The 55,984-nt window shown below is 45.2% G+C and overlaps 1 protein-coding gene across 2 annotated transcripts; it reads right to left on the bottom strand.

Moving 5' to 3' along the window:
* Window positions 1-3,548: 3,548 nt before the first annotated feature.
* Window positions 3,549-33,139, bottom strand: LOC149352374 (ornithine decarboxylase-like). 2 transcript variants are annotated; one of them, XM_089577149.1, is made up of 9 exons: window positions 32,966-33,139; window positions 28,177-28,273; window positions 26,878-26,954; window positions 18,359-18,525; window positions 16,748-16,882; window positions 16,416-16,581; window positions 8,965-9,118; window positions 8,670-8,773; window positions 3,549-4,193 (listed from the first exon to the last, which is right to left on the bottom strand). In XM_089577149.1, the coding sequence occupies exons 1-9, from the start codon at window positions 33,047-33,049 to the stop codon at window positions 3,867-3,869; spliced, it is 1,311 nt and encodes a 436-aa protein (XP_089433275.1). In that variant the 5' UTR covers window positions 33,050-33,139; the 3' UTR covers window positions 3,549-3,866. The 2 variants fall into 2 exon arrangements, with proteins under 2 accessions (XP_089433275.1, XP_089433276.1); XM_089577150.1 differs by lacking the exon at window positions 32,966-33,139 and adding an exon at window positions 31,538-31,596.
* Window positions 33,140-55,984: the final 22,845 nt, after the last annotated feature.

The following is a 55,984-nucleotide window of genomic DNA, read 5'->3' as shown; positions in this document are numbered from 1 at the left end:
CTGTTGTTCACAGGAATGGTCTGGAGGATAACACGGTACGGGCCGTAGTGCAGTGAAAGGAGTTTCGTGAAGAGGCCGGGGCTGTTGAAAGGAACCCAAAGCCAACCGAGTGAGACTGGAGTGTGGCACGGAGCAAGGCTGGTAAGGGCGCAAAAGGTGTGCGATAACAGGTGAAGTCTAAGCATTCAGATACATGAGGCAGTGGCTGCAGGCGACACGGTTCCTGCGTGGTAAAAGATCGGGCAAGCTAGCGGCAATCTTCAGCACACGTGGCTGACTGAAAGTCGTGGACTCAGAGATATCAGGCTGAAAGGAGAGCACAGTATACAGGGTGTAGGGGGGCTCACGAACGCAAAGCAAAAAGAATGAGGAGAAGCCAGACATGCTGTGTGTGGCGGTGTTATAGGCGTATGTTTCAAACGGGAGATGCCGGTCCTAATTGGAGGGGTAAGGCGGGACATACATGGCCAGCTTATCACTGAATGTGTGGCTGAAATGATCGGTCATAATATTTGTTTGAGGGTCACGAACGGTGAGGGCGGAAGCAGTGCGAGAGCCCTCTTATGCTACCTACGGAATCAATACTGCCGGAGCCTCTTATGCTTGTGCGAGGTGGACGTAAAACGTCCGGCGGTGTGGACAAGGGTGGCGCTGGTGAACACTCTCAAGGTTCGGTTACACGCAAACATAAATACCCCCGAAAGCAGAAGATTGGACATCAGTCGCCGTAGCTGAGTTGGTAGAGTACCGGACGCGAAATTCGGAGGCCGTGGGTTCGGATTCTATCGGTGGCATGGTTACTTTTCTTCTGCTTTGTATATAATTGCCTTTAAGCAACAGATTAATCACCGTATTATTCTCCGATTGATCAACACACGCAAAAGAAAACTAGAAACATTCCCCCTTGCACGATGGTTTCGTTGGCTTCCTTCATATGTAGCTCATCGCAGTTATTCATTCTGCTATGTGAAGCGCTTTTGCTTTCGAGCGTTCTTCAGACGCAAAGCGATTACTAAGCGACGAGGGATGACTAATGCACTCGCTGAGGGTATCACAGCTACCTAAAACAAGGGAAGAGGCTGTTTTTGGAAAGTGTACTCGACAGTGAGTGGTGTACCCCCCCCCCCCCCCCCCCTCTTTCAAACTGGTTTTAGAGAAATACGCAAGGTATAACCAGCTCCACTGTATATAGAGTTAATCGATTTCGAAAAAAAAAGCATTTTATTCAGTCAAAACGTGAGCAGGCATGCAGGCATTGCTCACCTAGGGCGTGGAAGAGGCCTATATGTTAAGGAGCTAGAAAATATCCATAGGAACTGCATATAGGCCATTGACTTTAATAGAATACTAATCAGCAGGGGCATCAGGCAAGGCTGCACGATCTTGGAGGATTGCTCAGAGGGTTAGATTGGGCAGAGCTGTAGCTAGATTTAATAGAGAGCCCTGGACATTCCTCTGATAAGCAACTCGGGGGAAGAATCGCAACTCATGATTGAGGACATAAAAGTGTAGACGAAAAGAGTGGGGCTAAAATTTAATGTGAGGAAGACTAAAGTATTGTGCAACGGTCTAGGAAAGGAACAACAATTTCTAATAGTCAGCGAGGTGTTGGAAGAGGTGGGAATACGTCAATATGGGCACATTTGTGAACGAAGACTGGAATTAGGAGAGTGAAATAGCTAGGAGAATTAAAATGGGCGGAATGCAATTGGCTGGTACTCATATCATGAACAGCAGCTTAGTAGTATACCTTAAGGGGAAAGTATACAATAGTTGTGTGTTTCCGGTACTGTCTAATGGCTGGAAACTTAGAGGTCTACGAGAAGGCTGGAAATTAAATCGAGGACAATGAACCACGCTGAGGAAAACAAAATGATAGGGGTAACATTAAGAGACAGGTAGGTAGCAAAGTGGGTTAGGGAACAAACGCGACTTCGGTATAGCCTAGCTGAAACCAAGAAGCAAGGAACATAGGCAAGGCATGTAGTGCACAGAACAGATAACCGATGGTCATTTAGGGCAATGGAGTGAATTCTGGGAAGCGGTGAACGTATCAAGAGGGGGGACAGTGAGTGAGGTGGGCTGATGAGATAAGGAAATTTGTTGGAATAAGGTGGCAGCAGCTGGAGCAGGAAGGGTTAATTGGACAGATATTGGAGAGGCCTGTGGCCTGCAATGGGCAAAGTCGGGCTGGTGGTGATGATAGTGTTGAAGAAACCAAACTAAAAAGTTTCTGCTTAAGTCTGGTGGCTGGCATTGGAAGGTGAACTCGCGCATTTAAAACATGGACCCTCAAGACTTATGTCGTTCAAGAAGTCTTTGCTCAACGTCAAAAATGGGCGAGGCAGGTTGAACTGAATGAAAATTTGGGGCGACATTTGCATAACGTGTCTTTTTTGCCGCTTCATGGCCCACTTCTTGGCGACCATAACTGCGGGGCATATAAATTCTTGCTGGCGACATCTTCTCAGCAGGTGGCCGTAAAAAAAAAACAGTGCTGTGTGTTTTCGCAATTGTACGGTATTTTATCTTTATTATGCTTTCTATCTATTTAAAATAATTACTGAGCTACCGCCACATGGGCCATTATGATAGTCAGGAATGCGTGCGCTAATCAAGAACGCAGCGCTGTTACATAAGGTTAATGAGTATCACCTGTGTTCTCAGTCAGACAAAAACAGCTGCGCACTTTAGACGTACTTTACGTCTAGTAGCCTTCATACGTATAGTTGGGTGGCAGTGGGCGTTACATGGTCGGAACAGTGGCTGATCGCTCGTCTTACGTTGCGTCGCACGATGCGCTTTGCTGGCGTAACTACTTTAAAGCTACGTAAAAGCCTGCAGACCACAGGGGTTTATTCCTGAGCCTTGCAGTAGGAAACTTAAGGCACGCTAAAGCTTGAATGGTAGGAAGGAATGAGGAGTCGTTCTGCTGGTTCTCCAAAGATTTGACGCTTTAGATGAGCTAGAACACGGCTAAATTGGAAGCCTTGTGGTCTGGGGACTTTCTACTAAGGCTTTACATGACGTCAGGGTTGGCGCTATGAAAGAATGGCTTAAGGAAACCGCTCGATACTTCATCGACACTTCCTGACGAGAGTATTCTCGGCTGTAAGTTGATGGGATTTAGCATTTATCCGAGGCACGAGGGGCTTTGTATCTAACTACACTGAGCATCAGTTTATGCTGAAGCAATATTTTTTTATTATTGTTGCCTTAGCTTCATTTGCTACGAGTGATGACCATAAAAATGTTGGAAATGTTGGTTTGTAAAGGTATAAAGCCGCAGCGTCATATAGGACTATGCGTGTTATGGGAGGCTAATAGCGGATGAAGTTTCTCAGTGGTGGTGCAAAGAAATAATTTTTTAAAATAAATTTAGGCAGTTCTTTTGCCGCAAATATAAAAAAAAATCTGTTAGTGGTTTCCCATGCTCCTGGCGGCAGCCCTGGTTGTAGTACGACGAAAGAGTGGTTACGCGGTCTATGCGCTGGGAGGAATAAGTTTTTTATTGGCAAACTAGCGTTACAGAAAAGACGTTCGAATATATACAAAGTCGCGCATATATTGTTTAGCTCTTGTCGCAGGTTAAGATGAAAAAAAAGGACGGCGTTGTATGCATCATATAGATGAGTTTACACAGGCATAGGTAGATAGTGTCGGTTTGTGATTATTGGTACATTATGCGAAGGATGACAAAAACAGACGACATAGAATATGCAAAGCATTAATACATAACAAACTTTTTGATAGATGTTGTGCAGTATTGGTTCACATCTCCCCACACATACATTCAACCATACATGCTTTGCAATGTTGGTACATCTCTCGAGGGCATGACTCGTACGAAGCCTTGTTGTCGCTTCCTAAGCCTTGTGCGAGAGACCATTTCTCATGCGATGCCACTTGACGGCCTGCTGCAAGTGGCCGTAGCCAGACCGAACGACCATGGCGTCGATGGTTCGTCGGACGTGCGGAGCGATCCTTGCCGTCGCAATGTAATGCACTTCCGGCATGGGAAAGCCGTTGAACCCGCAGCACAGCACCAGCGTGTAGGCGCCCATGTTGTCCATGAGCAGCCACTCGTCTACGCAAACCTCGAAGAAGGGCACCTTGCTCAGCACGCAGTCCATGGGGTTACACGTGGCCCCCCATAGAGTTGTCAGCACATTTTGTGGCCTGTCGTAAGGAGCCTGCAATATGACAGACGACAAAGATATGACAGACGACACAGTATTTGCCATGACACGAAAAAGGAAAGAACACAAGCAACTCAGCTGGTAAGGAATCACTCTCCAGCTCTGCGTCAAAAGCTTACAAGTTTATACGAAATACTACGCGGTTAATGTATTGTTCCCGTGCGTCTCTCCGGCAACTGACGCTCAGATGCAGGCCTGCATACTCCATAATATGAAAGTTACGAATGTTAAATCCCAAAGCTGCGCCCGCGCAGAAGGCTTTTACTTGAGTCATGGTAATTCAGCAGACGCGGGGAAATGTTAACCGCTCATTTGGAACCCTTCCCTCCTCTTACAACCACGGTCTACGGCAAGCTACCCGACGGCTGACAAAACGAAGGCTTCAAAAGGCATGCTGCAACTCGATCGCAGTCATACCTGATAAAGGAACCGAGGTGATTCTGAAACGTCGTGCGTTATTTCAGTGCTTGGTTGGTGTTCTTTTTTAACTTAAGTTAAGTCCTTTTGTCAACCAAACAGACCTCTGTCGAATGTTTCCTTTTGAAACTATGAAAAGTTCATTAGATCATTAGTCGTGTTTTTTCTTCTTCTTCTCAACTCTTCTAACCCCGAAAAAGGCTTCCAAACAGAGACTTTAGAAGCAAGAGTCTAGACTATCGGCAATGTTGCTGCTCCCTTCGCTTCTCCTTTCTTAGCAAGTCTTGGAGGAATGTTTACTCCAGCCATTATGGAATGCCTGCACTTTGCTAATTGTTAGATTGATTTCAAAGCGAGCTAGAGTGTGCTTTCTATGACCATGAGTGATACTGTATGCAGGTTTTGTTTGCACTGCTGATCACTTTCGTATTCAGCTTCATTGATTTTCGTAGGTGATCTGAATAAGTCGCCCTAGCAGGGCTGCATTCCATACAACACTCTTTTTGTCATCCACATTCACTCAAGATTAATGAATTGCGCTGCAAGCTTTTCACCCTTCCACAATAGTTTCACTGCAGCCAGTAGTACAATAAGGGGACACCTCTATGAATGGCTGGCTCACAACTGGGATTTTTATACTTGAGATACACGTTTTCTCAAGCAGAAAGCAGACCTCATAAAGTGATATACAAGGGGGATTATTTTTAACGTTTACTGATTTTGATTTGAAGAACTAACAGAGTAATTAGAGGAATTGATTGAAGTCATCTAATGAATTACAGGCATTTGTATTTTAGTGGGCAAGCTTACATTGCGCCACTGATGGCCATCAAGACTGAAGATGAGCCCGGTTTTTAAATCTTTTCTGATCGGATATGGAGTTTGAAATATCGGACGTCAGAAATACACGTTATAAAGCTCGTTGAGTGGCTTTCCCGAATTGTATATTTAGGAATTTGCGTAGTTCACATTTTTATGCATCAAATACAGAAGCCGTTAGTGTATTTGGTGATATAGAATACGTGAACTCAATTTCGGCGACGGTACCATGCATAGCGACGCCAGTTTATAATCTTGCATTGTGGCAAACCGAACTGAAGGAGCTTTCAAACGCGTATTTTTTACTCTAATATATGGAACCATATTGGCGATTAAAGGAATTTAAAACTTAGTTCACTTTCAATGTGGATGGCCTTCAATTTCGCCATACATTCTTGCTCCCTCAGATAAAAAAAAAAGATGATTAGTAAATTTCGGTTAATTATCGTCTGGTTATTGAGCTCTATCGAACATATAAGGTCCGTCTTGCTCTACAATCCACGTGCACAAACCACACCGATGTTTGTGTTGCGATTTTTAAAATATAAATCTGTAAAGGCTAAAAACAATATCACCCGTTACGTGATCACGGCAACATTTAACGACCCTCCCGAAATCAGGGCCCTTAGCTGCGTATCGTAAAAAATTTCCAGGCATGCGAATACTTTAGCATAATGCCGCCTGATATTATTTGTGGAGCATTTCATTTTTTTTGCAGGGATGACGTAGTAGCCATTCACATAAACTGCATGCACGAGAAGGCCAGTGATCCCAAATGGTGAAATTACTCTGAAACCTTTCCAGAGGTCGTCAGACCTGGGCCCGCTATTTGCAGAGAGAGCGAAAGAGAAAACAAATGTATCCGAAGAAAAAGCGGAGACGTCGGCATAAGATCGCAGCTTCGTGGGTTGTCCAGATGGGTCAGAGTATCGTCAAAGGCCTGTATGCATGTGGTGTGCGTTTTTCGAACAAACACATAGTATGCGGAGTGCTGGTACGTCGAGCTGGCCGAAATCGAAGCCTGCTCGTCGGGCGAGGTGCGCGTGGCACTGAGTAAATACAATGCCGAATCGTATCTTATGTAGGAAAGGTGTGGCAGCATAACGTCGGTAAAGGAAACATGTTCGAACTGTTTGCTTTTCCAACTGGCCTGATGTCGCGCAGCGCACAGCATTTGAAAGCGTGAGGTTGGTATGCGGTGTGAAGATTGGGCGTTTAAAATAATTTTGAATCAATTTAGATATCGTGTCGGTAGGAGAATTTCGACGCAGACAACACGGCCTAGAATTCGCTGCTTTGTAACTGGGTGGCCGGTGTCTTTTGCAAAGGAATGCAGTTCAGCACCATCGAGAGCTAGAAGATAACAGCTCTCTCAGCCAAGTGTCTGCAGCTACAGTTTCGAGTCGAACAATGTAATTTCTGAAAAAGGAGGTCCTTGAGAGATAGAGTGAAGTGCCTCTTATCATCTCAAGTTCCTCAGCCATTGACGTTATCTCATGGCATACAGCTCACTGCCGCCCACGCACTTAACATGAGCGCTTGACCGCATGACTTGCACTGACATTAGAACCTCTAAACGCTGGCCACTGCATAGTGAAGCGTTGACAACGTTTCACGATGTGTTTACGGCGTCTGGCGATAGCAGGTGCCCTGCTGCCACCCTAGCATTGTTTCAGACCCAGCGGCAGAGGCCTAGTGGTACTAACGTCAGCGGAAGCCACGCTCTAGAGCTTGCCTGTTAAGCGTGAGGGCGGTGGTACGTAGTACCAACGTTAAGGGACGTGGTGTGTCGTTAAAACGAAAGTCACAGTTCACGAAAAGGGTGTCGATAAGTCTTGTATGGAATTGGCACGCTGAATTGACATAAACTCTGAAAGTGAGTTGTCTCAAGCCTGCGGTTGCTATCGTTGTGTTCTAGTGAATTCCCAACATAAACAGCCACACTGCAGGTTTTTGGTGTCGCGCACGGTGATAGGATTGAAAGGCTGGCAGGAGTCAGACCTGGTGCTATAAAGGACTCGTTGTACGTAAGGGCTACGAGATACTTCTGCTGGAAGGTGTATACGGAAGCAATGACAGAATTTGGTTGGGAAGTACAGTAAGCAGCAGCCGTAGAAAGCTGGTATTTCGTGTGCGTATATATAGAGATCAGACAAGCACTTACATCGTGGTTTCTGGCTTGGATAATGTTCAGCCCAACCCTAACAGCCTCCCCATATCTGCAGGGACCGACCAAGGCCAGTCTCCGGCCGGAACGTCAAGAAATGTACAGTGCTTTTCTTCGAGTGCATGTATGTATGTATGTATATATATATACACGCAAAAAATATATGAAGACGTTTGTAGCTTAGAACAATTTAATGACGTTTGGGCCGTGGGAGCGGTTTTCGTCGGTCTTCGTCGTTTTTTTTCCGTCGAAGGCTGGTCCCGCGGCCGAAACGTCAATAAATTGTTCTGAGCTACAAACGTCTTCATATATTTTTTTGCGTGTATATATATATATATATATATATATATATATATATATATATATATATATATATAGAGAGAGAGAGAGAGAGAGAGAGAGAGCTCAATAGCAAGAGCAACAAAGGTAATATTAAAGTGTTACACCTAAATGTTGGCTCAGGTTTATCAGGAGATCACTTTGAAAGTGCGGCCTTAGTTCTGTGCCACAAACTCATAAAAGCTGGCGACATGAGTCAAAGACACATCATAACATTCGCACGTTCATGCAAGGCCATTTCAAGAAATAAAAATACTCGTAGCCTTTTTTTGATGTATAAGGCCCGTTCTGTATTATCAACAGCACATGGTAATTTACCATTGCATTAAAAAAAAGACTTGCTTATTTTAACATACTTCTAGTATAGTTATCACATTCCGATTCTGCGGTAATTTGTCTAGAGCCTAGCTTCCTAAACTATCCTGCACTTGCACAGAGTTCTTTCTGTTGTTCAATGTCGACATTAATTAATCTGACCGAACCAGCCTTAAATTGTCTTTATGAATTACACATTCAACAGGTGCGTTTAGGCTCCAGCTAGGCAAAGAGTGGACATTTTGCTTAGAGAGGTGGTCCATGCCGTACTGACAGTTGCTATTGAATCTAATGTCTGTTTTTTACCTCTACAGGTTTACTAGTAGTATAGCTCAGAAGTGAATTTAGAACACCGTACAGATACCGAACGTACATGCAGTTAGAGCAAATATTTGCGAAGCAAGAAAACTTACCTCGAGCGGGCGGTAGCTGATGTCCATGAATGGGTACAAGTCACGGGGTATGCAGTTGTATTTGCTTTCATTGATGTATATGTTTTCATGGCTGTGCACCATTCCTGAACAAGAAAGCCCACACAGGAACAAAAATCAGAAACAAATTGCGTCACACTTATATTTGAAATGCCTTAGAAACATGAAAGATTTTGTCACTCGGTTAAATTATTGCGGTTAATCAAAATAAACTTGTCCGCAGAAGGTAGCGCGTGTAGATAGTTTTTTTTCAAGTTCTATAAACAAATAAACTGACCATCAATAAGGATCTCCTTCGTTTTCTTGCCGACCACTTTTGTCACCAAGGTATAGGCAGATGTGACGAAGAACTGGCCCGGCTCACCGATGATCTCAACTCCAGATGAAGCAGGAAAGTGTTCGTTGAGAGAAGATCGGACAGCTTCGCACACCTTTAATAACCCGGCGATATAAAGGAAATGTTAGTGATGATATGCGGTGATGGCTGTGCTCGCTGTGGTGATGGCAGTAAGAAAGATGATAGCAACGGCACTGATCATTTATTGCGCGTGCACAGATTTCGACAAAAGTTTAAAGCTCAGGGGGTTAGCTGCTAAGTCGGGTAGTGGGGCTCTTGTAGCATACGTCGAAGTCGCACCCACTGGAACGGAAAGGACCAAACATCTTCTTACCTTCTGTAGATTGGGAACGCTGGGGATGCATTACTAGCCACGCGCTGTTGCTTAGAAGCGAACCCCCTGTGCTATGAACTCTAAACATAGGATATACGTGGGCAGGCTGTCTTGTAAAGCCCAGAAGACATGCTGCACATCGCTGCATCTTTCTCTTAAACTAATAAAGGTTTTAGCGCATCGCGCACTACCATACACAAAGATAGCAGAAGTACTTTCGGTTGGAAGAGGAAGCACACGAAAGACGTTGATGTGTTCAGTGAAACGAAGGATAGAGACCAAAATTCAGTAGAGCGTGATTTAAAAATGGAGGAGGTCATGTGACTAGATTTGGTTTACGTGGGTAAATACATTGTGATTTTAAAGATAACGGCAGCAATAGTTCACAACTTTCCCTGGAAAATGCGTGACAACTTTGCACTGACGCAGCGAAAAGTATGGCAGCAATTGTGGCCGAAGAAAAAGAAGAGACATCACGGGCATTTTGCCATCGAAAGTGGGAAACTGATTTTAACAAGTAGACGCAATAAGTTGAATCCAACAATTAAGAGCAAGGGGAAGAACACGTGCGTTCGAGAGAGAAGGCACCTGTGAGAGAACCGGAAGAAATCAGCGAAATATGTAAGTTCCATAACAGCTTGAACGGGGCACCTCTAAAACATAAATGTCCGAAACACAAATTAAAGACGATTATAAATCTGTGAGGCATACGAGTAGCGCCAGAAGCAAAATAAACGTTTCTACGACGAAGCTTATCCGTTGCGTGTCCTTGAGCGGGCGTTTACGTTTCAGCGCCCCGGTAAAGTCGAGATACTGTATACACCTTTGTATTTTGATTACACCTCTCACCAAGGCAGTTCGTATAACGTGTGCAAGGTGGCCGGCGGAAAGTTAGGTGAACAGAAGGAAACGGGTCTGAGTGGTCAGTGTGACAGGTGCTTCTGCACGAACAAAGAATGGAAGCTTTAACGAGGTTTCTGAATATTTTTTGATTATCGACAGAAAATTTTTGGCAAGCATTTGTCATGCAGTACTTCACTCCGGGAAGTTAATCATGCTGCGAAAAATGATGGCTTGTTGTTGCAGCTTATCTGTATGGCAGGCGTTCAAAATAACAACTACGGTGCTTTAAGATGAGACGTGCGACCTGGTACGCGTTGCGAGTTAATCGAGCCTTGTTACATCCCCACAATGTGTGCGCTATGGCGACATAATTGGAGTTTTCATGAAAGATACCACCGATGTGCCAACAACACTTTGAATACTTGAAGCCAGTAAAGTACTCCGGAAGAGAGAAAGGGAAAAGAGGTCATTGAAAAGCGGAAAGTCGCAGTAACTTTAACAGCACATCTTGCTGGGCTAGTTGCTGGAGCACTGTCTAACAAAAGGTAAAAACAGTGCTAAATTTAACACAAACCACACAGAAAAACGGGCAGGACAGCGCCCGTCCTGTCCGTCTTTCTGTGTGGTTTGTGTTAAATTTAGCGTTGTTTTTACCTTTTGTTAGACATCGCGGTAACTTTCTCGCAGGATTGGGGTGGGAGTGGTGGCAGAAAAAAAATTCTCCGCCAACACTGCCTCAGTGTTCGACTTTAGAGCGTTAGCAACGGGAGCTTCAGGTGTTTACATCGGTGTGCTCAGCAAACGTGCAGAGGACCAAATCCAAGCATCCTTGCGGAAACATCCCTTCTGAGACAAAAGTAGCGCCATCTACCTCATGAATTTTGCCTACTATTGCGATTCCCAGCCACCTTCGCTATATCCGGTATATTTCCTCGTTATATCAGTTCATAAATTTTATAAACATGTGCATCACAACGTGACGAATCATTTCACACCATCCGGAACATCCTACGTCAAACGGTTCAGCCGTAATGGGCGTCTGAAGGTCCTCGGAATGCATGGTTTGGGGCAGAAAGGTAGTCGTTGTGAATCCCACACATAATTTTGGCTTTATCTTAATTAGTAATTTTATCCTGAGGAACATGCCAAGTCATTTGACACCACTTCAAACATTCTGCGTCAAGCGGTTGACCCCCAGATTTTATGCAAATGGTGTTCCCGGCGTGGGGGGGGGGGGGGGGGGTAGGGGGGGGGGGGAGGAGGGCGTCCCACGTTGATGGCCGCTATACTGGCACATATATGATAGATCGAAAGTATAAGTATCAATTGAGGCACTACGCGCCCACTGTTGCTATGTGATATAGTGTTGTCGCATGGTTACTGCGGTCATTGCAGACAGACGCGTCCTTGACAAACGTTAGTAAGAGCTAACGCTGTTAAAAGAAAGGCAGTCGGGAGGAGAAAGGTGAGACTCGTGTGGAGGGTATGGCTGACAGTGACATCCCGCTGCGACATGCAGAACCGCAGTGGAAGTCTAGCTGATGTCGCGAGGCTAGGCCTATCCCTGTCAAAGAGTCCAGAAGGCCCCGGAACGCTTGCGTGAGGACGCAAGAGCGGCCGCACGGAAATAGAACGTCCCAGCCGTCTGTACACAGTGAAGAGGAGGTTTCTTTCTTTACCGCACACGGCGCATTCATAGACGAAGTGCTGGAGTGTTCCGACAGCACAGGGAGTATGCAGGGGGCGAAGCACGCCCATGACAGTGCAGTCCCCCTGCCGGAGCCGAGCAGCTGACTATGAGATGCAGAACGCGATTACATTACTCTTCCGGAAGGACTCCTTTGATGAGCTGTGATTTATACAGTAGGAAAAATAAATTCGTTTGATTGCAAGTGTAAACTTTTATATTAGATGCTGTTTCACTTCCCGGAATCACGCATTTTAATCGAAATTTAGCCGTCAAAACTAGAAAGGCGGAAAAAATCACGTAGGACACTCGCATTTCGAGAAGAGATAGAGGGTGCATAAAGATTTTTAGCTCAGGAATAAAAAGTTGGTCTCACTGTTTTTCTAAATGTCTCTATTATTCATATGACGGTTCTGGGTCTATGGCTGGTCTGAATAAGAGGGTAAACACAAGGGATCGGTGATGGGACGAAGAATAAGCAAGACTCTTTTTTGATGCCTTTCACCGGACTTGTACCGACAGCGTAGATGCGGAGAGAAGGACGCATATTTTTTTCTGGCAATCACATGACGCTCGTCGCACTGCGAACCCCGTGTTTTGTCGCGGAAGGAACAAAAGAAAAAGCCAACGTGATGTTACAAGGAGAGTGAAGCTTCTTTCTTTTGTTAAAAGAAAAAGGAACGTACTTGGTGTATTTCGGCTTCAATGAAACACTGAGAAAAACCCAATCTAAAAGTTGGATTTTGACCATCACGCCATCAAGCAGACGGTGGAAGTGGTCACAGGAAAAGTGAAATTATGAAGATGGTTGGCAGTAAGGCACGCGCTGGGTAAGCTGGCTGCTCCATTTAAAAACAAGAAGAGTTAAACGGAACAAGAAGAGAAGTCATGGGCAAGGGTGTTCTGAATGTTTTTTGTTTTGGTGTTGTACCACTTTTGGCCGCTAATAATTTTGGCTGTTGGAATCATTGGAAACTAAAACAGCGCTAAAAAAAAAACGACGTGGATGGCACTTTCTCCAAGCTACAAAGAAATTTCTTCATGGTTTTGTTCCTCATTCCAAGTTATTAACAGTCGGTTCCATGTTTGTACCAATTTCCGTCAACATACATCGACTAGAAGGATTTTTTGTTTTGCGCGGAAAAAGCTGCAAAATGAGGCGAGTGTTGCGCGCACCCCCTTTCTGTCCTGATGACACCTTGCTGCTGAACTCGCAGGCGCTCCACGGTACCATTCCTGGTCGTGCCGGCCTCAGTACATGACAGGTAAGAACTGCAGAAGCGATTACGTAAGGCTGCTTCGGCAATGTAAAAAGAAAAAACGATCGGTCGCTATTAGAAGCTTACATGGACACTGATATTGCTGTAGCCCAATTGAGTGGAGTGCCTCTCATTGCCCCCTTTTTTTTTTGTTGGAATATGAAATTTTACGCCCGAAGACCGAACACAGTGCCCTAAAGCGGGCTGCATTCAGTAACGACTATATACTCGTACAGGCTTTTGAGTGAGACTGAGCGCTCATGTCGGGATAAGAGGCAGACATATCGGTAACAGCCCTGAGAGCCTAGCCTGTGCTGAGGTAGCTTAGAAAGCACTCGAAGCCAGTGGTCCCATTTCTTTGAAGGACACTTCTCGAGTGGCACAGTGAGACTTGCGTTACGTTACCGGCTTTTAGGTGCTTGTTTTGTGCGCCTTTTTGTGCCTACACGATGCATTACGAGAAAAACCTGCATCTCACTTCTCTATTGTCGATGTTTCAAAATCTTATTCCCTGTTATAGATTGTTAAAAGAAAACGGAATGACGTCAAAGGTTCACTCATGGTGCAAGCTTGCACTGAATGGGGAAGCCGATGAAAGGATGCATGAAGCGTTCAGCTCGTTCATAGATTAGGTTTACTGTAACTGACGCAATAGGCATCGCAAGTGTGCCGTCCAAAGAACATGGCAAAAGCAAACAATGCGAGCGGAAGGCAGGTTGCGTGGCAGTACCAGTTAAATCCCTAAGCATTTGAGTTTCCTGGAGAAGTGTGTGAGTGAAGGGTCATCATCGTCAGATATAGAATACTCAAAGTTATGGTCGCATGTTATGCAAGGAGGTATTCCAAGCGGCGATCAGAAGCCTCGTTCCGTATTCGCAAAGAAGCTCGAAATCTGCCGCGATGTTGCGATATCCGAACCGACAACAGAAGCACAAGACGCGCATCGGGCCGCGCATGGCTAGGTGGACTGATGCGGGGCGGAGCGAGTTTCCCCTTACTGACGATTGGAACGCAGGATCTAGATGCAGATCGTAGTTTGAAGTTAAGCATTTCTGATAGTAGGGTAAAAAAAGAAAAGAACCTGCTCCGGATCGCCGATAGCAATTCGCCTTGTTTGCGCAAAGGAGTCAAAACACGCGGCGTTTGGACTGATGTGAACACTTGTTCAGCGCACGCCAAACGTGCGTACGACAACACGACCGTCCACCGTCCAGTGAGCAAATTAAAATGGACAACTTGTGTTGAAGGAAACTGGTACACAGGGTGCTTCCGACGTGTCGAGGCTCATGCGGCAGCGCCGCACGAAGTACACAGGTTAAGAACGGGTAATAGCGTCAGGGAAGAAATTCCACCGCCCATAGTTGCCCTCTTGAGCATTCAGCGATGTCAGTGTTACCATACATACACAAGCAATTAGAGGGATTCGGGACAAGTGCTTCCAGTTCCCTTGGCTTCCACCCTGTGGCGCATAGCTTTGAACATTAAAAATGGCGCGTTGATATCGTCTATGACGTAACAAAGAAAGATAATGACTGTGGCGACCACTGAAGCTCTATAGGCCGGTAGCATTAGCGAAACCGGCTTGGCGCTGTCCTGATTTCCTGGTAATGAACCAACACACTGATGATCCCGATGTCAAAACACGTAATCCCGGCCGCTACACTGCATTCATCCGCATGTAGGGTGTAGGGCTATGAATCAATGTAGTTTTTTGCAAATGTCTATATACCTGTGCAAAAAAAAAAAAAGACGCTCCTTGGGAGTCATTCATATCGCTGGATGGTCTGCGGCGTGTACATCTGGCAAGCATGGTGAAAAATGTAGCGTGAGCTCCCTACACGTTTTTGCAGCAGCTCAAATAGCCCCTGTTTTGACTAATTTGTGTTAAGGCTAATAAGGTCTGTATATTTCAACGGTCTTCGCTCGACTCTTGCTTGCATGGGATAACTACGTTTTTTCTTTTTTTTATTGCACCTGTCAGGTACAAAGAGCAGCTCCCTTAGGTTCCTATTTAATGATTCTACTGCTTACGCTACGGCTAAAGTGCCATTTTTTTAGCTATCTTTAGTTCACCTGTCTTGAACGTGGCCTCCGAGAGGAATGAAAAATGAGGAGAAATTCCCTGGGCGGTGGTATCATTAATCATGCTTCTGTTTCAGGCACAGCTACGAAAGCAGCGGTAGTTCACCTCCGTGGGAGAAATTCCAGGTGACCGCAATATTACTTCCTACGGTTGCAGAGGTCATATAATCCTAGAGATCACTTAAACTTCACGAGCAAGTACATTCGCAATTGAACAAATGGGAGACATTTGAGCCTACTCAGTCAGAACAAAAAATATATGCCGGAATTGCGGCCAGCTAGTGCTGCGCTGAATACTCCGGGCGCTGCTGGAATAACTTCTAAATTATTCCAGTCACGTACAGAAATTTGGAGCGGCGATAACAAGTCAGTGTTAATTACTTCAGAGGCCTTGTTGTGCTTACACATTGGAAGAGGTTGTTAAACAATTTAACGTTACTAACGCGTATCACAAAACTCGTGCACAGCGGAAATGTGCATATATTAATCAGTTACTTAAATAAAAGAAGAAATTGTTTTGAACAGTCGGTAGAAATGATAAATGTAGTGAAGGTGAGGCAGGGCCCTGAAAAAATTTGAATTAGATGAATTTCAGTTGCACGATAAATTTCTTGCAGTCTGAATTGTGCAAACAAATTAATATAAACAGGAGTGTTACTTTATTCAACACAAAACCTTTTATACCCTAATTACGACACTAAAGGGCGTAGTCCTTAGGTCTTTACAAATTTATGAGTAGAAAAATAATAGGAGTGGTGAATATTGAATAGTGACAAGAATTGGAGAATAGCAGTGCTTTTGAAATAGCGTATTGGCTTGCGAGCCAGTATACTATTTTATGAAAGCTTCAGATCAAGATTTCTCTCACACCTTTTATACATTTACCCTTATATCACAAGATCTCGAAGGCTAATTGGCTGTAACTCGTAGCTTATGGGCGCAAGGAAACCCGTTGGCAGTGCGAAGAGTTCCTGGGCATATATAAAAAAACATGCACTCTATATTAAAAACTAGCCACTGAGAAACTCGTCGAATAATGTACTTGTTGCGAGAACAAAATATCAGAATTTTCTGATGACTTTATCTTATATTCTATCTCTTATCTTCCTATCTCTTCTCTTATCTCTCATCTTAACTCTTATCTTCCTCACAGTGTTTGGCTGAGGAAAGGGAGCGGTGGACAGACCTTGTGGAAATGTTCTCTTTTTCGAACCCCTCCAGGAAACCCTCCTCCGATGTCGAGGACCGTCATTTCAAAACCCATGTCGGCGCCAATGTCGAAAACAGCTCTGGCATCCTCGATGGTCAGTGCAAATATTTCTGGGTGCTTGTAAGCGCAACCGACGTGAAATCTGCAATGAGCATTCAAAGCAAATCTTTCAAAAAAGAAGCGCCAGAGAATAGAAGCGACACTTTACTATACCTGCCATCTATAGTTCTACGCCTGCTTTTCTTACTTCTTACCTACAGCACTACTCGGCAGAGCGCAGTCTATCTGAGAGCGCAATACATACTTACGACACACCGACAACGTTCAGGTCCATGTCACGAGCCGCAGCGAGAACTTTAGATGCGTCACGAAACGGGATCCCGTACTTGGCATTCATGGACTGCTGGACGCCATATTCATTCGCAGCAATGCGCAGGAGCAGCCTGGACGTCAAACATAATGCTTTCGAGCAAAAAGCAGCACTGCGTTCACGTTTGCACCCGCAGAGAGAAAACAGCATGCAGAGAAAATCCAGACAGCAGGAGATTTACGATACCGGTCGACCACGTTGGGTTGTGGTTCGGGGCTTGTGGAGGCAATCAGGCAGTGAAGTGAAGATTTAAATATACTACACATAGAAATTTCACAATTTTTTTGTTCATCATGTTATGTGGAGTAAAATAAAATAAAAAAAGAATGAAAATAAGGAAAGCTATCACATGATGTTAACTTACTTCTTGTTGTCTGCTTTTGTGAAATTGAAATCTGTGATATTCAACCTTGCTAACGCCGTATCCTGATGGCGCCTGTACCATGCGTGCTGATTAGAGCTCTTTGGTTTCTTTGAGGTAGAGTCAACAGGGGTTTCAGTTCTACTTCCTATGTCTTAGATGGCGAGAGAAAAGAGGCTACTTTGTTTACGTATACGTTATATTGGTCGTGACACAAATAACATCAAATCGAAGATCAGCTGTTTTTCTTTTTTTAAGTAGCCGTCTGAAAGCAGTGCCCTGTTGAAGGACAGATGCAAAGAAAGAAAGAAAGAAAGAAAGAAAGAAAGAAAGAAGGAAAGGAAGAAAGAAGGAAAGAAAGCAAGGAAGAAAGGATGGAAGAAAGAAAGAACGAAAGAAAGGAAGAAAGATAGAAAGAAAGAAGGAACGGAAGAAAAGGCGGGGTGTGAGGTCTAATGACTGACACGATGTTGCATCAGCCGGGCAGAATTCTCCTCTTGCTGAAGCTGATGAATCCTAGTTTTACAAAACACTATTTCACGCAGTTCGCAGGCTAAGAAAGCATGCTTTTTCCTAAAATATACATGGTACGTGATGTTTTCATAAACTGGCACGAATTAAACGCATCCAGCCTTCAAGATTTAATGAGCATTCTCGAAAGATAGCAAAAAGAGAAAATGGAAGAAAAGGTTACGATAAAGCTTCACAGATCAGCGAGCAGCCAAACTCGTTGATAGCGTGCGTGAAGCGTCGCGTGTGCCCCTACGAAGCTACGCGCAAAGGCGACGTCCACGCTTTGGATTTTCAAGCAATACCAGAAAAGAAGGACGAAAGTAAAGGCTCTTGCAATTCACGATAAATGCGAACGCATACTGCTGGTGTAACCTCGCCCAGAAAAATACGGTCTTTTTCGTATACATTAAAACCGACGTTTCAGCGAGTTTCTAGAACGCACTTTTAACGAGTGCAGTGTGGGGCGTAATGAAAAAATTCCCAGTCGCCGTCGATTTTGTTAGGGCGAGGTAGAACGAAGTTCAATTCAATTAACTTTACTGCACACGCCAGGGAAGAGAGGAAATGAACGCCGCAGTAGAAGCGCGACAGAGAGCAAGGAGCAGTAAACAGAAAACGAGCCAGACTCAGGGAGCTGGGCGTCAGAGATATCTATTTGAGTCACCACCAACAAACCTGGCGTTGGGGTCTTCGATCTTCTCCAGTTCTTCCACGGAGTCGAATGTGATGAGTGTGACTCCCCGCTGTTGAGCGAAACGTAGGTGTGACGTGCATTTGACGGTGTTGGCATACACGATGCGTTCGGGAGTAACGCCGATGTCGAACACGGACATCATCTCGGCCTGCAGAAATTCGAACGCCCGAAGTTGGCTGTTGAGAGTGCATTCCAGAGAATTTTCGCAACAGTGTTGTCACAAGCACTCGAACTGGCCCATTTTGTGTTTGTATCATTGTTATACTTAGGATACAAGCGCTAGGTTTTGGAATTCATTGATTTTACATACTTCATGCGTGCCATTTGCTGATTGGTGCTAGGATGTGCATTTCCTTGTCGCTGTCACGCTACCATCAGTGGTGACAGCACTCACTTCTGGACCCCACTGTCATGTACACAACGTGGAGAGTCCACAGAAATGATAACAGAGCTGCCTGTCAGCGCTGTCTGACGGTGCGTGCCCGTTGTAGAGATATGCAGAGTGCGTGCTCTTAAATGTGCTCGCCTGTTCGCGCACGCATTTCCGTTGGACATGGCTGCTTCTCGACAAGCCGCCAGGGACCGCTTTTCGCTGCCTGGGCGGTAGAGTTGCCGCGCGCGAGCAGTTTAACCAATCCCACTCCGTCGTAAAACGCTATCGCCGCACAGTTTTGCGCGTATAGGTTCTGCGTGCTGTCTAAAGTAACGCAAGGCTTCTACACGACGGTGGTTATTCCCACGGGACAACGTCGCACAGTGGAAGCTATTTTAGCCAGTTTCTCGTGGCGAGTAGTGTCTCCTCTTGTGAAAGTCGCCGCACGTGCCAGTGAACGAAAGGCGGCGGATCGTTGAGCTCACCTTGCAAGATGCTACTCGGCGCGAATTTTTTTTTTATGCACTGGCCGTTGACGAATTTCTGCGCGGAACCACATGCAGAACCTTCACGCAAAGTTGTGCTGCGATAGTGACTTGCGATAGTCTTCCCATTGTTACTCTAATTCTGCGCATGTCTTTACAATCTCTCACACAAATTGTGCAGTATGATAACATATTTTTGTTTATTATTCTTTGCAACTATTCTTTCATCAGTGCGGAAGAAGTGGTTATTTAATTTGTCTGGAAATGCTGCCGTGTGCATATTAATAACGGTCATGCTTAGTTTAAAACTGAAGACTAAAGAAAGCAGTCAGTGATCCGCACGGGCGATCCCTGATGTGTATTCAGCAAATCGAAAACGAGGACAGTGTACGGTACTTCACTGTACAGTAACGCAGGTGAAACCTAGCACGACCTGGGTGCTAAAAAAAAAGAAATGCAAATTATTTTCGGCATGAAACAAAACATTAACGACGCTACCGAAAACTGAAAAACAGTTCTTTTTTTTTGTATAGAGTAGACGAATGCAGTAGAGCCACAGTAGAAACTGGGAACGTGAAGATGAAAATTAACTTTTATTGAGGGTGTGCACTGAACAAAGTATAGCGATTTCACAAGGTTTTTTTTACAGATAGTCTCAGAGCATTTTTTTAAGTGCCCCTTCCAGACTATAGGGATTTACAAATAAAGCAGTAACTGATTTCTTTTAATGCAGCACGATGCTTGCTGGGCTCTCCTATCATTGTTACTTCTGAAAAATATGTCCGGGATAATGGATCTGTACCGACATGGCACACAGCGTTCTAGTCAGTAGGTTCATTTTGTCTCATGTTTTCATGTTGCAACTTTGGTGCTAGATAAGGTTTACGTAAAGAAGCGGTATTGACTGACGTGTGGATGCTCTATTATAAGCTTGTGTAAAAGTTGTGCACATGGTTGTGCATATGCAAAGGTTGTGCAATAAAGTTTTGCAAAGAATCGGTATTGAGTGTCGTAGATTCTCTATTACACCACAGCGGAGTTCGGCCACTCCCCGCAGTGTAAAGAGCATGTGTTCCCCAGTCAGTCAGTATAGAGTTTGGACAGAAAGGAGTGAAACTTCTTCCTCAAGTGTTTCAAGCTTTCCTCGGGGGAGTCTGTTCTTATGTGTATTTGGACGCTACAAATTCTTCGCTGTGGTTTACGTAACTAGTCCAGTTACTATATTTTGCATTTGTTTAAAAAATACAAATGTTCGTTTCATCCTTAGAACCGGATTGAAACGTGGGTAGGCGCACCGCATCTTGTGTCATTCAATTGCTCTCCTTGCCCAAATATGCGACCAGTTGCTCCGGAACAACCATACATTTATTTCCCTTTTAAATGTCACCTGTATTGGCAGCGTTTATGTGACGTGGCCACTTACTTTTTCGCCACAAACGCATTAAGAAAAGCAACACTTCGAAGCCTGTGTTTTCCGCCGGCATGGCACAAACAAGCGTTTAATATTTCAGATAATGTTGGCTGCATGCACGAATGATCACTTGTGGTAGAACAACCTGATTGTTGGAAGTCGGACAGGCGATGCGAGCCGCAAAAGGGAAGTAAAGCTCACAGAGGGGAAAGTGCCTCAGTAAGACTTTCGAACAATTCGGCTGCAGGGTCCATCTTTATTAAGGCGCCTCACATTAAGCTGCTCACATTTAGTCTCGTTCAAGAGCACCATATGAGGACACGTAGAAGTAAAAGCTTTCAACGTTCCTTTAATGAGTATAGACACAAAACTTTCAGCTTCTTTTTTTTTGTTACAACAGTGCGCAGAATATTAGAAACGACAGAGCCAGAGAAGTTCTGGCCTAAGGTAATTTAAAGCATTTGTTACTGCACAGTTTTCTCATCGAGTTTTTGTTTTAGGAACGGAAATTACGCATGTGCGCTCGCCGCAGACGACGCACCAGCGAAAGCGTCGCTGCTTTGAGAGCGAATGTGACTTGTGAATGGAACGTCACAGAATGCGGAAAACCTAACTTGTATGAAAAGAAAATTAGCCGATGCGCACTTTTCCATATCTTCTCATATTGTGTTACGTCTACGGCTCTGCGCACCATTATCAGCAAGAATAACAGAACCAGAACCAGGAAATTTGCTGTGCGTAATCCCTGAACAAATTTCTAAGATCACTAGAAAAGACGTTTTTGTTCCTGTGTTTTCTGTCATATTACGTTTCACACGTCTTTTAGACAACGTCATATGTGACACAGCTGCCCTGAACACACTCTGGAGAAATGCTATACTCTATAACCTTTACGTCACGGCACTATACAGCAAGATTTCTATCCCAGACGGCACTAATTTACTTAGACAATGCTTGTCGGAAGTTCTGTTGAATACTCATGAGGTTTACGTAACTCTCTTTGCATCTACAGACTCACTGATAGAGCAGGCCTTTAGCTCACAGCCCCGGGTGCTGGTAAGGTTTAGTTTTTATGGTATTTAACGTCCCAAAACGACTCATTCTATGAGGGACCTTTACATATAAATACAAGCCCAAACCAGCAAGACACACGACGAAGAACGAGGACACACAAGCGCTGTGTGTCTTGCTGGTTTGCGCTGGTATTTATATGTAATGGATCACCAACTAGCCCGCACTCTTATCCTACTATGAGGGACGCCATAGTGGACGGCTCCGGATAATTTCTACCACCTGGGGCTCTTTGACGTGCACTGACATCGCACAGTACACGGGCCTATGGCATGTCACCTCCGTCGAAATGCGACCGTCGCGGCCGGCATCGAACTCTCGTCTTTCGGATCCACAGCCGAGCACCATGACCACTGAGCCGCCGCGGCGGATTTTGCTGGTAAGGGTGGAGGGGACAGAGAACCCATCAAATACTAGTGCCCCTCACACTGTTCCGTACACCGCACTCTTCTCTCCTCATCAGTCGTAGAACACGCCCTGAAATGAAACCTCATCAGCGCCACTTGTCCCGCCAATGCAAAGCAATTATTGAGGAGCCTTGCCATCGAAGATTTCGCTTGATGTAACAACAACAAAACGGCACCCATACCAGAGATGCAGGAATAGAATTTTTGTTTATGGGAATAAGTCGAAGAAGTACTGCTGATGTTCCCAAGTTTCTCGAATTCAACAATCGAAGTAATGTCAACACTAACACACTGCGAGAAAGATAGGTCCTCCAATAGGAGTGGTGGTAACCATTTTTGAGCCATTTCCCTTCGTTTAGCTTCATAGACACAATGATCGCTGTTTCAGCATGCATCACGGCGCTGCTTCTAAATAGTCATGTGCAGACTTAGTTTTTGTTTGACAGACTACCTAGAGCCGTAATTTTTGAGTTGATAGAATCAGTTTTCTCCTTTCCCAGAAGAATCCGACTTCAACATTCCCGCAGCAGCACACAGCATGGCTTGCGGTACACCGCGGTGCTGAGCAGATGTGACTCTGGTGCTGTGTACGGCAAATGCACCACTTTCTTGGTAAGGCATTGGACATTCGTTAAAAAAATAGGGCGAAGACAGAGAGGCGATAGCAATGACGCTGACAGTGTGAGTGCTGCTATTTATTTTACGGTGGTGTCTTACCAACAAGCCCAAATCACTGCTCTTCCGCTTCAAACAGAGCGCATTAGCACTTAACTCCTTAATGTTGGCAGCAAGCGCCCATCAATATCTATGGCGCGGTTATAGCTGTTCGTGCCTGCGAATAATCAGCAGAGGTTTGAAGGTGGCACCGAGTGGCACTGTCTGCATGGAAACTCCGGACATTCTGCTAGGGGGCGGTGGCCCCATATTTAGCAACGAGCCGCAACTGTCGCAACGAGCCATTGACTTGAGCGGTCTGCTGTCGCACATTGAACGCCAAATCATACATAAACATGATCTTTTATCTCAGCTACAAAAAAAGTGGTCTTTTACCCGTTTTCGTGTCGTTACAGTCTAGCATGGCGAACCCCGGAGAGTTCTTATAAGAAGAGTTCGTTTTCCATGCCGATGCAAAAGGCACCTCGACGTGCCAGATGCTGCGAAACATGAGACGAGATGAATGGAAGCGCGGATAACCACCGACAGTGCTCTCTTAAGGCCCCTTATTTGAGTCAAGATTCAGTTTTGCACTGTAAGGCTGTATTATTTACATAGATAAGTCCGCTCTTACGAAAGGTAATGACGGTTTGAGATTTCAGTGACACCATTACCAAGAGAAGGCTCTCGCACCGGAAAACTGATGAAATCACAGCCGTTGAGAAAATAGTAAGTTCTGGAAATGTGCAGCCGGTTGGTCAGAAACCGGGTGGCACATTTCGTAATCGTTTCTCTGCTGAGAGAGTCAAGCTAAGTGCTGAGAGGTGCCTCTGAGTATTACCAAATCGGTGGGTGACCCGGTGGTACGTGGTTCCTAGTCCACCACGACTTGTATGCAATGGAGGTGGTCCTCTGTTATATAAACAGCGCGAGGTAAATTAAAACATTACGCGACCATATTTGTGTTGTGCAAAAAAAGGGAGGCCAGAACAGCCCTGCGGGACGCACGCACGCACGCACGCACGCACGCACGCACGCACGCACGCACGCACGCACGCACGCACGCACGCACGCACGCACGCTCGCACGCACACTCACACACGCACGCACTCACGCACACACACAAACACGCACTCACGCACACGCACACACAAATATTTGATGAAGGCATTCAAAACATTTTAAGAAGAGGCATTGAGAGCGGCACAGCGTGTTAGGAGTGTCTCTCAAACTCAAAGAGGAGGTGACAATTATTGCAAGATCAAGAGGGGTGGAAATATCTTTCTCTGACCACAACCAATGCAACTTCAGAATAAATTAGGTAATGTGAGAACAACTTTCAGTGGAGGAACAAGCAGTAATGAAGGCAATCGAAGTACTTTCGGCAGCAAAAGTTTAAGAAATGCGTGTTAAGCGAAAAAAAAATTAATATAGCGCTGTCTCGGGACAACCTGCTTGTGTTGTTACCCGCGGATGGAACATGCCAATCCTCTCATACCTTCGTGTCTGGTTTACGGGACTGCTCGGAAATAACCTTGGTTCTGCACCAATGCATCCCGTAAACTTTTGCTGCCACGTTCTGGACGCCGCAGCCATGGATACAATGCTCACGCCGATGCTGCGAGCTATGAACGGGAGCGAGGCTTGGCTTTACTATTAGGTCTCGAACGCCGTACGAAGGAGAACCCAGCGTATCCGAAATCAAAGGCTACGCAGGTCAGCAGCACAACGAAGAGCCGGCACAGGTGCTTCATACAGGCGCGCTCACAAACAGTGACAAGAAGTAGGAAGAAGGTAAGCAGAGAAACGCTGTCCTCGCTATTGTCTCTGTTCGTGAATGCGCTGCAATGAATCGTGAATGCGCGCAAACAACACGCTCCAAATTTCCCACTAGAGTATACTTTTGCACATCGTTTTCTTCGACTTGCACCGAGTTGTCATTTGTGACATGTTCACCGCAAAGGAGGCCGTCGAGTGTATCGTTTAGCTGGAATATTGAGCGACTTCTTTGGCAGGACGTTTGTCACAAAAGACTTTGTCCGTAAGGCAAATATATGCACGCCTAACTTTTGAGGCGTAAATTCTTGGCCGAGCTTTCTCCCCCACTTGTCGCTTTTGAGGATATATGGAAACAGACAGCACTTAGGCTTCAAAACACTGAGGCAACATACAGCGGGTGCACACCAAGAATTATAAATGCAGCTTAACTCGGCACCACAGCTTCTTCGGAGGGGCCTTAAAGCGTATAAGAGTGCTGAAATCAGCGTGCTTCAGTACAAAAGACTGACTTTAGCCCTTTGATGATCGCTACCGTATATGTACGGCGGCGAGCGCGCCCCACACGTACGGCTGCGATCGCGTGTTGGAACGTTTCCGCCATACTGATGGTAGGCGCTTACGGGGATTTGGTGCCATCTTTTGAAAGTTAAAAAGCCATTTTGTTTGTGGTTTTATGCTGGGGAAGAAAAAAGAAGTAATTTTTCCATTGTTCAGCGCTTCGACTGGTTTACGATCTGGCGCTCGCCTAGTTGCGGCTTCTCTGCGCGCGTGGTCAGCTCTTCTGGAAGTGAACAAGACCTGATCTTTATCTTGATTGGCGCTTCTCTTGGTTTATTGCCGGCGTTCATGTGGTGTTATCTCTCTCCGCTTTGTTTGCTCGCTTCACTTGGAGGTGTTCAGTTGCACGTCGTCGTTTCGCTATGGCCGCACACGCCGTTTACTGTTCTGTCAGTGACCGCGACGGCTTTCGACTCGAAGTACTTAGCTAGTGCCGAGTCTGAACCATAAGACGATAGCTCGTGTTCGGGAGAAGAACTACATGGAACCAGTTCCGACTCCGACTCCGAGTCCGATACACCCGCCACATCGCGGAAGCAGGCGTGACCCGACGACGCTCAATACGACTGAAATACCATCCGTCCTAATTTTGTTCTCATTAGTCAAATGTTTAGGGGAATCCCCAAGGTGGAGTAGATTTGTAATAAGGGAGTAATTACTGATTGACATCCACCCGAGCGCAGCCATACGGCTACAAAGGAAAGCTATACAGCTTTCTCAGAAACTTCGTAGTTAAAGAAAAATTCGTCCTGGTCCGGGGTTCGAACCCGGGACCACCGCTTCACCGGAGCAGTCGCTCTACCAATTGAGCTAACCGGGACGGCAAGCTTATGGTAGGGCGAGAGCGAATTGATCAATAACTCGAAGTGGGAACTGTGTTGGTCAAATTTTTAGGGGAATCCCCCAAGGTGGAGTAGATTTGTAATAAGGGAGTAATTACTCTTTGACATCCACCCGAGCGCAGCCATACGGCTACAAAGGAAAGCTATACAGCTTTCTAAGAAACTTCGTAGTTAAAGAAAAATTCGTCCTGGTCCGGGGTTCGAACCCGGGACCACCTCTTCACCGGAGCAGTCGAACCCTTCGAACCCCGGACCAGGACGAATTTTTCTTTAACTACAAAGTTTCTGAGAAAGCTGTATAGCTTTCCTTTGTAGCCGTATGGCTGCGCTCGGGTGGATGTCAATGAGTAATTACTCCCTTATTACAAATCTACTCCACCTTGGGGGATTCCCCTAAACATTTGACCAACACAGTTCCCACTTCGAGTTATTGATCAATTCGCTCTCGCCCTACCATAAGCTTGCCGTCCGGGTTAGCTCAATTGGTAGAGCGACTGCTCCGGTGAAGCGGTGGTCCCGGGTTCGAAACCCCGGACCAGGACGAATTTTTCTTTAACTACGAAGTTTCTGAGAAAGCTGTATAGCTTTTCTTCGTAGCCGTATGGCTGCGTTCGGGTGGATGTCAATGAGTAATTACTCCCTTATTTGTTCTCGTTAGCACCGAACTTAGACATCTTATTCATTATGAAGCACTAATAAAGAAAACTGACCACGGTGGCATGTTTGTTGAGAAAAAATCTGACCTTCAAAGGGTTCAAGCGGACAGAGGCCAAGCTTATCTAAGTGGTTGGGTGCAGACATGTTCAGTCATCGAGCCTGACGAATTTACGCTTTAAACTGAAGGCATCCACACCTTCTAATAGCGGCAACGTTGGCAAAATATGCGACGACACGCGCCAATTTTTTTCCAGAACACTAACCTTGTTGGAGCAATCGAAATTTATCCCGTGAGAATTCAGGATATGAAGTATGACGGGATCCGAGCATGCCTTGACAGCTGAAAAAAACAAACAAAAAAACATAGATATGCAGAAGAGTGCGGTGAGGGGGGGGGGGGGGGGGGGTCTGAGTAGTTGGTACGATATTGTTTTACCCAATTTTTTTTGTTTGAAGCGTTCCACCTAAGATTTTACACAATTTTGAAAAATAGGCTGTTTGAGTTAAAAGAGCGCTTTTTTCGCCATAGCACTGGAAAGCAATGCAGTAGATCAGACTACAGTTAAGCAGGCTGGTTAACTAATATTGAATAGTTAACTTTTAACTATTACTGTTCAAGTCCTTAATTATTGAGAGGCGTGTAGCCGGCCGTAATACCAACACCACAACATCAGTTTTTAGAATTTCGAAAACACGTTTACCTTCGGCGCAGTGGCCCAACAAATTTTGGCTATTTCGATGAGTTTCGTGCACTGGGGAGGTTGCTTTGCCTGCAAGCTTCTCGAAAGCGCATGTTTCTTTGGCGCGATGTAGGCAAAATTTGTTGGACCACAGCGCCGAGAGTGATGGCGTTTTCAAAATACTAGAAACTGATATCGTTATTAATCACGGTCGGCTACATGCCTCTCAATAATTGCGGAGGCTAACAGTAATAGTCAAAAAGTTAACTTATCAATATTAGTTAGCTAGCCTTCTAGTTAGCATGTCTTCGCTGTATTTGATGCACTAAATTGCTGGCAATGCTGTGGCGAAAAAAGCGCTCTTTTAACTAGAAAAGGCTATTTTTGAAAATTGTATAAAGTCTGGTGAAACGCCCTGTGTGCAGCAGTTCTGGTCAGTCTTATAGAATATTAGCAAAAGTAGATGCAGAAACATGAAAGTATCAAACGCATCTTGTATGCGGGAAGCACACGAAAATTTAAGAAGTTGTTGCTTAAGAGATATGCAGCCGCTGCAAAGCTTTTGGCCTAGCTTAATATCTGCAAAAATTGATTGCAAGAAGACGCTTACGCCTTTTGAAGAAAAAAAAAAGTGAGCAGATCTCTAGTGCCTAAGAGAACGTTCAGGATACTGAGACCCCCATGAAAACCACAGATGAATTTCTTGTTTCGTTTTTCGAGTAAAAACGTCTCGTAGCATTCGTATCAAACAGCGGTGCCACTGCTCTCATGGCAGGGCGTCAACGATCCGACAGCAGACGGAAAATCCCGGAACAAACACTCGACACGTGCGAGGACTCAGAATTGTAAATACTTTTCTACAACGATCAGTAGGGTACTTACCGTAGAAGGGCGTCACACGGGGCATTTCCTGGCGCCATAATTTAATTTTCGCTTCCAAGTCACGCAAGTCGCAAACAAAAAACGCATCGTCAGCGATCTGTGAATAGGACAAGAATGTCGTACAGTGTCTGAAACGTTAAAAAATGTGTAGCAGTTCAGGAGAAGCCGTCAATTCATGCCTCTTTTTCCAGGCGTCGGACATTTGTCGTCCAAAATGCAAAAAAAAAAAAATCGTAAAACACTAGGTATGGAGGAGGCTGTGCACACGAAGCTATAACAACAAACTGACTGCGAAACTTGAAAACACGTGGAATGTGCTTCAGCGCTATACACATGCTTTAAAAACGTACCTAGAATCTATATAAAGCAGTGAACTCCCAAGCTCTGCACCTTCAATGAAAAGAAAAATTATGAATTCTTAGCCAATCCTAATGCTACCAGCTCATCCAAGCTAGCAGCGCTAGAATAAGTCACGAATTTGTGAAGCCTTCTAATGCTGATATTTTCTAGTGATTTATCATCAAATGAAGTCGTGTTGCGGCATGACTGAACAATACAAGACGGCGGGTAAAGAACAGGGGCCGAGGATTGGTGGCGACAGCTTTATTAATGCGAGATCATTGCTTGGCTCATTGTACAAAAACCCCGCCTTCACCAAAAACCTGTGGCAGAAACGCGGCACGCAAATGACGTCATCACCCCTCCTGGAGCAATAGGCCGCCGCGTCCCCACCGGCATGTAGTACCTCAAAGTGTGATTGAGGAGCCCACTGACCCAGGGAGCCAGTTATGCGCCCTTCCTTTCCTCAAAATCAACGGAGTCTAAACCTTCGGCTGGTTTTGAGAAAAGGAAAGACGCATAATTGCCCTAGTTTGTAGGTAGACAAGCCGCCAACGCCTACTCACAGCGAGAGTGAGATGTCCACTCACCCAGTGAGCCAGTGGCACTTGATCTCGCATTTACACATGATAAGAATAGCTTAGGTGCCCCTGTAATTTTTCCATCCTTCAAGCAGCACATCGCAAGTCCTGACAACGTCCTTGCATCAAAGTTACAGGTTACGACAAATAACAGGCTTCTAGCCGGCGCCTGTTGGAACTTATCAACATGCCTGTTGATAAGTTCCAAGCCACTGTGGAAATTGAGCAGAGTTCAAGAACAATGCTTCCATGTTCTTCTGAGGAAAGGAGGGGGCTATATCGACTCACTTGTGTTTGTCTGTTCAAGAGCTCACTTGTATATACGGACAGATTTCCGTTTCCAGTATCCAAGCATATTGGCTAGGCAATAAAAATGTATACAGGGTGGTTTTTTAACATTTACAGATTTTTATTTTAAAAACTGTGAGCGCAGTCAGCGCACGCAGATTTTACAGCGAGGCAGGCGTTATGTACGGGGTAGAGGGAAAAAATTTGACGATTAATCAACAAAAGTTAACTAATCAGCCATATTAATTTTCATTTTAGGGGGACTGATTATATCATAAGTTTGAAGGCCGTCAACACCGAAGATGAGCCCAGATTTTGTACGTTCGTAACAGGCAGTGTGGTTTGCAATATCGAAAGCAAAAAATCGCCATGTGAAAGGTTGCTGAGTTCGGTTTCCCGGCTAGCATATTTTTAAAATGGCGTTGTTCTCATTTTTTTTTTGCATCAAATACAGACGCTGTTTGTGTATTCAATGATGCAGCAGAACTTAAAGTAATTTCGGCGATGATTCCACGTGCAGTGACGCCATTTCATAAACATGCAGCGTGGGAAGTCAACTCAACCAGCCCTGAATGCGTATATATGAAGTTTGATATTTTTAAACACATCGCCGATTGAGAAAATTCAAAGACTGGGCTCACGTTCTACCCTGACTATCTGCAATTACGCAAATAATCCAGTCCCTTAAATTATGAAAATGAAACAGTTGGCGAATTGATTTTACTTAAGTAGTCGTCTAATAATTGAGTTCTGTAACGTTGATAAATGTCCGCCTTGCTGTATAATCCACATGCAGAGACCACACCGACGTATCTCTCACAGGTTTTAAAACAAAAGCCTGTGAACGTAAAAAAAGTCGTATTAATAAAATGAATTGGAACCGGATCCTGGCTTCTTTTGCGTACTTGCATTATGCATCCGGTTTATTTCGGGAAAAAAAGCACTGGTCATTCAACCCTAAATCCAGAGCCACTGCTCTTTATTTTGAATGCAGCGGTATAATGTTGACCTACTTCACCTATTTCTGGCATATTTTTTTACGGTGTGCTAGGTGTCACAGTTCCTGCAAAAAGCGAGACATAAAATGGCTGCTGAACGTAACGAAAGAAGCTAAAAATAAAGTCAGTTTTTTTTTCCGTTATTTTTAATGCTGACCTTCTCAGTGTGTGTAAATAATCATCAGCACTGCTTCAACCGCATCTACCAGAAAAAATTAATCATCTATATCGGCGTAGCTTTTTAAACGCTAGTTTTAGACGGGAAACGCAGACAGGGATCTTGTGCCACCTTGTATTTCACGTCTCCAATTCCGCAGAGAATTTACGGTTCTAAAAGAACGATGTCTGGCACAGTTCATCACGTGAGGTTAGAACGAAGACTTTAATGAAATTTGGGCACGGAACATTTATTTGGGGCCTGAAAAATTCTTAAGTGGTCAGAATTTAATATCAAAGTGCAGGAGTCTACTGGTACCTTTTGTCCAAGGTTTACAAAAAAAATCTGATAAAGTGGAAAATCACTTGCCTACAAAAGTCGCTGCTTAAAATCTAATCTTGTAAACGTTGGCTCTTTATCGGTGTAACTCAGTGGGTCGGTTATTCCAATCATTTCTCATGTAATCCCGAAGCATCACAACCATTCTTTGTTGCCCTTTCAAATACAGTCTTCCGCGATTTGTCTGCTATGATCAAAAATTACGAGACCGGGGGTCTTTGACTGAATGAAAGCATACGACTGCGGTTGATGCTTAAAGAAAACGTATTCATTTTCGTTTTATAGAGCTGGAGATAACTAAGTTCGTTGAAAGCACTCACCTCCAGCTCTGATTTCTACACGGAGCTTTGAAATTAACAAGTTCCGAATTGTTTGCTGCGAACATGACCATTTTACATAATTTACTACATAATTTGATGCTGTCGCGCGTTCAAGGCGTATTATTAAAGAAGAAAGTATTGTTTTGGCTATCGGCAGTGAAAGGCTGGATGAAAGCAAAAACTCGCGCGGCCAGATCTCTAATGATAGCAGCGACGTTGGAAACTTTGACGCGCTTGTTTCTAATTCCTGTACGAATAGATCTCCATTGCGTTTCACAGCATCCAGCTGATCTTTCGGGACGAAATATCTATAATAAAATACACACAAAGGAGACATACCTAAAATTCTTGGAGAAGCGAATTTTTTCAACACGAAGTCGTTTATGAACGCAATTTTTAAGGCGGAAGCCTTTAATGCCTCATCGTTGTAAGCAGGAGCTGTCGACAGAAATGTCACGCTTTTCAGTTGGTCGAAACGGTCGTGACGTCACAGTGCGCGAATTTCAAACGGGGCCAATTGTACTTTGGCTACTAACCATGCAACCAATTAAAGGGACCGTATAGTGATGCTCCAAGTAAGTTTGACTGAGTTTAGTTAATTGCTTACTTAACCAATTAGTCCAATTAACCTTTCTATTCAGACCAGATAAATAAATAAAACCGAGTAAGAAATTGGCCGAGCTTGGGAATCGAACCCCAGTCTCCGGAGTGCGAGTCGAGCACGCTACCACTCCGCCATGCCAGCTCGACGGTTTGGAATGAACAAAGGTGCGTCTAGTGAATACGGTGTCTTCGTTCACTCCCATCTTCCTCCCTTCCCGTTACGGCGAGGTTTAGGTGTCCACCGAGATATGAGAGATAGATACATTTCCTTTCCTCAAAAACCAATTTTCCGACGAGCAAGGCGTATTTGTCCGCGTTTCAGATTAGTCCAAATTGTCGTGACGTCACCACGCGCGAATTTTGACGGGTGTTCACCGAAATATATGAGACAGTTACTGCGCAACTTCCTTACAATGTTCGACTAGTGTCTACTGAGATATGTGAGACAGTTAATGCGTAATTTCCTTTCCTCAAATATAATTTTCATTTTCTTCACTACGGCCCCTCTTTCTTCTTTCACTCCCACTTCCTCCCTTCCTGTACGGTGCGGCTCAGGTGTTCACCGAGACGACAGAGAATTACAGCCCCCTTTCCTTTCCTTAAAAAGCGTTGCGCTCAAAGGGCAACGCATCGCGCCGAACGGGTGGTGGCATTCCGTGGACTCCCTCGCAGCGCTACAACACGCTGTCGCGTTCCACTCCTAAAGGCGAAGCTTAAGCGTCACTAATTGGCAGTTATTTAATGCGCCAACAAAATGTGAAGTTAACAATCGCGTAGCAGAATGCAGCACTCAGGCTTTCGCCTTTCACCACTTTAGCCGCTAAAGTTCCTCGTAATTTTTTGCATACAGTGAGATTTCACTGTAACAATAAATATATCCGCAGATCCTTCCTCGGGGCGCTTTAGTTTTCTGTCTGCAATTTATTGCCAAAAACGCACGTTATTAGTTTTCAGTACCAGTCTTATCTACTCGGTGCGAGCGCAGAACAACCTTTAAAAGGAAAATTTCGCTACGCTTCGGAATGTCACACCATTCACTTCAATATGTTCATAGCACTAATTGAAATATTCTATAATTGCTTATCAATTAAAAGTGATATTCAAGAAAGCTGGACTCGGAATATTGAGATGACAGAATGAGGGTCAGGTGTGTATAATCATTACCTGTGAATCAATGACCTTTCGGGCGACATCGGTGACTTTTTCTTCGACGTGAACGAGATCCTCACTATCTTTGTTGTCAGCCATTGCGTACCCCACTCCACTCTGACTGGGGACGAAACGCCGGGGCTTCTTTTTAACCGTGTGCAGACAGAATGGCACTAAAAGTCAGGACAAAAGGCACAGCCTCCTCACAGCCGCAAAGGCGCGACTGTCGAGGCAGATAACAATCCACGGATGCGAGGCCGAAAAAGTGCGATAAAAAAAAAGAGAAACAGCCGTATCACTGCACACAAGGCATTTGACCCGTCCCAACGCAAAGAATACGAGGCTAGAGTGGGTATTTTGTAACGCTCATTTCCCCCTCAGAGCAAAAGGAAAACCGCAGAACACTGGCGGCCCTTCAATGGCGACACGCTTTTGTCACTAACGTAAGAGGCGATCTTTGAACACCTCGTCAAGTGCGTGCCGGCGAAGGTAGCGAGACCCTTGTCCGAATGCCTCTCTGGTTTCGCTGCTTCCGGGGAAAGAAATGGCGCGCTATCGCACCACACACAAAGGTACCGACTGAAGAGCCACTGGAGTTGTGAGGTAGTGTTTGTCGGGATCGGCATTCGTACGACAAATGTCGAACAAAAAGGTCGGAAGCTAAGGCGCTGCAGCTGACACTACTTCGGGAACAGGCCGTGCCGCGCTCCGTCTTCGGGCCTTTATCCGTGTTTCTTTTATTGTGGCCGTGCCGAAACCACGGCAACCGTCGTCTTCTGATGGCGCAGAAATTCTTCGTCATTAATGACGTGCATGTTGAGCGAGGGAGCTCGCTGGAAGAGCAGTTGTTCAGCAGAACTTTAAGGGCATGCAAGAACAAAAAGATAAAAGAGGAAAGCATCATGCCCCGAGTCCCCCGAGAGAATGGTTTTAACCTAATGAGATGTGAAGTGGGTTACAACTGGGTATTTATTTTATTCCGAGCAGCATGCGGACACCATTTTTGCTTTCTTTTCCCAAACAAAGATGCATAAACCTTTGACTATAGCTACAGTGGTTTCGTGAAAATGTGCGACAGTAAAGACTCAGATACTAGTCACACGTTAAAGCTTCAAGATGCATTCGTGCTCGAGTAAAATGCTTGAGTCAAAACTTGCAGCTAACAGGCAACAGTGGTAGAGCAGGGCAGCGGATTTCTGCTGTCTCTTACCCTACATTTCAAATATTACGTGAAAAGGTAGTCACGCTATTTAATGTTGTCTTTTGGTAGAGTTTTCTTCCCGTTTAAAGTTTTGCGTTGTACGTTCTTCTAAGCAGCTCGCATCCCAATTTCACTTCGAGAGCAAGGAAAAGTAAAATGCGAGAAATTGTACGTACAAAAACTGTGCGTGACATTTTGCTTCATGCATGCAGTTATTTTTAACAACGCTGACTTCGGGACCTTTTGCCATAAATCATCCATGCTATTCCATGAATTGCTGTTTTTTTCTAATAACTGAAGGTGCTCTAGCAGAACTTTTTGCTGGGCTAGTTGGTCCATTCTGACATTGGTGAAAACAGCGCGAAAGAAGAAGCCCGAAGGCGAAACGAGGAAGTGACAGGAAAGAGCGCTGTTTTGACGAGGGCATCCAGTTGTGCCGTAGGAGAAGAAACACATAACGAAGGGCCCACTGTATAAGAAAGGTAATCTAGCAGAACTTTTTGCTGGGCTAGTTGGTCCATTCTGACATTGGTGAAAACAGCGCGAAAGAAGAAGCCCGAAGGCGAAACGAGGAAGTGACAGGAAAGAGCGCTGTTTTTGACGAGGGCATCCAGTTGTGCCGTAGGAGAAGAAACACATAACGAAGGGCCCACTGTATAAGAAAGGTAATCTAGCAGAACTTTTTGCTGGGCTAGTTGGTCCATTCTGACATTGGTGAAAACAGCGCGAAAGAAGAAGCCCGAAGGCGAAACGAGGAAGTGACAGGAAAGAGCGCTGATTTTTGACGAGGACATCCAGTTGTGCCGTAGGAGAAGAAACACATAACGAAGGGCCCACTGTATAAGAAAGGTAATCTAGCAGAACTTTTTGCTGGGCTAGTTGGTCCATTCTGACATTGGTGAAAACAGCGCGAAAGAAGAAGCCCGAAGGCGAAACGAGGAAGTGACAGGAAAGAGCGCTGTATTTTTTTTGACGAGGGCATCCAGTTGCCCTCGTCAAAAAAGCGCTCTTTCCTGTCACTTCCTCGTTTCGCCTTCGGGCTTCTTCTTTCGCGCTGTTTTCACCAATGTCAAAACTGAAGGTGCACTAACCAAAATCTGAGCATAATATGAATTTCGCTTTTTTTTTAGTAATAACCGAAAATAATGCGCGTACGCATCTTGAAAACCACAGTATATAGATTCCTGAGCATCGAAGTTTCTAGCGCTCGATCCAAGTAGGAACAAAGCAGGAATGATCTGTTTGCTCCCTTTCTTTTCTTGCCCTGTTGCTTCAAGAGAGAGAAAAAAAAACAAGCTTGATATGGTACACCCATGCATAAGTGACATCTTTAGCTGAGGCTCAATGACTTGTTGCACATTAGAAGAGAAATTGAGTGATTCATTTTTGAGTCAATTAAAGGACGAGGTCCCGCTCTAGTGGATGGCTGCAGGCCACTTTAGACTACCTGGGGTGCTTAAACACGCCCATACCATCTTGGTACGGGGGTTTTCCTGTTTCGACTATATCGAAATGCAGAGTAAATAAAGAAGTGTTCTTTAGTTGCAGGTTTGGTATGCGCTTTAGAAGCCTGTTTTTTTTTCTTTGCCTGAAGGTATTGACTGACGATTTTATTTCTTAAACTATCCTACTACACGCGCCATTATACATGTATGTTGAAAGGACATATTCGCGTGGCCTTGGCGAGAGTTGCTCAAACGCGGCTCTTTCGCCGGCAATGTTATCGCAGACCGATCACCTTGTTAAACAGTGTCGAACATCAACACGCCTTTTACGGGGCCAAACTCTTCACGTTTAAATGCGGGCGCCCTTGTTACCGAAAACTTGCACATTTCACAGCCCTTTACAAAGATATCACTCGTACAAGTTCGGGCACGATTTCGTCAGTGTTACTTGCAAGGAGTAACTGTGAAACAGTCCTATATAGACGTAACCTAGGTATGCATATTTCTGCAAAAAAACAATTTGGTTTGCAAACTTGACTTGCTACACAACATAAAAAGTAAGGCCCCCGAAATTTTAGCCTGTTATAGTGCCCGAGGAACCGCTTAATAACGAAATTAAATCATACAAGGCTGCTTATTATAGCAGTTTGTTTAATAAACATCTCTGCCACAGCCATAAAGAAAAATGAAGGCGCGTAAATATTTCCTAAATTTAAATAACCAGTCTCAGCATGTTATGAGACTAGTTATTCAAGGCAAGAGAATGGCTGTCTAGCCCCTCGCCAATGTCCAACAAATTTTTTGCAGCGGTTGAAAACCATCGGTACAGGGGCGCTATGCCGGAAGGCCCGAGTTTGGCGCTCGCCCGAGTTTCATCCGAGTTCGCGATGACGGCAGTCAGTGAACGAAGATAGCGCGGAACGTGCGCAGGCAGCGGACAATAAAATGTAGAGATAAAGCCACGTAAAGGCGATACAAGCGCACCTTGCGCGCCTGTTTCACTCTTCAAACACAATTCACTGCACAATACCAGGCCGCAGCGCTACCTGAAGTTATCAGCGCCATGTCAGCAATCGCGAAATCGTGACTTCTCTGCTATCTATCTGCACACTCGCCGCTAGCTGTTTGACACGCCTTTTCGGGCGCGTCAAGGGCGTGTCTTCTCTTTCAGGCTCTATCTGTCTCTCCATTTCCGAAGACGAACAGTGCGCACTGGGTGCACTCTTGTATCAACCCTTTCTATTCTCTCGAATACGTTAAAAGGCAAAAATAATATTATGAACATTTTGTTCATTTCCAAATTTATTTTAAAATCTGAATCCAATAAAGCGTTGCTGAAAAACATATCTTTAGGAAATTAACAAAGATTTGAAACTTTCTGCCGCTAGTGGCGATAGTGAGGCCATTGCTTGCAACGTGGCTTGCATACGAACTAGAGCGGCAGCCCACCGTGCCGAAAACGAGAGCTCCTGCGCTGACACGCCGCCAGTAGCGCTGCCTTCGACTGGAAAGACTGGGCAACTATTACACGCTGAATCTGTCTTATTTTTCGGCCATTGCCATAATGTATTTTATTGTGTCGTATATAAAAAAAAAAAAACAGTCATGCATCTTCTGTCTTGCATAATACACAACAGCAAGAAACTGAACTGCACTGCACCCCCCGCGTCACTGCTGCTCTCTGCAGTGACCTCAGGTGGAGTTCTCCGCTGCTACGGCCGCTGCCGCACCCCGCTATGGCCAACCATTGCTCTTAGTACGCTTTTGGCGAATCTCGGCGGTAGAAATTGGCCGTGCGAGCGGCTGTGATGCGCTGTGAGAAAAAAATTGCTGTTTGGCTGTATTCAATGATTCATTACGTATGCTTGTTGTGTGTGACGCCTCTTTAGTGCACTGCGGATGCGAAGAGCGTGCTACCCAGCGACACAACTCATCCTATGTCATCAGACTCTGACTAAAAGCTGTGAAGGTGGTGGCGCGCGTATCTGCGTAGTATTTGTTTACGTCGCGCACTTCAAGGTTTTGCGGACTGGTTTTGTCACTAACGTCGATCGCCGTTGTATACCGCAGTGACATCGCAATAATATCGTTCGGGCAGATGAAGGATCCTGTTTGTAATAATGGAATCGGACTTATACCAGAGAAAGGTGTCACAGTTGTGAAGTACGCAGTGCTTGCGTGTTTGAAATTACAAGCTCGTTATTGCACTGGGTCTAGAGCAGCGACCGTTTGTCGATCCCGGATGTGTTTGACACATTGATGCTGGTCTTTATCACCGATGAAAGCACGGCCAAGCCAAACACCTGTGATCCCATCTTGTTGGAGTACGACGTGCTCCAAGCACCGTTTCGTCGTCGTGGTCCGTGTTTGACGCCTTGCAAGCAGGTGTGACGCGCCGTCAGCGTTGTGCTGTGTCTTACGTGGTTGCAACAGGCTATCGTGTTGTGCAATCTTGGTATGCGAGCGAAGAAATCGGCGGCTGTCGCCATGTTTCGTGTCCTTCGCAGATGTGCTTAGATTAATCAGCGATGACGTCCGTTTTGCCTGTTATATTTCGATGATCAACATCGTAGATGTCTGTCAGCAATCAGCACAGCCGCGCAGCATACCTGTAGCCGGCAGGGATGTTGAGAGTGGCCCACCCATAGCGCGTACGCCTATAATTTATGTACGGCACGCCGGGGGCGTGACCAATCGTTTTGATTGACAGGTGAACTCGGAGCTAAACTCGTGAACGGTGAAGTGCCCCGAATTCATCTCGGGACTGTCATGGCGGCGGCAGCAGCAGCCTGGGTCATCGCTTCCTCTGACGGCAAATGTCAGTACGGCCGGCTGGACCCGTTTACTGCCATGGCCGACGACGAATTCCAGCGACATTTTCGCCTCTCCAAAACATCGGTACGATGGTTGTGTAAAGAGTTAGGCGACGACGCACGCCTGCGGAGAGTGCGTAGCGGGCCTCATTCGCTTTCGGTCGAAGAGCAAGTCCTCTGCGCCCTCCGGTTGTTCGCGACCGGCAGCTTCCAGGGGAGCGTCGGCGCAGACCGCTTTATTGGACGCCACCAAAGCACTGTGAGCCGCTGTGTGAGGGTCGTCTCCGACGCGCTTATCGACGCGGCTGTGCAGAAGCGGTGGCTCGCGTTCCCCACGGCTGCGGCCGAGCGTGCGTATGTTAAGGAGCGTTTCCTTCTGCGCGGCGGCATCACAGACGTCGTGGGATGCGTCGACGGGACCTACATTGGCGTAAAGGCTCCTTCGAAGTCCAGCTCTGACGTGGCGAAGGCCAACTATTTCACGAGGAAGGCACATTATGTACTGAACACAATGGTTGCAAGAATGCTCTGTTTTTGCTTTCATGCATGTCACGGTTAATGGAATGTTCTCCTATTTATTAGTGATAGTGGTCCGTGAACTGTGCAGTGTCAGTGGATGTTAAGGAACCTCATATGGTTGAAGTTATTGGCAGCCCTTCACCATGGCATGCCTCATCGCTTGAGTTACTTTAGGGCATTAAACCTGAAAAACCGCTTCCGTTTATCAGTAACTGAGCAGTTTTACACACAGTGTAGATAATTTTTTGTTTTACCTCATGTTTGCGCACGTAATAGGTGCATGGATTTTTCCAGCTATTTCATGCATGCATTTTAATGGGTTTTTAAACGGTAGCATTTGTGTCACTTGGCAGATTGCATTCTTATGCAATATTCATAATCGCAAGTCGCAATAAATGTTTCACTTTGGCTGAAGTGGAAAAGCTCCTGCCGGAAGCACTGGCGTCTGTAAGCCAGGAAAACTGGCAAAACTGTTGTGTTCATGTGGAGCAAGTTGAGGCTGAAGCAAGGCAACGCGATATGATTGTTGACGCTAAAATTGATCCGGTTGTCTTCAGCATTTCTGACTCGTGCAACTCTTCCTCTGATGAGTCGAGCACCGATTCCAGTGATGAAGACTTGAGTGGCATCGAGGAACTTGTCTGACTTCCAATTGATGTGTAATACACATGCTACCGAGGAAAGAGAGAGGACTCATCGGCTTGCTGTGATCACCTTTGTGCGTATGTGGGCGGAAATGTGAAATATGTGTGCATGTGGGTGTGTGTGTTGATAAATCTACCGAGGAAATTGTAACATTTCCATCAAATCATTGCATCATTGCAATTCGTTGCATCAAATTGTATCGGGCAGTAACTTGTAGTGTAGGTGGTGAGGTGGTCGTGTTAATAGTGTCTGTATAGAAGTAGAATATGTAAGGGAGTGGAAATAGTACTTTTTCCAATTAGAATACCTATACTGGTACACGTCATCAATGTGTGCAGTTTTTGGAAGATTAATTGCAGAAAAATACGGTGGAGCTTAATGAAGCGTTGTGTCAATTATTTGGAAAGTATCTGAAAATTTGAGAGCAAATTGGATTCATTTAAAACAATTTTGAACATATACTGTTTGATTCGTTCGACTAACTGAACAGAAATTTATTCAATTACGCTGTCCAAAAAGTTTGAACATTCACAAACCCCTAGGCATTGGCCTCATTTTGTGTATGAGGGTTGGGAATGGTATGTATGGGTGTCTGATCTTCATGTCCTGAAAAGGGATTCCAAGTTTGGTGTTGTCTTGCATTACTGTCAATCTCTGGTCGTTTTGACATGTTATGCAGTGCCAGTGTTGAGGTAGCCAGTACTGTATGGTTTGTCGATAATTTTTCGGAGGTGTGAATGATTTCAAGCTGGCTCTTGCTCAGTTGAGTGTGAATTTGTGTCGAGTCAGGTCTTTGTTAGTACATTGGTCAGGTTTTCGTTTTATCAAATAGTGTTGTTCTATGGCTCCACATTTTTTTTTTTCAGTTTTAGAGCATTTGACTGATTGTGTATTGGTGTACATCCACTGCACGTGCCCTTTAATTTGTATGCACTGTGATCCATGCCACTGGCTGTTTCCAGAATAAACCATTTCTCGCAAACACTGCGGGGTCAGCATTCTTTATTGTCGTGTCTGATTTATTGTTTGCTGTTTTGAAATATTTTTTCGTAGCGTTGTACAACTTTTTCTGCACTCTTACTTGACGCTCCCACAGCTTGGAACTCTTTTTACCTGGCTGCATGAAAATCCTGCCTGAGCAGCTTCTGCTCTTCTAGGAGAGCAGGGAAATCCAGACAAGCTGACTCTTGAGGCAGTACTATTTTCTGTCACTGTGGGAATCAACACTAGGTTCAAAATTTAACACTTAACACGGGAAAACAGGCCATATCGAGGTGGTGTATGCATGGTGTATGGTGTATGCGGTATGCATAAAATGAACAGATGCATGCTGTTCATTTCAGAACACGGCATAATATTCAAGCGATTCTGAACACAACGAGTTTTCTCATTCAAGTCACGCGAAATTCAACTTTCGATGAAAAAAAATGTGCGAAAAAAAAAACGTTCAACCATGCCGGATTTGAACCCACGCACTCCCATTGCCTGTCGACTCTCCGGAGCGACGCGTTAGACCACACGGCCACGAAACAGCGCGCAGTTGTACACCTCTATTTTTTTTTTGCGGACTGCTTCCGTAGCCTTCATAGCGTTGCACATGATGTAGCGTTGATAGCGTTCCCTCGCGGTACAAAGCAAAATTTAATAATGCATGAATCGCTCTAAAGCGCTTTAAATCTAAATCTTTACACTATAAAATGCTTATAAAGGTGTACTAAGTGCATTATAAAATTCAACAAACCTCGTTTGTCGAATTGCACAGGCAATGCACTTGGTGGAGCGACAGACAAATGAAAAGTGCCCCGGCGGTTGGCTCACGTGACCCGTTCTTTGTAGACCGCCCAAGAAGCCCATGAGGTGGCGCCGATGTGATGATAAAGCACGGAATATATCTAGATAACCCAATGAAGCTGGAGGCGTGACGAGGGTGGGATTTTGTCTTGCTACCATTAGTTCACTCATCTGAGGGCGTCGCCAGAACTCGGGAAGATTCCGAGTTTCAGCAAACTCGGGCCTTCCAGCATAGCGCCCCAGGGCTGGTGTTTCCTGTTTTTTTTTTTTTTTTTTGGTGACAGGCTGTAGGAATCGATGTTTCTGGAGCCAACGAATTAAGATGAGGTTTATTCGGTTTGAAAAAGTTTAGCATACATGAGGTCTCGACTCATGTAATATTCAAAGTGTACACGTAAAGTATCTGTTCCCATTGATCGTGCCTTGCCGTGGTTATTTGTATAAAAAGGAGATAAAAACGTTGCAAGAAAATTACAGGCAAATATCTGTACTTCCTTTCTTCTCTAAGGGGTTAGAGCGAATAATGCATCGACTTACCTACAAATTTTTACTGAAACACTCTCTAATAGCCTACTGCAAATATTGATTTACAAAACATAGATCAAAACAACATGTCTTACTAGATAAGAAAGAATACGTATTAAATAACTATGAAGCTCATTTGCTGACCTTAGGCATTTTGTCGACTTTAGCAAGTCATTCGATACACTGAATCACTAAACTCTATTTCAGACACTTGACCTTTACGGCATACGTGGGCATGTCCCCTGTGTAATCAAATATTATTTCAATGTTCGCTCTCAGTATGTTGTTGTAAATCACTTCTCTTCAGGCATGTTAAAAAATTACAAGTGGCGTGCCCCAGAGCAACATTCTAGGACCGCTTCTATTCAGCAGACATATATATTGTAGCGTGCAACGCCAAAAAGAACACCCGCGCAGAGACGAAAAACCTGCGGCGGTCACCCAGTGGTTCGAGCGCGCGCGAGAGAGCCAACTAACTTCTTCCTCTTCTAGCGCATGCACTACTTCTGTCTCTTCTTCGAATACATGTATCACTGCCCCCCTCTTCTGCAGCATCGACACGATGCGGCTAGGAGAGAAAAGTCAGCGAAAGGGTAGAACACAGCTGCAGTGGACCGCAGTTCAGTCAGGTAGCCGGTCGTGGTAAGGCTTCATGCGAACAACGTGTACGACTTCAGTTCGGTGCGACCGGCGCGATGAACAAGCTGTCGGGGCGGGAGCAACTGCATAAGTCACATCACTGATGCGGCGCACTACTTCGTAAGGGCCGAAGTATCGGCGCAGCAGCTTTTCAGAGAGCCCGCGGCGACGAACAGGTATCCAAATCCACCCTTACGAAAATGGCAGATATGGGCCAGATATATTTTATATATGGCTGTATATACTCATATATGGGATCATATACAGTTAAATAGGTCCATATATGGTCGTATATACGGCCAGATATGACCATGGGAAACCTGATATGCCGCAATATACGGCTATATATGGGTGTATAAGACCACAAATACGGGCAGATACGGCCATAAGGTACCTTATATAGTGCCATATACTGCTATATATAGTCGTATTTGCGTCCTTATATAGATGCTCTTTCTTTATATGGGGACCTTCAAATCCTTATATGGAAACAATCTCGCATATATGGAACATATCCGACCTCATATATGGGATTCTTGTGCCATATACTTCCGAACTTAAATAATTAACTTTGTGTCAAACATGATATTATTGGTTAATTAAGATGGTGAAACACACCGCACAACAAGATACTAAGCTTTTTATGATTGCGGCTTCAATCAAATTAGACTGCTATTACGTAGTGGTGTTTAATTAATGTGAATTAAAGTACAGTGCTATAAATCACATTAAACTTTGCTATGATTTAAATGCACTAATACATGCATATATGCGCTTTCTATCTTCGGTGGACTTCGAACCTTCCTGACGAGCTGAACCTTCCTGACTGGGTCTAAATAAGCGGATTACAAGTCCAGCGAGTTGGTTGCGATCGAAATCATAGTTTCTAGGAACATTGATAGATTATAGAGTCCCGAACGTACAACAAGCGCTTGGGGATCGAACTCAGCCCTTTCGCAAACATGATGAATACTCAAACCATCAAGCCGGTGGTGCGGTGTACGTTCCTTCTTTGGGCGCTGTTCCCCAAAACTATGTCGTTCTTAAGGAAGGGGAAACCTGCATTGTTTGCGGTAATGCCAGACAATAAACGTTTGCAAAACCGCTGCAGCATACAGGGATTTCTTGTCCAGGAGCCTAAATAACACATCGCTGCTTGAGGCACAGGGATGAAGATTAAAACGCTCTGGTATAATTGTCAGAGAAAAAATACAAAATGTTTGGAAATTCATCTATCTAGAGTTGCCAGCAAAACGTTTACAATGCAGACGAGAAAAACTCCACAGCTGCACGCAAATCTTTTACCCATCGCCTGTTCCGCGCCGCCGAGTCTCCGTGGTGTACTGACCAAGCTCGCCATTCTACTCCGACTGTTGTGCCACAGCTGAACAGTTTGTAAAAAATCTTCTGCAAATAGTTTTTGATACTATGCGCGTTGGTCTGTTTCTTTTCACCTCAACTTTTTCTTCCCTTCATAATCCACCCTCCCCTGCCGGCCGATAATCAGATGCCAGTTCTCAGACCGGCAGTCACGGGGAAGCAAGACATACTTTATTTGCGTAATAAATGAGTCGCCGCTGTGTCCACGGTCAGCCACCACCCACGGCAAAATGTTCCTTACCCTACTGAGCGAGAGATGGCGCTGCTGAGGCGGTGAAAAAGCGGACCCTCGAGAACCCCCCTCCCAGAACAGCAGAAAAGCGACACATTGCCGCCTTCGGCAGTGCTCAGTTAGAAGATAGCTGGCGGGTGGCTAGTCCAGCTCCATGTCACTTTCTCTCTTTCTTTCGCTCCGGAAGGCACGCCGAGGGAACCAGAGCTTGGCAGAAGGGCGCTACAAGCGCGAGTGAAAAGCAGCGTCTCCCGCGACTCCCCACAATTGGCCGGGCAGACCTGTCACCCCTCCCATTGAGCCCTTTCTTTTGAAAAAAGACCAGTTCCGCACATGTTTTACACGTGTTATACTGCCTGGAAATCTTTTTGCGCTGACGCTTGCTTTTTCCTTCGTGCTAGAACGCAGACGAAATTAAGAGGACTAGGAAAATGTACAAGGGCGATAGAAAATAATGTGAACAGCATGTTGCCTACGCACTGCGAAACTGGAATTCATGTCTGTAGCGTACTTATGTTCGAATTAGGCGCCGCGCTGTTCGCATTTCCTTCTATCGCGACAGTACCCTCTCAGGTGTAGGTTTCAAGAAAGAGTGGTCAGCGATTTTTTTTTTCTGCGCCGACTTGAAAAAAAAAAAAAAGAGAACTGACAGTGCATCAGGTCCACTTCGTGGAGCAGATTGTTGACGAAACCGTCGTTACCGTTGCGGCGAAATGTGTGTCGCAAGAAAATGGCAAGTTTATTTATGACGCGGAATTCGAGCTTAATACCTTTTTTTTTATGGCAGGGAAATTTTCGCAAAATACTTAATTTTGTTGGGTAGCTGAGCAGTTCGATGTACGCAACTTTCTTTGCCAAATAGTTGGAATTTCATTACGTTTTTCGCTGAATAATAACGAGTATGTGTTTATCTGGACGTAAAATAAAGATAGGCGAGGCTGAAAAGAAAAACAAAACACGCGCGAAATGCGTTTACCAGATGCTGGCTGACGGCTAACAGAAAAAATGCTCTAGTTTGGTCAATCACTACGCAGTGGTTGTTACATTTAATGTAATGCCGATTGCAGCGCACGTGCATTCCCAAAAGAATTTATTTGCAGAGCCATCTCTCATATTCAAACGCTCGCTGATGTGCAAGCTAATATCTTTACTACTTTTACTTTGAGACATTTTTTACATCTAGCAAAATAACTTCGGAAATTGAGCCGGACGTCACACAAAGGAACAGTGAGGCGATCACTGACCTTGCCTCACACGCGTCTGCCTAACGCAGCTGTTGATGTCAGCCTCCAAAATATTTGTTTGAGTTACCTGACCGGCGGAGGGCTTTACTGGCAAAAAAAAAAAAATTGTTTCCTTAGCGCGAGCTGTACGACTAAACACTGCATGCTTAGTGAATTACAATGAAAATTCGTCAGAAATAATACACACGCGCAACATACCAAACCAATTTAGCAAGAGAAAACCGCCTACTTCAGCTTGCGCACAGAAGTTATCCAGGCTTGCCGTCTCGTTCTCAATCATTTCACAGACAACAATTCCGAGGAAAACCATTTTTGAATGGGAAAAAGTGTATGAACGCATTTTTTTTATACACTGGAAGATTTCACTATACCAACCTCCCGTCGACATGCTTGCATTGTTTTTGTTTTTTTCTGTCTTGCTATTAAGGTTTTTGTTATCGCTCGATGCGAGCGATGTAAAAGTTCTGCAAGATTTTGCTACACATCGAAAAGATTCACCATTACCTCCAAAATTTCCTCGGCAGTAGATTACAAATTTCGAGTATTGAATTTTTTTTTCAGGAATGTGGGGCATATGTCCAGGAAATCTATAGAGTTCCATGGGCTGCTCTTGGCCGTTGATGTTGTGAGAACTATTGTGGCAGCACCCGACACAACAATACGTTTCTTCACTCCCTCAACATCGCGGCATTCCAGTCATGACTCACAACGAGCGGCAACCCCTCTTTTGTGCACCCACGAGCAGGACGGCACGTGCTCACAATGAAAGAGAGTGTCAGCAGCGCGAGCAGCACGGGTACCAGTCGAGGCGTTGCTGACTCCATGCGCTCCGCCGGCGACGTGCCCACACAGAATTTCGAAAATGGAAATGACAAGCAGGCATGAAAAAAGTGCAATATAATCGCTGTTTTACATTAGTTACAAGTCCGGATAGTGAAGCTGGCTGACTGGTTTCAGCATTGTAGGGAATTAAAACGAGGACGCAGCGATTATATCGCAGTTTTTCATGCCTCACTCACTGACGTCCCACTCATAGTTGAGTTATTGAACTTTAAACAGCAAGAGAAAAAATCGGTAATAAATTATTTAGCAGTTGTAGGAACACCACGTGGTACTCCATGTATAATAATGACTCACGCATCATTACAAAGAAGAAAACACGCACCCAAAAGTTAGGTGTCCATACTCCTTTAAGTGCCCTTGCAGATTGAAGGACAGGTGTCTAATTCACTCACATAATGAAATCAGCCGCATACCTAACATCCACATACATAACATGGTCGGCTGGAATTGCGGAAAACGCATCGTTACTACACACAGACAATGGTAGTGCTATATACTAGATGTCTTCAGGATGAACACTGCTTTGTTTTATGTACATGTATTCCGCTCAGAGAAGCATTGGTGTAAGTAAACAAGAAAACTAAGCATTTCTTGCTGAGTATGTTACAGGACTTTTGTGTTAGGTATTTCCTCAGGGCATTAATTTAATTAGGGACAGCAAAGGAATTTGGCCGTGATGTATCGCATTGTGATGGTAAACTTCAGGAAGGGTTTAGCGATGTAAAATTCAATAAATTACGTTACAAAATGTAATGTATTTTCTAGTTTTTTTCTATTGATCCAGAAAAGGATTTTAGATGGCGGGAATTCACCGGTATCAATATAAAAATTTTAAATCCGCTCTATGCAACGTGATACAAACCCATACAGAAAAACTTATAAGCGAAACATCGTGAAAAACTGCATAAGCACGCTCAGAAAAACTACATCGTACCCACAACGCGCACGCACGCATGTAAAAAAAACTGCCCTAACCCGCTGAACCACACAGATGTATAAAAAACCGTAGTCTGAAACTAAAGATGTCCTCTGAAGAACGCCCCCAAAAACCACTGCCTATTATTCAGCGCATTCCCTCTCTTTACACAAAGAAACAAAACAACTCCTAGGACTCCTACCAGTGATGGCACCTTGAAAACACCCCAGATTATGTAAATCCGCTCCCAGTTTGCACTCATGAATTTAGCTCCAAAATAGACTCCGTTCCAGTGGACCCTCATATGCATGCGCAAGCATGCATGGTCTCCATGAAAAGAGATGAAATTTTAATTTTGATATATAAACACAGCAGTAGGTCGAGCCTCCCATCATTAGCGAAATTTGTTTACGGTTTGGGAGGGAATATCTTGGCGCTCTCCTAGCTGACTGAAAACTGAACGAGAGAGCAACGTCCACCTCCCCCCCCCCTTCCCTGTTACCCAGATGACGTCACTCGTGCTCGCCAAACTGCAGCGCATGGTGCCTATACTTAACTTCGACATCCCAGCCGGCTATTAAAACCCCATTCGAAACACCATGAGAGAAAAAAAAATGCAATGTATATTATTTACTGGTCACATGTTAATAGCCCATTTTGTTCCGTCTACAGCATGGCAAGCGAACAGCGCATGCGAAAAAAACAAAATATTTTGCCTGTCTACTTTCAACTGTAGTGCAGAACTAGCCTGATTCCTGTGTCTGGGTGAAGGGTCTACCGAAGTACATATTTTTAAACTGGCTGCAAGTGAACACCTCTCTGCAATGTAGAAAAAGAAGGCGATATGCGTGTTCGCGTTTCATTCCGGCTGGATTGTACAGCCTGAACCTTATAATAAACCTGACGCTCACGATCCTTCTGTTTGCTTCTTAGTATGATGACTCCCCATATTACTGCAAAAATACTAAATCAGAGAAAGATAGCTTTTGTCTCTAGAATTGAACTCCATTGTGCATGCAACCAGACCATATCACGGCGCTTTCCGAGCTCTCCAGCGCCGTCATTAGCTGCTTCGATGAGACCCTTGCTTTCGACGAATAAGCGCTAGTCGGCATTGTTCGCGTATGTGGTCTCGGCTTTTGTGGAGAGCGAATACACAAGTTTGGCGAATGCAAATGGTCATAAGTGAAGTTTTGGAAACTGCAACCCTTAGCGGAGGATTGCTGATATCGCAGGAAGAATAGAACGAGCGGGAAGCACCGGTGTCACCCGGCATGCCGAGCATTGCTTTAGGGAGCCGTCAACAGTCGACCACTGGCGCCGCTCGTGGATAACAAAAGAGATCATTTTCGTCGATGCGATTAATCGTCGAACATGCTTCTGGATAAAGCAGTTCAGCACCGAATATTTGTGGTATGGAAGAAAGCGGATCTACCACGACCGGAAAGCGCCAGTTCTCCGGCTATCAAGTGTTTCGTCGCAAACATCCGGTCTTCTTGCAGTGATCATGCTCTGTAAACAAGTACAGTTACAATCCGCGCATCAGAAAGGGAATATTTAACATACCTTGCGTTTTATGCCATACAAACGATCACAGGTATGCAGACAACGGGGGTACTGCAGTGCAGTCGACATTTGTGTATTCCCGCTGAAATTTCACGCGCACGCTGTAAATGCTGAATGACGAGTCATTAACTTGAAGCACTAAATTAGCGACAACGCAAGCAGTGTGCTAAACAAAGAGGAGAAGAAACAAGTGAGCAGCAGATGTCGAAATCAAGAGGGCCGAAGCAGTTGCGGGACGCGGCTCTGAGGCAAGATAACGGCCACCGCCAATCACAGGGGCGGTCTCTGTTCGCATTTCGTAAGCATTTGAAACCGTCGAATGTCGGCCGGACGCCGAAGAGTGCTCAACTTTCCGCTAAGATATCTTTTTCTCAATTTCCGCAAAGCTCCGTCGACTCGAGTGGCGATTGGTTCGACGGGATTTCAAGCAACGACGCAGCAGGGGTATCGTTAGTTATATTTATTTTGATAAAGATACACGCGATATAAAGCCCCATCTCGATGGACACTTCTAAGGCATACACGCGAAGCGCCTGCGCGCCCAGCACGTGCCGCGACGGGCGTCGAAAAGTGGCATGAACCTCCATGCTCCTGGTGCTGGCTCGCTCCCCCTCGGGAGCCGACTGAAAAAAATGTCAAGCCGTGAACAAGAGATGGTTGGGGATCTGCAAGGATTCCAAGAAAATTTAGGGGAGGCTGAAAGAGCTTCAAGCCATGAAGAAAAAGAGTCCCCGAGAGCCCCCGCGGTCCTCCCATTGTTGTAAACCGGACCCCGCTTCTGACGCGCGCGTGAGCGCCCGTGCGCAGGTGCCGATGTCTGACATGCACAGACAAGCACAGATATCTGCTAAGGAAGGCATTGGTGGCGCCACCCTTGACTGTCGTCTGTTGCACAGAGCTAGAAGCCGGAATCTGCAGTGTGCTACGCACTTTCCTGCCGGACGAGCAATTTCCGGTTATACCCGTTGTTGCATCCACTTGTTTTCCCTTTGAAATCATGGTACAGCGCCACACTTGTGCGTTTTGAGGAAGAAGACACTTTTGACGGCGTTAAAATGACCTGCGCCAAGCATGCATGGGATGATGAGCCATCGGAAGGATCCAGGGTGCAAGTGAGCGGGAAATACCAAGGTTTCTGTGAACCTGCAATCATCAATATTTCAGGTAAGCGTGAACAACCATTTACTGTTTTTCCCGTATTGCTTTGTTGTTTACCTTTGCCAATGCTGTCGGCAGTTTTCGATGATAGGGCTATAAATTAAGCTAAATGGTATCATAATGCATGATTTATTTGTAAGCTGGGCTATGTGCAGTCGGAGAGTAATCTCTCATTTTTCAGTAGCGAAATTTTTACCGCCACCGAGTTGCGTTCCTGCCAGCGTGAGTTCAAGTGCATGACATCAATTGTGTAACGCAAAAAACATAGACTAAGCTCACTAAGCACATTGCGGGGCTAGTTAGGGATGTATTTTCTAAGTAACGAGACGTAGACAGCAAGCTGTAATGGATTCTCTCATATGCACGTGTCAGGAACTGAACCCTTTTAATTGTCGTAAGTAATAGTGCTAATTCTATTTTAACACGGGATCAGCATTGCTGCGTTCTGCGTATCCAATTAGGTTACAATGGCCCCATTACATTTGCCACAAGGCTTGCGCTCTACAGCTAAGCAGGAGCAGTGGAATGAAGAGCTGGTACGCGTTTTATTTCGGGTGGTTAGTGCGAACGAACTTGTTTCAGAAACAATTGGCGTATACCTGTTTCTGTTCGCGGTTGTGCCAGGAAACTTTAATGGTAAAGCCCGAAAAAGGGGCATCGCGATGATTTGCTCTGTACCAGTTAATATTATTAAATAGATTCATCATGCGTTCCAGAGACCAGAGCAAAAAGAATTATTGAAATCGGGGCATGCAAGCGAAAGTTATTCCACTCTGAAAATTCGAAATGAAAAGCTCAGACGAAAACGCATTTCACTCTCCCATTTCACTCACCCAGTACCAACATTGGGCGCTACCAATCAGAACCGCACCTAGCGCCCACGCAGCGGAAGCGTGCATGCAGTTGTTGCTTTGTCGGGGCTGTAGACAGCCGCGCATTTTGACGGCGTCTTCCCCCCGTGTACGCGACTAACGACAAAGGAAGCTCCCCGAATTTACTTTTTTAGTCGGACTGTAAGGCTGTCAGCGGTAGCCCCCCTCCCCCCCAAACTCGACTCCCGTCTCCTGTCCGGCCTTTCTCTTCACATTTTGGGCAAGGTGTGTCGACTGGCTTTTTTTTTCGCTGCCGTCTTGGTATGGTCACGGCCGGTCTCGACGCGCGCGCTTTCTGGTCTGAGCCAACGTTTTTTGAACAGCGCTGGCCGCCATGAAGGTTTGAAGCGGAATCGAAAGTGTCGCCCCTAGCTGTATTCTTGTTAGTTTTCGTTCGCTTTCCCTGCTTCTTTCCAGTTTTTGTGGCATGCGAAAAAGCTTGCAGTACTCAGAGACATAATATTTTGGATCCATTTCGCAAGTATGAAGGAACAATATGCAAAATGGACGCCCAACCAATGAGAAAGGCAGCACCCTATCTAGATGCCACCTCATTTCCGCTGCCGCAAATGGCCGCCGCGTTGCGACACCATCGGCTCGAAACAAGCATTTCTAGCGAAGATTAAAATATAAAATATTATGATTTCGGTGATCTCATTGCGCGTTCGGGACTCACAATGTACCTTACTCTGCATACAAAGATTAAAGAACCCATGCTTTATGTACGTCGCAGGGCACCTTTAATAGTCCACAATGGATTTGACGGTAGGCTGTCTCAGATTCAGTGCATAATTCTGCGCAGATTTATATCATGATCGCTCTAAATTATCTCCCACGCAGCCTACACAACGGGCCTGCCGACCAAGAAGGGGCGGGAGCTCTCCGGAAAGCTGCTGTTGCTGGCCGTGGGCACTAAACTCAGCGAAATAAGGAGCGAGAAAGAAAAGCATCGACGATAAGAAGCATACAGAACTATAGAACCGCAAGAGCATTAAATGTACCCCAATACAATTTCCTGCGCAATTTCTGTGTGGTATTTGTGTTACTTGTGTTACCTATGCTATATGATTATCAGGAGCTTTAGAGCAGTATAAAACCGAGTGGTTTTTCAATTTAAAGCAGCGCTTAGAGATGTATTGGATGACATTTTTTAACGTTTACAGATTTTTATTTTACAAAGTGCGAGAGATATGTTGGTTTGGTCAGTGAAGGTGGACCGTACAGCAAGACGGGCATTATGTACGTAATAGAGCTCAATAATCTGAAAAACGATTAATTATATTTAACTAATCAGCTTTCATAATTTTGATTTTGGGACGTAAGTCTGTATCGCGAAAATGAAGGCCGTCAGTAAAGAAAGATAACCTTAGCTTTTAAATTTTCGTAATCGTTAATGTGGTTCGAAATACTGAACATACACACTTGCAAGCTCAGTGAATTGCCTTGTCCGCTTCGCATATTCATAAACGCGTCGCTGCGCGTCGTATCATCGCCGAATTCAAAGAAACTTTTTCTACATCATAAAATACACAAACGGTGTCCGTGTTTGATGCATAAAAAAAGTGACCGACAGTTTTATGCATTTTCAATGCGGGTAAACCAACTCAGCGAGCTTTGAAATGCGCAAAATCTGGCGCTCGATATTTCAAACTCCTATACCAATTAAAAAAAAAAAGTTAGAAACTGGGCTCACCTTTTACGATGACGGCCTTTAATTTCGCAACATAATATCGCCCCTTAGAATCAAAATAAAATGTTCATTAGTTAATGTAAGTTAATTAATTGTCTATTAAATCAGGTTTATCGCTTACATAATGTTAACCATCCTGTATAACCCCCTACACAGCACCAACGTATCTCAAAGTTTTAAAATAAAAATCTACGTCAAAAATTTAAGCTGTATTACATATCTGAAGTAGTAGCAGTAAGGACGTACTGCACAGTCGCTCACGTCTGCATGTGGCGAAAACGGCATATGTATGACAGCATTCTGCAATGGTTGTAACTAATTTCATTACATCTTTTGTTTGGCCGCCCTCCATCACTGTTTGGAGACGCCACGCCCCAGGTTCACTCTTTATTGGCTAATGTGATAGTAGCAGCCTGCAACATTGGAGAAGGGGAGCCTAGGTGCTTGCAGAGATTGCAGATGAAGCGCGCCGCAAATCGTTGGATTTCTTCAATTTTTTTTGTACCGTCTCCTTCGGTAGATCTCGCCGTATGAGGGCACATATACATAGGCTGTCATTTATTATATATTTCCGTATGAAAGCTTATAAGGTTTTAATAAGGGAGTAATCACTCATTTTCATTCCGCCAAGCAGTCACACGGCTACAAAGGGACCTGACACAGCTTCCACAGAAACTTTTGCTCTTTCTTAAAAAGATTCGTCCTGGTCTGGGGACATGGTGTATGACTGTGCTTGGATGGATGCGAATAAGTAATTAATACCTTAATGGAAGTCCGCTCCGCCTTAGGGGAAATTTCCTCTCAACATTTAACCAAAAGTATATAAGGTTATGTGCAGATCTGTCAGTATATGTTCGTATATAGAACTAGCTCCATATATAAGCTCCAGCCAAATATGGACATTACAGATTTATCTATATTTGGCCATATATGGCCCATATAAGTATATTCATCCATATATGACTGTTCGCAGATATGGCTATATACGGACTTGGCCGTATCTGGGTATATAAAGACCATATATAGAAATCCCATATATGGGCTCCATCAGATATGGTCATATAAGGATAGGACATATCTGGCTATATAAGGACCATATATACATATATTTCCATATATAAGTTCAATCCATATATGAATATATAGGGAATTGGGCATATCAGGCTATATATGCCAGATATATCCATATATGAGTTCAATCATGATATGGATATATAGGGAATGGAGCATATCAGGCCATATATGCCAGATATATCCATATATGAGTTCAATCATGATATGGATATATAGGGAATTGGGCATATAAGGCCATATATGCCAGATATATCCTTATATGAGTTCAATCATGATATGATTATATAGGGAATTGGGCATATCAGACCATATATGCCAGATATATTCATATATTGTCATATATGAGTTCAGTCATGATATGGATATATAGGGAATTGGGCATATCAGGACATATACGACCATATGCACATATATTTCCTTATATGAGTTCCATTCACATAATGGTATATAGGGAATTGGGCATATCAGGCTATATACGCCCGTATATTCATATAAGACCTTATATGCCCAATTCCCTATTTGTTCATATCTGGATTTTTTCATATCAAACCAGATATGACATTTCCGTACGGGCACACAAGGTCGCCGGGAGCATAACTGACGAAACGGCGTCCACAGTTGTACTTAGTGGCGGCAGCCTCCTGTTGACGGTGGATGCGCAGGCGGGCCAGTTGACGCGCTTCCTCAGCACGCTGAACGAAGGTATCTACGTCGATGTCAGCGTCAGAGTCGCAGTAAGGGTCGACGGGCAACATAGCATCCAACGGAGTGGTCACCTGGCGACCGAAGACAAGCTGAAAGGGGGTCAGTCGGGTTGTTTCCTGCAGGGCGGTGTTGTACGCAAACGTTACGTACGGCAGAATGGCGTCCCAAGTTCGATGCTCGACGTCAACGTACATTGATAGTCAACGTACATTGATGTAGCACAATGCGCAACCGCTCCAAGTGTTGGTCAAAGGTGGGCGAAAATATAACGACATCGTCCAGGTACACCAGGCAGGACTGCCATTTCAAGCCGGAGAGGACAGTGTCCATCATGCGTTGGAAAGTGGCCGGTGCTGAGCACAGACCAAATGGGAGCACTTTAAACTCATAGAGGGCGTCAGGCGTCACGAAAGCCGTCTTCTCCCGGTCTCTCTCGTCCACTTCGATTTGCCAGTACCCGCTTTTAAGATCCAATGACGAGAAGTATCTGGCGTTTCGCAATCGGTCGAGCGCGTCATCTATCCTGGGCAGCGGGTAAACGTCCTTTTTGGTCACGCTGTTAAGTTTCCTGTAGTCCACGCAGAAACGCAGAGTATTGTCCTTCTTTTTGACAAGAACCACAGGCGATGCCCACGGACTGGTGGACGGCTGAATGACATCGTCTGCAAGCATCTCGGCAATCTGATTCTGAATGGCTTCTCTCTCCACCGGGGAAACACGATATGGGCGCTGGCAGACGGGTCGCGTAGTCTCGTCAGTGATGATACGATGCTTGGCGAGTGGAGTTCGGCCGACCTTCGAGCACGTAGCGAAACAGTCCGCAAATTCTGCCAAGAGGGCCGACAGAAGATCCCTCTGAACCGACGGCAAGGCAGGATTTATTCTGACTGACTGAAGAACGTGATGTGGGCCAGCATACTCCGGAGAGGGTCCTCCCACGGTGCACAAACCTGGAACCTCAGCAACGTCGTGGAGGAAGGCAATAGCCATGCCTTTGGCCAGGTGCTGATATTCGTTGGCAAAGTTAGTCAGGAGGACGTGGGTGCGGCCGTCACGTAGTTGGACGAGACCTCTTGCAACGGCAAGTCCCCGCTTAAGCAGCAGTGGACTATGGCTGTCCGCTAGGCCCTCGTAGTCATGAAAGAGGTCGTTCCGCACGAGCACCAGAACACTGCACCGCGGCGGCACCGTGACGTCGTTCTCGACAATGCGCAGAGCGTTGCTGCAGGGATCGCGGGAGTCAAAGCGCGCCACGGCCTGTTTGGTCGAGAACGTGACACGTGCCTCCTGAAAGTCAATCACAGCGCCGTTCGACTGCGCCGTTCGAATGGGGGTCCCCGTCCACGGTGTCAGAACCTTCTTAAGTTCTCCAGCGAAGGCACGGCTCATAACAGAGTAATCAGCACCGGTATCGAGCAGCGCGGTAATGTCAGTGCCATCAATTGTCACACGCAAATCTGATGCAGCGTATCTGATACTGTCGCTGCCTATCTCTGTCCGGGTATCGTCGGCTCGAGGGTTCCGCGATGGAGGATCTTGACACGTCCCGACGTCAGCGGCCTTGCCTCCAGAGGTCGCTGGTGTTAGTTTTCCCGACGCGGACTCGGCGAGCGACGGCCAGCAGAGCTACTGTGGCGGCCAGGGCTGGAAGAGCGATAACGGAGAGGCGAAGGGGAACGGGACTCGCGCCTTCCAGAGTAGGCAGGGTTCTGGCGTGCCCAGAGATGCTGTGCAATCTCATGCGGTCGTTCGCCGTTCTGAGGGCAGGGTGCGTCG

Source organism: Amblyomma mixtum, chromosome 3, assembly GCF_055824585.1.
Source record: "Amblyomma mixtum isolate Tamu chromosome 3, ASM5582458v1, whole genome shotgun sequence".
Lineage (NCBI taxonomy): Eukaryota > Metazoa > Arthropoda > Arachnida > Ixodida > Ixodidae > Amblyomma > Amblyomma mixtum.
Note: the sequence above shows the minus strand (reverse complement) of the source record. Positions and strands in the feature narration are given on the sequence as shown.

Excerpts from the sequence above, each read along its gene's own strand:
- LOC149352374 (XM_089577149.1), bottom strand. The coding sequence starts at position 33,049 with ATGGCTGACAACAAAGATAGTGAGGATCTCGTTCACGTCGAAGAAAAA. Across the intron at positions 26,955-28,176 it reads CCGTGTGACGCCCTTCTACG|CTGTCAAGGCATGCTCGGAT; the intron begins GTAAGTACCCTA and ends TGTTTTTTTCAG. Across the intron at positions 18,526-26,877 it reads ATTTCGATTGCTCCAACAAG|GCCGAGATGATGTCCGTGTT; the intron begins GTTAGTGTTCTG and ends GAATTTCTGCAG.